Source organism: Peromyscus maniculatus, chromosome 22 (assembly GCF_049852395.1).
Source record: "Peromyscus maniculatus bairdii isolate BWxNUB_F1_BW_parent chromosome 22, HU_Pman_BW_mat_3.1, whole genome shotgun sequence".
Classification (NCBI taxonomy): Eukaryota; Metazoa; Chordata; class Mammalia; order Rodentia; family Cricetidae; genus Peromyscus; species Peromyscus maniculatus.
Window position 1 is genome coordinate 60,574,623 of NC_134873.1, and position 72,089 is coordinate 60,646,711.

At 36.7% G+C, this 72,089-nt stretch overlaps 1 non-coding gene across 1 annotated transcript; it reads left to right on the forward strand.

Moving 5' to 3' along the window:
• Positions 1-20,218: 20,218 nt before the first annotated feature.
• On the forward strand, positions 20,219-20,284 carry LOC121825245 (small nucleolar RNA SNORD37). The gene has a single exon (XR_006067371.1). It is a non-coding gene; the product is annotated as a small nucleolar RNA SNORD37 (small nucleolar RNA).
• The last annotated feature ends 51,805 nt before the right edge of the window (positions 20,285-72,089 follow it).

A 72,089-nucleotide genomic window follows, 5' to 3' on the forward strand; every position in this document is an offset into this window, starting at 1 on the left:
TGTTTGTCCTTAGCCTCAGCCATTCAATTCATTAACAACTATGAAACTGAAATTATCTGTGCCTCATAACCTTGTACAAACCTTTCTTAATATACTTTGTGCCTTATGTTTCAGTACTTAATGTGTCATCTTCTGTTAAGACTAAATATCTCAATGTATCTCTAACGGGAAAGGGCTAGTGGAACAGCCCACTGTCCATAACAAGCCTACTCCTATCTCATCTCCCACTATAAATGCATTTGCTTACTATTTATTTAATAAAATTGACCCTCATTATAAATGAAATTACAATAATGCATTATATGCCTAAAGCTTTCTGCGTTTTATCATAGTTGTCATCGTTAGTGAAAAACATGAAAGTAAGACATTTCAGCTTTTCTGTGATGAGGGAAAACCTTGACTTTCCTTTTTATTGATTCTGAGTCATTTACTGTTGAAATTCGCTAATCCACATAGGTTCTGGGCTCTGGGTATTATGATGGGAGGAGAGTAACAGTGCCTCTCCCTGGTACAGGTGCCTGTCATGTCACATTACATTCTGACATCAATGACAGGAAGAGACTGTGGGTTAAAGGCTCGGCCCATATCTGAATGCTGGCTTCTCTCTGGAGGAGAAGCATGATTTTCATGAAAGGAAGCACAAACTTAAAATGTAAGGTTTTGTAGGAAAATCTCAGCTCGATTTCTAAAGTGTGTCTAAGATTTAAGTTTTTCAGGAATTATATTTATGGATCATTTTGAGTTGAGTTTATGAAGAGTTTTCTACTTGTACAGAAGAAAAAACCTTTTAAGGTCAGAGCAAGCTGACATTGAGAGAACCATGTATGAGAAACCCAAGAATGAAGTCACTTACTATAGTATAGTGTTTACTTTTCTTCTATTAGCTGTAACTTAACAAACGTTTTATTTAAATGATTTGTTTCCATACACCTCAGATACAGTTTCCTTTTAAGGAATAGAAATGGTCCTGCAATCACATTGATGGGCAAGAACATGCCCTGATGTCAGTGCAATTGCTATAGCATGAATGTTAACTAAAATACTCTAGACATTCTAATTGATATGATTTTCAAAATGTATCATTACTAGATAGATGATAAACCTGAGGCACAGAAATATCAGTTACTCATGTAATATATAGAACATGTGCAAACAGAGTAGTCAGCAGGTACGAAACCTGAATGGAAGATAACACGTGGCAGTGCTGGCCCCAACTCTTCTTTACTTCACCTAACTTAATGTTTATTTTATGGAGGAAGCCATCCAAACCCTACAATTTAACAAACTTCATTTGGGTGTTCTGTTGACTTCTAATGCAAATAGAATATTTTTCTTACCCCTTATAGAGATTGCTTTATTAGAATTAATCCCAGAGCAATCACCTTGAAAGTTGGAGTCCACTTAGTTTTATGCCTCTATGAATTCCTCACCAATTCTTTTTGTGTCCTGTCTCAAGCATCTTACACTGACAGTAAAAAAAAAAATCTCTATATTGTTATAGAAAGTACTACTCAGCTCTTATTTCTCTTATGTAAGATACCACCTTCACTGTAATGAACTGTTTGCTTAGTTCACTCAGGCAGTTGCCTTAAAAGATTAGTTATCTCAAGTAAATGGTGCAGTGAATTAGTAAATCCTAATACTCCAGAATAGCTTGCATATTCTTTGGAAATGAACAAAGTTAATAGTTATTTGTCTTTATGTAACACATAAATGAATTAGTAGTTATTTGCAAGATGTGCTGAGAACAAATTAATGCATATCTACAAAGTTATGCAGGGTTATTTGTTCTATTCTGGTCTGCTTCTTCTCTAACACCATTCTCCTGTTAGGTGTAGACAGAAGGATTTTTTTTTTAAACAATTTCTATTGAGAGATGGTAGGCACTGTAAAAAGGGTTCTGTGATTGAAAAGGCGACCTTAGGATAATCTTCTAGAGATTGTGATAAGTCAAGAAACAAGAGCAAGTGATCCTGTCTTTGTCATATGGGCTGATGAGAAAGTTTAGTAGAATCATTTGAGTCCATAGTCCTTCCTTTTTTCTGTCTTGAGTTCCCCCAATGTGTAGAGAAACACATACCAGTTAGTGGGAATAAAAGGCTACTTAATCTTTTGTTCTATGATTTGCTAAATAAGTCATTGATTACATGAATTAAAGGTATTTTTTGAAGGTGCTAGAGTCATTGAAATTATAAGCCATATTATTATTGGATATAGCCTTGATTAAGGAGCTGATTATAGAAAGGAAAGGTAGCTGAATTCCAGAGGCAGAATGATACATCTGTCCTGAGCTTTCAAAGGAATGTGATTGATAAGTACATGAAATAATCAACAAATATTAATTAGGTAACATTTGTGAAATTTTTGGATCACATGGAAAGCTTTTGTCAGACCTCAGTTAAAACCAAATTCAAATAAGAGCTGGATGATGGGGAAGAATGCTATGATATAGTGTTGTGTGGACATAACAAGGTACCATCACATAAACCTACATAAGATGCAGCCAGTTAAAAGTTGAAGCATGGATGTGGGAGGTGTTTCCAAGCCCTCAGCCCGATCTGAGGAACTTTTGGTAGTTAATGACTGTTGAAGCTTGGTGAGTCATGTTTCTTTTGAGGTTGTGGCCTTGGGTAGTTTCCCCCATGCAAAAGTAGGTGGTCCTACACCTGTGTGCATATGGGCAGCACTAAATGGATTGAAAAAAATATCTGTGGAGTAGGAGGGCAATTCCTTTGGGCATATTCCAGTAAGTGGAATACTTGCATTGTATAGTAGATTTAATTTTATCCTCTTGAGGATTCTCCACAGTGACTTCCAGAGTTCCTACACAAGTTTGCCACCCACCAACAGTGAATGAGGGTTGAATATTGCTCTTATTCTTGGCAGCATTTGTTGACCATTGTTTTGTCGATCTTAGCTATAATGATTGGAGGGAAATGGAATTAAAGTACCTTTAATTTGTACTTCCTTAATTACTAAGAATGTTGAACACTTTTTGAGATATTTATTAGCCATTTCTACTTCTTTTGAGAACTCAATTCGGATCCATAGCCAATTTTTAATTGGTTTATTATTTATTCGTGTGGGATTATTTTTGACTTTCTTTTCTTAGTTCTTTGTATATTTGGGGTATTAATTTTCTATCAGATATATAGCTGGCAGGTATTTCCTCCCACTCTATAGGCTTTCTCTGTCCTCATTTCTCTATGCTGTATGGAAACTTTATAGTTTTTTATGTTTCATTTATTCAGTGTTACCCTTAGTTCTTGAACAAATGGATTCCTACTCAGAAATTCCCTTCCATACCTATATCTTGCCTATGTTTCCTTCTAGCAGTTTCATTCATAATTTCAAGTTTTACACTGAGGCCTTTTATACTTTGTGAGTTGATTTTTGTTCAGAGTATTAGATACTGGCCTAATTTTAATCATCTATGTGTTGATATCAGGGTTTCTCAGCACCTTTGGTTAAATATGTTGTATTTTCTGCAGCATACAATTTGGGCAGCTTTCCTAAAAGTCTCCATTACATTACTGGGAGAATAAATTTTAGGAGACAGAGGTGCTGCCTAATTTCTATACCTATACATTTGGAAGATTGCACCTGAAAAGATGCCTTTCAAATATTTATGAGACATGAATATATAAGAATTTGAAGTTAACCTTAATATGAAATTAGTAGTAAATATCATATGTATCAAAAGGAAAGCAGAAATTCTCCACATAAAAATAGCTTCATGCCGGGTGGTGGTAGTGAATGCCTTTAATCATAGCACTCGGGAAGTAGAGGCAAGCAGATGTATGTGAGTTCAAGGCCAGCCTAGGCTACAGAGTGAGTTCGAGGAAAGCCTCCAAAAACTTCAGCTACAAATGGTGCCCAACGTGGTGCAAGAGTTTCCACCTAAAACCTGAGAAAGCTTTAAAAAAGTGTTCTAAAATGGAGCCAAGAGCAGTTTCCTAGTTGTGTCTCTCAGGAAAGCTGTGATACAGAGACACCAAGGCCTGTGGGCTTGAGCTACAGTATAGCTGGTTTGTGGTGTATGAGCTTGAGTGCAGCATGGCAGATTCCTGCCATTGTACACAGTGGTGTCTGCGAGCTGCACAGCACACTGTGTGGTGGATTTAGCTTTTGCTAGTTAAAGAGAGAGAGGTGGGTGAGAAGGAGAGGAAGAGGGAGAGGGAGAGAGACAGAGAGGCAGAGACAGAGAGAAAAGAGGTTTGGGGCTACATGCTGCTGGATGGAAGCATAGACCCACTGCTTCTCAGAGTTGGTGGAGAGCCTGGTTCCCCCAGAGCTGTAATAAAGGAAGTTCTGCCATCTTAGGAAGCTGAGGTGGGTGGAGCCAGTAGCCAAAGCTGCCATTTCAGTTCTAGTAATACTGCAGTTTAAAGCAATAGATTCACAATAAAATATAGTCACAATGAAACAGATGAGATAAACCCTAAACTGTTTACAATGTGTGTAAAAATGTATGTAGACTTGGAAGAGAGAAAAAAATAAATACAGACAATTATATAAAAAATTGTTTCAAAGAAATAAAGTCTTTAAAGAGACAGTGGAAATAATATAAAAAAAGCCATGTAAAGATGGAAATCACACAGAAAGTCTGGATTATATTATCTTTGGGATTTTTAATTGTAGAGAGACATTTGATTGTAAAAAACTGCTGAGTTAAATCAATATGTATATTTTAAAGATATCTTGATTGCAAAATCTATGTCTAAGGATATGTTACTTTGGAAAAGAGGTTCTGTTTTTGTTTATGCAGAAGATGAGAACCTGTGGATTGCTTCCAGGCTAATATGGTTTGACCGCCAAGACTCCCTGAAGGGTCTCCAATGACACCATGGCCCAGATGATCCAACATCCAGAATAGCTTCAAGGCAACTAGCTCAGAGAATACACCCTCACAGACTACTCTAGTCAGGACTTGACCATAATTCTTAATTTTCTCAGGATCCCCATTAGATTGTCAGTACCCTCATCCAGCAGAAAGTAGTATGAGAAGCTATGCCCAAATTCTAAAAATATTGTTTATAAATGTTCATTTTTATTTAAAGCAGGTTGATTATAACTGCAATCTCTTTCTAAAGAAGAAAAGGGGATAGTATAGATATGATAGGATATAGTGATATTTTATTTGTACTCAAATGTGATTTGTATGTTAATAAATAAAGTTGCCCGGGGGTCAGAGCTATTAGCAAGCCATAGTGAAAGCTGGGCAGTGGTGGTCCACACCTTTAATCCCAGCACTTGGTAGGTAGAGCTAGGTAGATCTCTGTGTGTTCAAGGATACAGCCAGCATTGGAGACACACGCCTTTAATCTCAATACCAACCATAGAAGACCTGGAGGTCTGTACAGACAGGCAGTGATTAGGAGGTCATGTGGTTGGGTTTACAACCAATGAGAAGGCAGAACAGAAACTCTATAAAAAAAGACAGACACAGGAGGTAGATGTCTTTCGGAGAGGTTCAGTGACAGTGAAGGGTAAGGTTTTTAGCTCTTAACTATTGCTCTGACCTCTTGGCTTTCATCTCTGTATTGGCTCTGTGTTTCTTATTTAATAAGATGGTTGGTTACATCTACAATAGGATGAAAGTATAGATTATTGAACCTACTTTTGAAAAGTAACAACTTGTCTAAAATGTTTTACATTGTTATAGATTTTAGTTTATTACAAATTTAAAGTTAATTTTATTATACTGTATGTATATTTCTACTCTTGTTTAAGGTATTATGCTTATGTAAGTCATTTAAATTATAATGGATAATTAAGAAATACAGATTGATAATTAGTCTTTTTCTATGATAGTCAAACTTATAGTCATGCTAAGTTTTCTAGGTATACATAGATATAATTCAGTTAGGTAGGTAATCTTGAAACACTTCAAAGACCTACAGCATACAGCATTTAAAATGTTTTAAGAAATTGGAATTTTCTGGACAGCAAGACACGTCTGCTCTTGGCAGCACTAATTGCTTCAAAGAGGAAGATGGATGTCAAAGACACTCCATGTGGAGTTTATCTTCTTCTTGTCAAAAATAGTCATTTGGGCAAGAAATTGTTCTTGCCTGGACTGCTTGACAAAATGTTATATTGACTGGACATGCAGGACCCATAGGAAAGTGACCACTAAACTTTTCAAGGCAAAATGGTCCTTCAGGTTCTGCTTCATAGAAGAAAATAACAGACATTCTATAGGACACAGAGAAAAGTGATTGAGAGACTTTAGGCCTATGGGCTGAAGATGGATACACCAACATTGCAGAGGAACTTCAGGTGACTGTCCAGGCAGCCAGCTGTCTCTGTCATTCTAAGTTTTTGGAAGTTGCTTACAATGCACTTCCTGTTTACTTAGGTAATATTATATTCTTCTGAGGTCTTTGATGTAGTTGAAGACCAGATAGTTATAATTTTCCTTGGTTATGATAACAGATAACTTAGATATGAAACTTGTGACTCACAAGCATAGAATAGATAAAATATTTTCTTTAATTTTGTAAAATACAAATAGTTTTAGCTATTGTAACTGTAATTTTTGCTTGATATATGTGATTTTACTAGGTTAAAGTAAAAACTTTCCTTTTGATTAGAAAGAAAAGGGGAAAGGATGGTGTTGTCACTCTGCATGCTGTGAATGTGTTGCTCTAATTGATTGATAAATAAAATGCTGATTGGCCAGGAGAGGCAGGAAGTATAGATGGGATAAGCAGACAAGGAGAATTCTGGGAAAAAGAAGGCTGAGCAGGAGATGCCAGCCCACCATCCAGGGAGCAGAATGTAATGGCACACAAGTAAAGCCATGGAAAATGTGGCAACACATAGATTAACAGAAATGGGATGAGTTTAAGTGTAAGAGCTAATTAGTGGTAGGCCTGAGCTAATGGCCAAGCAGCTTTAATTAATATAAGCCTCCATGTTTTTACTTGGGTCTGAGTGGCTGTGGACTGGGTGGGACACAGGAAAACTTCAGCTACAACACAGAGAAACCCTGTCTCAAAAAAAACAAAAAACAAAACAAAACAAAAAAAAGCTTCATTTAAACACTGTCTCTCTGTTACAGAGGCATGGTTTGTAAGCCTATTTCCTGGGTGGTTCTTTGGAGAATGTTGACCAGGCATAATCACAGGATTCTTCTTAAGAATTTTGTTCCTTCCACTCTTTCTGGATCAAAGAGATATGATACTGCAAACCTTTTTTTTTTTTTTTTTTTTTAAGAATTTTCTTATTTCTCAAAACGGGAGCCTACAGAAGGGGAAAAATTTTTTACCAACACCACATCTGACAGAGGGCTGATCTCCAAAATATATAAAGAACTCAAGAAACTAGACATCAGAATATCAAATAATCCAATTAAAAATGGGGTGCAGATCAAAACAGAGAATTCTCAACAGAAGAATCTCAAGTGGTTGAAAGACACTTAAGGAAGTGTTCAACATACTTAGCCATCAGGAAAATGCAAATCAAAATGACTCTGAGATACCATCTTATACCTGTCAGAATGGCTAAGATCAAAAACACTGATTGACAGTTTATGTTGGAGAGGATATGGAGCAAGGGGAACACTTCTCCACTGCTGGTGGAAGTGTAATCTTGTATAGCTACTTTGGAAATCAGTATGATGGTATCTCAGAAAATTGGGAATCAACTTATCTCAAGACGCAGCTATACCACTCTTGGGCATATACCCAAAAAATGCTCAACCACACCACAAGGACATGTGCTTTACTATGTTCATAGCAGCATTATTCATTATAGCCAGAACCTGGAAACAACCTAGATGCCACTCAACAGAAGATTAGACAAAGAAAATGTGGTACATTTACACAATGGAGTATTATGCAGTGGTAGAAATCAATGCCATCATGAAATTTGTAGACAAATGGATGAAACTAGAAAAAAAAATCATCCTGAGTGAGATAACCCAGACCCAGAAAGACAAACATGGTGTGTACTCACTTGTAAGTGAATACTGGGTGCAAAGCAAAGGATAAACAGGCTACAACCCACAGAAGAAGCTAGATAAAGAGGACCCTGAAAGGGATATGCATGGATTGCCCCAGGAAGGGGAAAGGGTTAAGATCTCCTGGGTAAAATGGGAGAGGGGAAGGGATAGGGGTTAGGAACATGATGTCTTGAGATGGCTGAATTTTGGGAGGGACAGAGAGGAAGAACAATGAAAGAGATATCTTGACAGAATGAGCCATTATAGGGTCAGGGAGAAATCTGGTGCTGGCAAAATCCTCAGGAATCTACAAGGATGTCTCCAACTAAGACTCACAGCAATGGTGGAGAGAGTACTTGAACTAGCCTTCCTTTGTACTCAGATTGGTGACTACCCTAATCTCATCACAGAATCTACATCCAGCGACTGATGGAAGCAGAGGCAGAGACTCATAGCCAAGCACTTGGCCAAGCTCCTAGAGTTTAGTTGAAGAGAAGGAAGAGGGACTATAAGAGCAAGGGGGAACATGATCATGATGGGAAAAACCAGAGACAGCTGACCCAAGCTAGCAGGAGCCCACAGACTCTGGACTGACAGCTGGGAAGCCTGTATTGGACCACACTAGGCCCCTTAAATGAGGGTGACAGTTGTGTGGCTTGATCTGTTTGTGAGTCCCCTGGCAATCAGACCAGGACCCATCCTGAGTACATAAACTGGCTTTTTAAGAGCCCATTTCCTATGGTGCCATGCCTTACTCAGCCTTCATGCAGGGGGGAGGGGCTTGTGCCTGCCCCAACTTGGTATGCCAGCCTATGTTGAATACCTGAGGGAGGCCTTACCCTCTATGAGGAGTGGGTGGGGGTGGGATGGGAGAGGTGGGGGGGATCAGGAGAAAAGGAGGGAGGGGGAACAGTGGGTGGTATGTAAAATTAAAAAAAAAAACTTTAAATAAACAAGCAAACCTTAAAAATAGATTAAAATTAGGACTTTGGTTTGGGGTACATACTAATATGTACTTGGGTCATTAACAAAATATAAATATTTGCATATTTTAGTGTCTGATTTTTACATTGTGAGATACATTTAAATTCATGATTATTTCCCACTAAAAGTATGTTATATTTATAGATTGTGTTTAAGACAGTTCTAATTAATAGTTTTGATTGTTATTACACAAAAATATTGCCCCCAATTAAGATTTCTGATTAATCTTGAGCATGGACTATAAGAAAATTTAATTTTTTTTTTTTTTTTTACAGAGTCTAAAGGAAACAACGGGAAATCTAAGCACAGAGACTTGGGTTGAAGAGGTGGCTCAGCAATTAAAAGTCTTTCTGCTCATAAAGAGGACTGGTGGCTCATTTTCATTTGACACAAAGACACATCTGGGAAGAGGGACTATTAGTTGAGACAGTTCCTGTGTAAGATAGCCTGCAGAGACGTCTGTAAGGCGTTTTCCTAATGGATTATTGATATGGGAGGGCCCAGCTCACTGAGAGTTGTGCCACCTCTGAGTGGGTCCTCCTGGGTGGTAAATGAAAACAGGCTGAGCGAGCAATAGGGAGCAAGCCAATAAGCAGTGTTCCTCTATGACCTCTTTTTCTGTGCCTAGATACCTGCCCTGATTCTTTTCCCTGAATTTCTGTTATTGTAGACTGTGATTCAGACATATAAGCTGAAATAAACCCTTTCCTTCCCTCCCTCTTCAAAAAAAGAAGTGTCTTATTTCTAATATTGAGGTATGGAGAACTAAAAAGAGCAGAGAGCCCCCTTCAAAACTTCTATTTGTAGTGTTGTAACTCAATTATTTTTATTATTGTTATTACAATAATTGTTGTTGTTATTATTATTAATATTATTATTGTTATAGATTTTTATTTTAATTCTTAACACAGAATAAAGGAGGAATTAATAGTGAAGGTCTACAAAGTGTCCTAAACTCTCATCTGTGACTCAATTCAACCCTGGTGCCATCATATTCTTCAGCACATCTTGGACTTAGATGATTGGAATGAAGTATGTCAGTAGGATTGGCACCTGTTTTCTAGGTCATCTTTCTTTTTCAAGTAGGAATTTTATTCAAGTAATGTGCATTAACTTTCAGCACCAATTTTCCCTTCCTTTTTCTTTCTTTCTTCATTCCAACTGATCACAGAATTGTTTCTTGGGTGATCATCACAAATTAAGAAGAACTGCAAGCAAAGTAAGCCTTCTTAATTATTATCACATTATTTCCAACAAGGGAAACATAAAGAATATCATAGACTAATGAAGTCCTGTAGATCTCAGGTCAGGTTGCCATAGTTGAATCTTCTAAGAATTGTAACCTTTCAAAGTTCACACAAATTATTTAAAAAAATTTTTATATTCACACAGCTTAATTTCATGATTTTAAAACAAGATAGTGTCCAATTGTCACTATATTTCACTGTATTATATGAGAAAATGACAACCAAGACTAACCACATATTCTTTTTTTATATTTATCATTAAGAAATTTTCTATTCATTTTACATACCAACCACAGATCCCTCTCTCCTCCCTCCTCCCTCCTCCCATCCCCCAACATTCCCCCCACCACAAACAACCCCCGATTCCCACCTCCTCCAAGGCAAGGTCTCCCATGAGGAGTCAGCAAAGCCTGAAACATTCAGATGAGGCAGGTCCAAGCCCCTCCTTCCTGTACCAAGGCTGTGCAAAGTGTCTCACCATAGGCACTAGGGATAGGTTCCAATCCCACTGGATGGGGACCCCCTAAACAGCTCAAGCTAAACAACTGTCTCACCTATCCAGAGAGCCTAGTCCAGTTCCATGGGGACTCCTCAACTATTGGTCCACAGAACATACATTTCCACTAGTTTGGCTAGTTGTCTCTGTATTTTTTCCCATCATGGTCTTGATGTGCCTTGCTCATAGAATCCCTCCTCTCTCTCATCAATTGGACTCCTGGAGCTCTGCCTGACACCTGGAGTGGATCTCTGCATATACTTCCATCAGTCACTGGATGAGAGCTCTATGATGACAGTTAGGGTATTCAGCCATCTGAGTAGGTCAGTTCAAGCACCCTCTCAATTATTGCCAGTAGTCTATGGTGGGGTCATCCTTGCAGATTCCTGGGAAATTCCCTAGCACTCTGTTTCTCCCTATTTCCAGGATGTCTTCATTTATCATGGTATCTTTTTCCTTGCTTTCCCACTCTGTCCCTGTACCATTTCAAACAACCCATTCCCCTACGTTCTCATCCCCCATTCTTTGCCCTCCAGTATGCCCCCTCACTCCAAGTTTACTCATGTAGATCTCATCTATTTCCCCTTCGATTGATGATCCATATGTCCTTCCTAGGATTCTCCTTACTAGCTAGCCTTCCTGGAACTATGGGTTGAAGCCTGGTTATCCTTTGATTTACATCTAGTATCTACTTAGGAGTGAGTACATACCATGTTTGTCCTCCTGAGTCTGGGTTACTTCACTCAGGATGATATTTTCTAGTTCCATCCATTTGCCTGCAAATTTCATGATGCCACTGTTTTTCTCTGCTGAGTAGCATACCATTGTGTATATGTACCACATGTTCTTTATCCATTCTTCAGCTGAGGGTTATCTAGGTTGTTTCCAGATTCTGGCTATTATGAATAATGTTGTTATGACCATACTTGAGCAAGTGTCCTTGTGGTATGATTGAGCATTCCTTGGATATATGCTCGAGTGGTATAGCTGGGTCTTGAGGTAGATTGATTCCCAATTTTCTGAGAAACTGCCATACTAATTTCCAAAGAGGCTGTACCACTTTGCATTCCCATCAACTGCATAGGAGTGTTCCCCTTGCTCCACATCCTTTCCAACAAAAGCTGTTATCAGTATTTTTGATCTTAGCCATTCTGACAGGTGTAAGGTATCTCAGAGTCATTTTGATTTGCATTTCCCTGATGACTAAGGATGTTGAGCAATTCCTTAAATATCTTTCTGCCATTTGAGATTCCTCTGTTGAGAATTCTCTGTTTAGCTCTGTAGCCCAGTTTTTAATTGGATTTTTAGATTTTTTTATGTCTAATTTCTTGAGTTCTTTATATATTCTGGAGATTAGCCCTCTGTCATATGTGGGGTTGATGAAGATCTTTTCACATTCTGTAGGCTGTCATTCTGTCTTATTGACCATGTTCTTTGCCCTACAAAAGTTTCTCAGTTTCAGGTTCTCCCATTTATTAATTGTGGCTCTCAGTATCTGTGCTACTGGTCTTATATTTAGGAAGTGATCTCATGTGTCAATGCATTCCTACTTTCTCTTCTATCAGGTTCAGAGTAGCTGGATTTATGTTGAGGTCTTTGATCCACTTGGATTTGAGTTTTGTGCCTGATGACAAATATGCATCTATTTGCAATCTTCTACATGCTGACATCCAGTTGTGCCAGCATCATTTGTTGAAGATACTTTCTTTTTTCCATTGTACAGTTTTGGCCTCTTTGTCAAAAATCAGGTGTTCATAGGTGTGTGGATTAATGTCAGGGTCTTCAATTTGATCCCATTGGTCTCCTTGTCAGTTTTTATGCCAGTACCAAGCTGTTTTTATTATTGTATCTCTATAGTAGAGCTTGAAGTCAGGAATTGTGATGCCTCCAGAGGTTGCTTTATCGTACAGGATTCTTTTAGCTATCCTGGGTTTTTTTTTTTTTTCCATATAAAGTTGAGTATTATTCTTTCCAAGTCTGTGAAGAGTTGTCTTGGGATTTTGATGGGAATTGCATTGAATCTGTAGATGGCTTTTGTTATGATTGCCATTTTTACTATGTTAATTCTACCTATCCATGATCATGGGAGATCTTTCCATTTTCTGATATCTTCTTCAATTTCTTTCTTCAGAGACTTAAAGTTCTTATCATACAGGTCGTTCACTTGCTTAGTTTGAGTTACCCAAGGTATTTTATATTATTTGTGTCTATTATAAATGGTGATGTTTCTCTGATTTCTTTCTCAGCCCTTTTATCTTTTGTATAGAGGAGGGGTATTGATTTTTTTGAGTTAATCTTGTATCCTGCCACATTACTGAAGGAGTTTATCAGCTTTAGGAGTTCCCTGGTAGAATTTTGGGGGTCACTTATGTATATTAACATATCATCTGCAAATAGTGAAAGTTTGACTTTTTCCTTTCCAATTTCTATCCCTTTGATTTCCTTTTGTTGTCTTATTGCTCTAGATCAAACTTCAAGTACTATATTGAATAAATATGGGGAGAGTGAACAGCCTTGTCTTGTCCTGCTTCACTTTGAATTTCTCTCCATTTAATTTGATGTTGGCTGTTGGCTTGCTGTAAATTGCCTTTATTATGTTCCTTGTATTCGTGATCTCTCATGAAGGGTTGTTAGATTTTGTCAAAGGCTTTTTCAGCATTTAATGAGATGATCATGTGGTTTCTTTTTTTTTTCAGTTTGTTTATATGATGTATTACATTGACAGATTTTCATATGTTGGACCAGCATTCCTGGGATGAAGCTGACTTGGTCATGGTGGATAATTTTGTAGATGTGTTCTTGGATTCATTTTGCCAATATTTTATTGAGTATTTTTGCATAAATATTCATGAAGGTGATTGGTCTGTAATTCTCTTTCTTTGTTGCAGCTTTGTGTGGTTTGGGTATCAGGATAGCTGTAGCCTCATAAAAAGAGTGTGGTAATGTTCCTTCTGTTTCTATTGTGTGGAACAATTTGAAGAGTATTGGAATTAGCTCTTCTTTGAAAATCTGGTAAAATTCTGCACTGAAACAGTCTGCTCTTGGGCTTTTTTGGTTGGGAGACTTTTAATGACTCCTTCTATTTCCTTAGGGGTTAGTAGTCTATTTAAACAGTTTATCTGATCTTGATTTAACTTTGGCATGTGGTACCTATCCAGAAAATTGTCCATTTCTTTCAGATTTCCCAATTTTGTGGAGTACATGTTTTTGAAGTATGATCTGACGATTCTCTGGATTTCCTCATTGTCTGTTGTTATGTCTCTCTCTTCATTCCTGATTTTGTTGCTCTCTCTCTGCCTTTTGGTTAATTTGCATAAGGGTTTGTCTATCTTGTTTTTTTCCAAAGAATCAACTCTTTGTTTCATTGATTCGTTGTATTGTTCTTTTTGTTTCTGTTTCATTGATTTCAGTTCTCAATTTGATTATTTCCTGGTGTGTATTTCTCCTGGGTGAGTTTGCTTCTTTTTGTTCTAGAGCTTTGAGGTGTGGTGTTAAGTTGCTAGTGTGAGATTTCTCCACCTTCTTTACATAGACATTTAATGCTAACGAATTTTCCTCTTAGCACTGATTTCATAGTGTCCCATAAGTTTGGGTAGGTGGTATATTCATTTTCATTGAATTCTAGGAAACCTTTAATTCATTTTTTTTTATTTCTTCCTTGACTCTTTGGTGATTCAGTTGGGCATTATTCAGTTTCCATGAGATTGTAGGCTTTCTGTAATTTTTGTTGTTGTTAAAATCTAACTTTAAGCCTTTGTGGTCTGATAAAATACAGGAAGTTATTCCAATTTTTTTGTATCTGTTGAGATTTGCTTTTTGACTGAGCATGTGGTTGATTTTAGAGAAGGTTCCAGGAGTACTGAGAAGAAGGTATATTCTTTTGTGTTAGGGTGGAATGTTCTGTAGATATCTGTTAAGTCCATTTGAGTCATAACTTCTGTTAGGTTCCTATTTCTCTGTTAAATTTCTGTCCTACAGACCTATCCATTGGTGAGAGTGGGGTGTTAATGTCTCCCACTACTAGTGTGTGGGGCCTGATATGTGATTTAAGCTTTAGTAATGTTTCTTTTACAAATATGGGTGCCCTTGTATTTGGGGCATAAATGTTCAGAATTGAGACTTCATCTTGGTGGATTTTTCCTGTGATAAATATGTAATGTCCCTCCTGATCTCTTTCGATTGATTTTATTTTAAAGTCTATTTTATTAGATATTAGGATAGCTACACCAGCTTGCTTCTTAAGTCTGTTTGATTGGGAAGTCTTTTCTCAGCCTTTTACTCTGAGGTAGTGTCTGTCTTTAAAGTTGACGTGTGTTTCTTGTATTCAGCAAGGATGTATCCTCTTTTCATATTGATTCTGTTAGCCTGTGTCATTTTATAGGTGAATTGAGACCATTGATATTAATGGATATTAATGACCAGTGATTGTCAATTCCTGTTATTTTTGGTGGTAGTGTTGTGTGGTTCCCTTCTAGGTATTTCTTGTTTTGTTTTATTTTGTTTTGTTTTTGTTGTTGTTGTTGTTGTTATTGTTTGTTTGTTTCCAAACTTTTCCTGGAAAGAGGAACAAAGTACCAGTAACAGACCAAGCAATGATTCTACTCAAATCTAAGTTGGGATGAATTTAATTCCAGTTGTTTATTGAAACATCGACAATAGGTTATTTACAAATGTATCATTACAGATTTATTTACAAGAGCATAGACCCTTAAAAGAAATTATTCCACAGAAGAAAACGTTTTTCTCATAGCAGTCTTTACTACAGAGAGGACTTGGGTCTTGTGAGGACTCACTCCTTCCCACTAACTGTTAACTTCTGATAAATCCTAGAGAGGTAGGGTCTAGTGAATTTCCTGCCTGAAAACAATTTGTATCCAGATAGCCTTGATAAGAGGGAGACTTTGTAAAGTACTCTTCCATGAGCAAATGGTAATAGACTCAGTCCTATGCATGTATATTGAGTATAATCACAATGGTTCACAGTTCAAGAGAGTGATAACCATATCAATTCCAGAGGACATTTCTTCCCTTCCTCTGGTTCTGAAATTCCTTTAGATGTTCTTACTCAATGGTCTCTGCACTATAGAGAGGTAACATAAATGTCCCATTTGTGCTGAGCATTGAACAGTCATGTATGCCAGAAGCCTCCTATTAGTCTGCTTGCTCTTACTAGGCACAGTGGTTTGGTAGTTGGTCCTTTCTTCTGACTGGCCAAAGTGGGGTATGTCCTTATATGCTACCTGATGTAAACACTCAGGCTCCCTACATCTGATAGTATCTGGGCATGAGCTTTGGTTAGCTCCTCACTCTTCATTGGCTCCATCTCCATCCTGGGCAGAGTGAATAGTTTTCATTCCCAGTGTATGTTTGTGTAGTCCAGAGTCATAACTGCCCACTCTAGGACAACCTTAGTATTTTCCTTTAAGTTTTCTGTCATTATATAATCATTACTTCTTTGCTCAGGTTTGAAAGCCTTCTGTATTCTTGTAAGTGCTGAATTTGGCTTCTGCCAAGTTTTTCCCTATAAAATCTGGCTAAAGAAATATTGGAACTCTCAAGTGTCTCAGAAAGGCCCCTCTTATGTTGGTTTTTCTCATCTGTTCTCGATTGCTTTAGCAATTTTAAAACCTAGTCTAAATCATTCCCATCTCCAGAGCCTCGCTTACCTTATAAAATCATGTTCCACCATGGGTCTCAGGAAAGCCACTAAAGCCCGAAAATCCCTGTTGAATTTAAATCTTCCTACCTGTGAGCACAATCCTATCTGACTCAGTTAAGTGGGTATTGCACAGTTCCTTTCTCATGCCTGATACCTCTAGTATCAGTTGCTGATATTCCTGGTGCTGGAATTCTTGGCCACTCCCCCAGCTGCATGACCACACATGTGCTGTTCAGATGTTTAGTCATTCCAGGGCTAAAGTCTACGTAATCTGTGTGCTGTATGGTCACATAATTTACACTGCAGCGTGATCACTCAATCTATGTGCATGCATGGCATAGCTCCATAAGCCCATATGCACATGTGCAGGGGAATGCATAAAAGGTAGATTACAGACTCTTCCCCTCCTTCTTCTCCCCACCCACATGTTTTCCACAGGCCTGATCACATTATCTTCTGTTCCTCCCTTCTCCTAATACAACTCTGATAGTGAGTTTTGTCATGACTCATGGCTTTTCTTGCTTGCTAACAGTGCCTCTTAATGAATAATGTTGGGCTGCCACATTAAAACCAACATTGGTGCTGAGACAAAGCAGACTCTCCCAGCACTCTGTGTGTGAGAACCTATGCCGAGGTTTTGTTTCATCTACAATGCCCTCTTTTTTCATTTGCCTGGCCACCAGACTGCTCCACACAACATTGGATGCTCAGATTGGTGAGTTTTTCCTTTCCAATTCCTCCCCATTTCCCACGACTGCAGCCTGAGATAATATTTCTTGCTGTCAGACCCCCGGCGGGTCCTTGGGCTGCATATGCCATGACTCATTCTCTCTTGATGAAGCATTGAATTTGAATGCTGTCTAGACCCCCGGGGGTTCCTCCTGGTACACATGACCCCAGCCCTTACCCCTTTCTTGATAAATGGTTGGGTAACTTGTGAAGATTCACAGATCCTTCCCTAACCTCAGGGACACCCGAGACTGGGGTCTTGGATCCCTTTTGTTGTTTTAGTTTTTTATTTTCTTCTCTTGTCTGCGCTCATGGGACATAGAGGCTTCCTCCTCTTGGTCCCACTCCTCCTCTGAGAAATGCCTTCAATATCCCTAGATACTAATAAATATGGCCATGTAATAGCTGCTTGGACCCCAATATTTCACAGGAATTATCTAACTTCTGCCAGTGAATGGGCAAATGAAAAGAGTTACCTTATCCCCAAGCTTTCACCTAAGCTCTAAACCCTCCCTTTCTGATTCTTTCTCTCTTGCCCATGTGCAACCTGAACCTGAGGAATCTCCGACTCTAAGGAGCCTCTGCCTATCTGACCTCCACTCTGCTCTCCAGTATTGGGCAGGCTGCTCCTGCCCAACCTAGCTCTGGCTTCCACTTTCACTCTTGCTCTCAAGCTGCCCTGAGTGGCATGGATGGGTCTGGGAGCAGCCTAGGACTCATGCAAATGAGTTCCTGATCAATACTCACATTGGGATTATAACACTGATGATGGGGTCTCTAGCCAGGGATAGATTTATTATTACCTGCTCCTGGTGGGTCTCTGTAAGGCTGTCTTCAAACCAGTAAACTATAAAAAGCTAAAAAATGTAGTTTAAGGATGAAACTCCATCTCATTTCTTAGAATGGCTTACAAAGGTTCTCCTTCAATATAGTAGTTTAGACCCTGACAGCCAGAGGGCAGACAGCTCCTTAAGACCCATTTTGTCTCATAGAGCTTCTCCAACACCAGGGCTAAGCTTAAGTGTCTGAAGAGAGGGTCCCTAACCCTATGGGCAGAAGTCTCAGCTGTGGCATTTAAGGTACCATCGGAGAGATGAGAAAGCCCTGTGAACAGAATTGCCAAATGCTGGCACATGCTATCCAAGTGACTGCCTGAAGGCTTCCAGGTCCCTGTTCTAAGTGTGTGGTAGAAAAGGCCACTGGGCTTGTTCCTGCCCTTCCCCATGAGGGCCATCAATTGAGCCTTGCCCAAAGTGCCACTGAGAAGAGCACTGGTCAGCTGACTGCCCCCATGCATCTCCCTCACCCTGGGATCCCCCAAAGGAAAATAATCTTTTTTTTTTCTAAGCTTTTCTCTGTCTCACCAATATCCTCCAGACACAAGCAGCCAGAGTCCCAAGCTTAGAAAGATGATTGACAGTTCCAAAGCAGCAGACGACAATCCACCATCCCAGGATGCCTGACTACCTCAGAAGCCCCCTTCCCTAACACCCAAGAGTCAACTGACACCCACCAAGTCAGCTGGAAGCAGCTTTCAGGAAACATGGCACCCCCACTCCTGTTCACCTGCTTTTTTTTAATAATAAGCAAAGAGTCTGGAATTTTGGAAATCCTGGCCACTCCCCCATCTGCATGTGCTGTTCAGATGTTTAGTCATTCCAGGACTTTACACCCTACATAATGTGTGCACTGCGTGGTCGCATAATTTGAGCGCAGCGTGATCATGAGATCTATGTGCATGTGTGGCATAGCTCCATAAGCCCATATGCACATGCGCAGAGGAATTTATAAAAAGTGGATCACAGGCTCCTCCCCCTTCTTCTCCTCCCCCCCACTCCCCCCTCTCCCCACTCCACCCCCCCTGCCCCACATGTCTTCCACAGGCCTGATCACATTCTCTTCTGTCCCTCACTTCTAATAAAACTCTGATAGTGGGTTTTGTCATGCCTCATGGCTTTTCTTGCATGGTAACAGCACTGCTTAATAAATAACATTGTGCCACTGCATTAAAACCAACACCTAGGAACCTCAGCTGATGATAACCAAGGGTCCCCAATAGTTACTGTGAATAGTCTGCTGGGGATACATTTCCCTTGTTTTGCTCAGATTAGGAAGCCTTTGTCTTATTGTGGGATGGGTAGTTACATTACTGGGTTTCTCTATACTTACAACACTCACACTGATCCTCTTGGCTCTCATGTCTTACAAGCAATTAGAGGATCAATCATTTCTTGTTTAAAAGTTTTTCCCCCAATTCAAACAGTCCAAAACCAAAATTTCCTTCATTGTCATGGTTTCCTCTAATGAACTATAACCATGGGCCCTATCCACTTGCTGTATCATGGATTTTCCTTTTTTCTTAATTAAAGGTTGGTCCTGATAGACAATGTCTCTCATTTACATTTCACTTTCTTCCTCCCTGCTGTCCAGTATTCCCTTACCTTCCAAATTTTGTGATCTCAGAAAGTGCTATTTGTCACAGATCTATTTTGTGCTCTCCTTTATTCCCTCCTAATTAAAATAAATAAATAAATAAATAAATAAATAACAGCGAGTAAACTCTTCCATCTCATCCCCTCTCCCATCCCCCTCTTTTTCCCTCTGGGCTAGAATTTAGGGTCTGGTACAGATGATAGTATCTGCATGTTATGCTTGGAGGATTTTTATTTTTACTTAATTGAAAATTCATGTCAAACTTAGTAATGTAGAACTCTGTCACAATAGTTGAAATCTTTCATCTCCGTCATTTTGGTCAATATGTTTGGAAAAAGTGAGGTTTGACAATGATATTCTTTCTAAGATGTATTATATGATGAATCATTGGTTACCCCTGTTATTTGTCAATTCTGAGTTTGCTAGATGTTCCAAATCTCTTAATTTTTTACTCAAGCAATTTGATGGTACCAAGTGTGTGTTTGACTGGAATACTTCAGGTGAAATTTTGAAAACACTTTTGAAATGCTTCCCAAACTGTTCCACTGAGGAATCAAATATTCAAACATATGAACCTATGGAGGCCATTCTAATTCAATCCACCACATGTGTGTTTTACAACTTGACCCATATCCATACTTAGATTGCTGCAAAGTTCCATTAAAAGATTATTTTTAACAATCTAATGATCCTGCTTTTGTTTCTCCTTTGCACAAACACCAACATACGATACAAAGAAGTATTGACACTTTGACCTGATGTCTGTTGAAGAAACTCAGTGTCTGAGCCTAAGGGGGAAAAAAGGAAGTATTGAGACATTAACAGTGATAAGTAAAAGGGACCATGTGTAGTTTAGCAAACCTCAGATTCATTTAAAATGATTTTCTCCATAGTTATGGAATATGGCCTCAATGGAACCTTGACACTTTGTACTTTTATTCCATTATTTAGCTTTCAATTTTAGTCTGGTACATGTGAATTAATAAAGTAGTGAAATTAATTGTACCTTTCAGTTAAAGGATTAATTGATTTATTTATGTTGATATTAATGATCATGAAAAAGCCAGAAATAAAAACTGGAGGCTCAAGATGCATATTGCATATCCATATAACCACTATTCTATTTGTAATTTAGCATTTATATTTTTACACACACACACACACACACACACACACACACACACACACACGATTAGGAGCACCCACATACATACACAATACTAATGTGTATTTTTATTATTGGGAACATTAATAAAGACGCAGAGTTCTTGAAAGAGCACAGTGGTCTCTAAGTTTCTCACAGTCATTAGTTTGCTTAACTTAATAGCACGTATCTTTCCCAGTAACTTTGGATATGCTATTTTCAGACACTTTGACATGAAATGACTTAGGATGACATGGTGCAAATGTGTCATGTATTTTTCTGTAATTGTCTGTAAATTACTACACGATAGCATCAAAGCACCATTATACTAGAAGAAATTTCTATGTATTGTTCCTAAATAATAGTAGTACTGTCAAGTTTTAGAGACTTTTTTGTATTGTTTCAAAAATGTCAATTTCTGGTTTTCTATTAAAATTATTAAATTATGCAATATCTCATTTTAAGCATTTCTACCACAAAATAGTCTTAGTTTCCTTCTTTTGCATATGTTGACATGCTAACCAAAGTTGTTACTATGAATTTTGAATAATAATCATACTCGATATATTTCAATGTCCCTAAATAGAGTATTTTTCTGACATCACAGTTTCTAAGTTTTTGTCTCATTTTGAACAGGAAGCTGGCCTCAACACTGTCTTATCTCTCATTTCTCCTCTCTTTCATCAGCTTCTGCTACTTATATTTTGACATATCAAAACTAAGTGCTACTGTAAGTTCAAAATTTATAAGAGAAGAAATTGAGTGAGTAGAGCTCCTGCCTCATAACAAGTTTGTTGCCTGCTTGTGGAATATTCCCCTTTGTAGATGACAGCACAAATGCTCATCAGCTAACTTCCATCATGCATAAACACTTTGGTAACATTGCTAGCTCTCTTTCTCCCTGCAACATCTACTTCCCCATATGTCAACCCAAGTGTACACATCACATATGTACTTGATTTTTATTCACAAACACTGATTCTATGAAAAGATGGTCCATGCCATTCCACGGTAGCCCATGTACTCCATATAATAAAATCAGTCTGAAACAGAAAGTTCACTTCATGGAATCTTGCATTTGAACATTGCCCATTTCCTACGTCATCCTTTAAACTATATGACTGCTGTCATAACCTCCATAACTCCTTTCTCCTAACAAAAGTCCTGATTTCCCTCAAGGTTTCTGGGTATCACAATCTATCGTCTGTCACCAATCACACTCAGAAAATGCTCATATAGTACATTTTCTGTAGAATCTCAACATTTTCAGGTTCTTCATTTGTCATATAATAAGTTGATTTGGATAACTGAATTAATGGTAATTTTACTTTTTTTCTATCATTGAAATTAAAATATATGGTGGTGTGTGCCTTTAATCCCAGCACTTGGAAGGTAGAGGCAGATGCATCTCTGTGAGTTTGAGGCCAGCCTGGTCTGCAGAGAGAGTTCCAGAATAGGCTCCAAAGATACACACAAAAAAACCCTGTGGTATTGTGTTCCCCCAAATATTGTGCATGCTAATAAACTTATCTGGGGTCAAAGACAGAGCAGCCACAATATTAAACATAAAGGATAGGCAGTGGTAGCACACGCTGTTAATCCTAGCATTCCAGAGGCAGAAATCCACGTGTTCAAGGATACAGACAGGCATGGTGACTCATCACGCCTTTAATCCCAGAAAGCAAGCCTTTAATCCAGGGAGTGGTGGTAGAAAGCAGAAAGGTATATAAGGCGTGAGGACCAGAAACAAGCAGCATTTGGCTGGTTAAGCTTCAGGCTTTCGAGCAGCAGTTCAGCGGAGAGCCATTAGGATGAGGACACAGAAGCTTCCAGTCTGAGGAAACAAGACCAGCTGAGAAGTTGGCCAGGTGAGGTTAGCTGTGGCTTGTTCTGTCTCTCTGACCATCCAGCATTTCACCCCAATAACTGGCCCCAATTTGATTTTATTAATAAGAACTTTTAAGATTCATGCTACAAACTTCTGTCTCAAAAAAAAAGAGAGAGAGAGAAAGGGAAGAAAAAAGAAAAAGAAAAAAGAAACAAAGAAAGAAATTAAAATAAAACTACATTGTTTTTTACTTCATTTTTCTCTCAACCTGAGTAATGGTGACACCAGTAGACCTTCTATTATGGAAGGGGATAGGTAGAAGTTTCTCTGCCTCCTGCCTGTTCCCAAATAATTCACTCAGAGGCTCAATATTACTTATAAATACTCAGGTGGTAGCTCAGACTTACTACTAACTAGCTGTTACACTTAAAGTAACCCATAATTCTTATTTGTGTTTAGCCACATGGCTTCATCCCTTTTCTCAGTCCAGCCTTTTCATCTTGATTGCTGTGAGTCCAGCTAGCAACTCCTGACTCTGCCCTTCCTCTTTCCTGAGTTCTCCTAGTCTGTTTGCCTTGCCTATACTTCCTGCCTGGCTACTGGCCAATGAGCATTTTATTAAACCAATTCAAGTGATAAATCTTTACAGTGTACAAGAGCATTTTTCCACTGCTGTGGGGAAAATTCTTATGAGGCTCCTAAGCCCAGATAAAAACCTTCAGGCAAATAGGGGGTGCTGAAAATGGGAAGAACAGTCTTTCTCAGAGAACAGACTAACAACTGCTTCTCTAATACCAAGTGGTCAGCTCTGAAATTACATGTGGACAAGTAAAATCATATGGGCTGAGCAGGCAGCACTTACCTATTAACGTGTGTATATCCATATATATGTAACAACAATGAAACAAAACAGAGACCACTCGGCTTCTAGTGTAGTGATGATAAACAGATGATAGATATTGAAATAAAACAAAAGAATCTAGTAAGGAAACAGTGTTTTATTCTTTAAACAGCAAGGAAAAATTATTAAGAGAAATTGGCATAAATATGATTAATCTGGCTCAAATGGTTAACATTTCTTGAATTATGTAGCAATTATGAGTATTCATTTGGATAAAGTGATAAAGTCTGACTGGTATCCAAAATCCTCAAAACAGTTAAACTTCACACAAGAATTATAAAAATCCTGTATGAAAAGTCAGTGTTCAAAGAGTCCTGGCTCTCCCAGGCCCAGAACATCAGTGAGTACTACAGCTCTAATTAAACTGATTTCAATTTACTCCCAGTCCTATTTTCTCATATTTAAATAAATAAGTAAATAAATTGAAGTTCCTCAAGTAAAACTTTGATTGTGAGTGAAGAATGAGTGTTTTTACTTTTGTTGAAGTTTTAAGCAGTTAAATGCAATAGAAATGTGCAGTATGTTGAGACATCCAAATTCAGTATTATGAAATATAAGTATTATGTGACTTCCTTGTTAGGCTTTGTCATGTTTTCTACATTGTTTATTTTTACACATCTCTAAGAACCTTCTCCTTCCTACCTGGTAACTCATTGGTGAATGCATGTCTTGTAAACACAGCTACTCATTTTTGAAACTTAGATTTCTGTAGTGTTAATTTATGGCATGAAATTGTAGAGCAAATTGAGAAAGAATATTCAAGACTCCTCTAAAATGCTTATAGAGTCCTTGAATTGATAATAATTGAATTACCTGTTGAAGAATTTGTATGTATATAATAATTTTTGTTACTTAAAGGTGAAAATAAGATGTCAATCTTATAATAAACATATAACTATATAATAACTATATAATGGTTTATTAGGCTGGAGCGAAAGCTTCATAGGTTAAAGTATTTGCTACACAGCCATGAGTTTCTGCTTAGAATCTCTAGAACCAATGTCAGCTAGACATGGTAGTGCATGTATATAATCCCAAAACTAATACAGGGAGATGAGAGGCAGAGGCAGGACAATCATCAGAATCATGCAGGGCCAGCTAGTTTGATGTAAACAGCAGTGAACAACAAAGAGACCCTGTTTCAAAAAGATGGAAGGTGAGGTCAGAAACCAGATATTGTCTTTTGTCTTCCACACTTATGTTGTATGAACTGGTACATGCACACACACACACACATATACACATTGTACACCACCACCAAAAAGATTAAAGATACCTTAAATCTTTCCCTGATATATATATGTCCTAAAACAGCTCAAAACCTTTTATCCAGTGGCCTTGAAGTAGGTATTATGTTATGGTCCCTCACCTTCCGATTCCCTTTGTGCAAAAACAATAATACATACCTAATTTTTCAGTAATTAAAATTTTTCCAGGCTACCAGAATACATTGGGAGGTCAGATCATCAAGGTGCTGGTCTGTATAGTACCTTTATCACTTTTAGTTAAATAAAATCAGCATATCAATTTGCCCAGTGAGCTTGTCAACTTGGGGCCAATGTTGTGTCACGTGGACATTCTATACTTACTATACTAATTCCTAGTCTCATATACCACGTGGTGAAACACATTTGTTAAAAAACAGAACATCAACCTTGTAGAAGGAGGGAATGGAGTCAGCTCACAAGAAGAACAAGAGAGAAAAGGACAGAAAAAAAATTAAATGACAGGCATCAAAACCATGCCAAGCTGAAAAACTATAGATAGAATGGAGATGTTGCTTCTCTTTTTTCTTGAGCATGGTGGGTAACTATTAATTCGAAATCCAAAATGGATGAGAGTATGAACATTCCTAACACAAAAATTATCAATAGTCGAAGTCCATTAATTTCATTTGATTCTCAAATATTATATGTGTGTACAAAATCACCACAATTTACCATGTTCAACATAGAAATAAAAATAAAAAACATTAAAGAATTTAAAATAGATAATAAGCAAATAAAATATAATAAATAAATCTGGGTCTCTTAGGTGTATATATAATTACAACAAATTTGCTTTTTTACAGTCAAATCTTGCTAGAAATACAGGACAGCATATAATGACCAAGTATACCTATGAGGCCGAGGTTGTGTGTAGTTGCTAGTCCTATGTTAATTCAGATGAAAACATGCAGATACAGGCACACACCAACACTCTGTTGTGTGTGTGAGTGTGTGTGTGTATGTGTGTGTGTGCATGTACATGTGTATGTGTATATGCACACTTGTACATGAACATGTGTATGTGTATGTGTGTGTGTGTGTGTGTGTGTGTGTGTGTGTGTGTGTGTGTGCATGCAAGTGCTTGTGTGCATGTGTTCAGCTTTTCACATTAGCCCTTAACTGGTACTACAGTGTCTATATGGTGATTAATGAATATTTAAAATACATTTATCACTATTACTATAAATATTAGAAGTAGAGAGAGTTAAAATTCATTTTCCAAGCCTGAAAACTTTTAGTATATTTAAATCAGACTGCCAGGATACAGGTTTTTGCACAAGAATAGTAAGTGGATAAATTGTCACTGTGAGTATTAGCTGTAAGGGTGGAAAGGATTTTAATTTGGCTATTCATCATCCATCTCTGCTGATCCTCTATTCATATGTCGAGTGATAGACTGAAATGTGTTACTGAGGACATAGAAACCATTAGCTTTCTTATTGCTAACATTTATAACCCTTCTAGAAACAAATTGTGACAAGTGGAAGCTTAGCAGGATACTAGCTATTCATTTCTTTGAAATGTTTCCTGTATATATTACTTACATCTTATTGTGTGTTAACAAATGCAATAAGATTGTGTTGCTGGTGGCAAAACTCAGTTGCTTTTTCACAAATCAATAATAATTAAAATAAATCATTTCTATTCCAATGGATTTTGGAAAGTATGAAAAGATAAAATATTAATATTTGTGGTTCCTGATGAAGACTGATTCAGTACATTTTACTGAATATATGGAGAAATATATTCAGAATGGCTAGAATTTAAATAGTGGTACATTTTCTCCATTTTTGTCTTGAAAGAAAGGAATGAGAACTGTGAGCCAAGACAAGGCTTGAGTGTGGATATTCAAACATGGTTCACCACAGTGACCTCAGTCATGAATGGGCAACTCACTCATTGGCTGTGCATTACTTTCTGAACCTCCCCTTTCCTTTGATGCTATGAAGAGGACAGGTATAAATATACATATTGACAGTAAATCTTCATGGCTGACAAAATATTTCCTTATTTTTAAGACAATGTCACAAATAAAAAGATCATTGCAAGGTATAGCTCTTCATTAGGTAGAACAGGTAACAAGTGCATAAAATATGTCCTACATGACAGATAAGGAGGATCTGGTAAATTTATTCATGGAAGACTATGGTAACATAATAAGCTACTTTCGGACACAGGGAATTATACAACCTCTGAGGATTTAAATAGTATTCACAAAGCCAGATAACTGTGCAACTTCAAGTTATCATACATCCTCCATGTTTTACAGCCACACAAACTGACAAGCATGTAAACCAGTGGTTCTCAACCCTTTTAATACTGCAACCCTTTAATACAGTTGCTCGTGTTGTGGTGTTGTGATGAACTACAACCATAAAAGTATTGATTATTGCATTGCTACTTCAAAACTGTAATTTTGCTACTATTATGAATTGTAATGTAAATATCTGATGTGTAGGATATCTGACATACAACCCAAAGGGGTCACAACCCACAGGTTGAGAACCACTGATCTAAACATACAGCCCCTTTAAGGTCATTTGTTTTTACATGCAACTCTGAACAATGTTAGTGTCAGGAATTTCAAATCATTGTATTTCCTTTTCTCCCTTCCTTCCATCCTTTCTTCACCTGTTTCCTCCTTCCATGTGCTCTTTACCTTTCTTTTTCTTCCTGACTTACAACTAATTTCTTCTAGCTTTTATTCTAGCATTTTCTTTCTTTTTCCTTGCACCTGTAATTTGTATCATCTTTGTCAAATAATAAAAAATGGCTCAATGTGAGTTATGAATGCTGAATTGAGAATTGATTTATAAGAGGCCAGAGCCTGAATAATACATTGATTACTTGGGGAAAGATGCGTGCTCCATTTTAACAATGAGGAGAAAATATGCACAAGGAGGCAAGAGGAGGGACCGTAGAGCTATATGACTGAGGTGATAATTCCTGACAAAATGGAAGAAGATTGTAATGAAACCAGAACAAAGCTCAGAAAAGAGAGTAAGTAAGTTTCTATGTGAACATCAATGCCACATGATTCTTCTCTTACAAGTCATATGTATTAGTTTGGTTTCAGAGAAATAAAATGTATAGTGAAGTATGTGGTTGTATATACTTATATAATTGTAAGGCAACATAGAGTGAGATTTTTATATTTTTACCAATAAACTTCCCATACAACTTGCTGTTTCTATGAGGAGGGGAATATTCATGCCACTGATTGCCTCAGAAACCCTCACAACTCATTTAACCACAGGTTATATACATAACTCACTGTTAAGACAGTTACCTTCTCTAGAACTCACCTAAGAGCTAATCATGTGCTATATGATGACTATAGTATTTCATAAATATATTTCATGTTCTTATATATAGATCAACAGTTTCTTTAGGCCAAGTGTCTTGTCTGGCACATCTCTTCATCCTCTATAATGTCCAGCATAGTTTATACCTCAGTGTAATGCGCAAAGGAAAGAAACATAAGCTTGACACTGATAATGAAGCTGCCTCAGTGACCTGTGATAGTACTGAGTGCAAGGCAGTAGTCACAGAGTCCAACTAATAGAAATATGGAGAGGCATCATTGTAGCTTTAAGAAAAGCTGACTAAACATAATTGTCATATGGAACTGCATGTGGTGAAGTGCCTGTGCAAGAGAATTCTAACATTTTCTTACAAAGCACATTTAATTTTAGATGTGACTTTGTTGTATGACTTGTTAAACTGAAAATTCTCCTATGCCCATACACTAGAATAACATTTATCCATTCTTTCTTCCTCTCTCTCTCTCTCTCTCTCTCTCTCTCTCTCTCTCTCTCTCTCTCTCTCTCTCTCTCTCTCTCTCTGTCTCTACACACACACACACACACACACACACACACAAACACATACACACATACACACACACACACACACACACACACACACACACACACACACACTCCACCACATTATTTCTTAAAATATGTTAAATAGAAGCCCTATAAGATATTTGGGAAAAAACTTAGTTTCATTTCAAAACAAATATAAAAAAATATTTAAATTCCTGTTATTATCCTTATCAAAATATTAAGAAGCCCTGAAATAGAGAATCATGTTTCTCAAACAAAAGTGATAAAGCTATTTGTGTGTGTTTGTTTAGACACAATTGATCTATCCCTATTATACTTATTTGCTGAACAAGTACTCATTCAACATCTCTATTTTTTCATTACAATGCATGTCTGAGGTTTTGACACTTATATTCTACATCTCTGTCCTCTGTTTCCTACTCATTCAGCCACATCTAACACCATATTGACACTTAAACCTTTGAAACTTTAGTCTCTTTATTCATATTAGCAGGGACAAGAATTTCGTTGCATATCTCACTTAATGTATCAGACCAAAACCTCTATTGTTACTGTTCTTAACCTATAATTCCTTTCCCACTTGAAAATTAAATCACCCTTCTCTACTTGCCTTCTTTATTTAAATTTATCGATAAATTTTTGATGTTCCAGTCTTTTGATCACTAAATTTTAACACTTTTTATATGTTTAACTCTTTTTATACCTTTATCCCAAGTACTTATACAATACCTGATGTGAAATACACTTACTAAAGTGAATTTTACCATGAATGAAAGCCATAGTACATTTTCATTGGGACATATTTCAGATGTATTGTTTCCTAATGATCGGGCTTATATCGTATTTCAGCAGCTCTTCCAGCAAGCAACTCTTCATTAAGCACTTCAAGCATATCTTATTGTAAAACTTTGAGTCACATCTACGGTGGAGAATCTTCCCTCTCCCCCATGAACTACCTACTGAAAGTGACAGATTACTATACCTCAAAGTCCTTAGAGGTGTGGTCATACTGTATGAAACTAAATGTTTAAGGCTAATAATAACATTTTTCTTTTCTTTCCCAACTTTCCTGTCTAAAAATATTTATTAGCTGATTAGCAGGTAGAGGTAAGAGATTGAGCCTTGCATTATACTTACTCTATACTACTTGAAATGTCTCTGGGAATCATCTTTTTCATCTTTTACTTTTTCATTCCCTTGGTCCTTACTGTTGTTCTCTGGGATTGTGAACCTCAGCAAAGTAATAACTCACAAGCCATCTGTTTGGGACTCTGCTTTGCAGGAAAAGAAAACCTAGAGACTGGAATAATAGCTAATATATAATTATTCTCATAAGGTTCTTTATGACAGTTTCTAGAACAGAGAAGCTCTGTCTTAGAAGTCTCCAGCCAATTTATGAACAAATTGATCTTCATGAAGCACACTTCTGCTTTCTCCCTCCCTATATTTTTGTATTTAATTTTTCCTTTGGATGAGTTGTAGACCATGCTGTTTTCAGGATATTACTGCTTTTTATATAGCTATTCTCTCATTTCTGCTGTCATGAAACAATGGGTAGGTTATTAGTTGTGATCAACTTGGTGGTGGTTAGTACAAAATATTAATTATTCAAATAAGAGTGTATTGTCTTTGGGGGACATTGCCTTTTTTTAAAAGTTATATCTTTGGAAGAATAAAAACTATAAAATTTGATGATGATTTCAACAGGAAATTGGCAAAGTCATGATAACCTTGAGGCAAAAGAGTAAGAAGGATAATGTGGGTGGAAGTATTGTCTTGTACTTATTTTTTATGACTTGAACATTGGTAGCAAAATTTTTGTTCTTTGTCAAATAAAGAGAAATCTCCAGTTGGCACAGCTCAAGTGTTTCTATTTTGGTCTTATGTCACATTGTTAAACATGTTTTAATGAAGGAAATAAATTAAAATCCAAGTTCCTTTCTCAGCTTCTAATGGTAAAAACATGAGAATGAGAGTATGTATATACAGTTGGAAATTTATTGAACTAAACAGAAAACACAGATGTTTGAAACTGAACAAATTAACAAGATGAAAATTTATGACTATCATCAGAAAGAACAGAAAAGTTCTGAAAATCTACTGAGTGCCTAGGCAGTGCTAATTGACATAAGTTGTTGTTGATATCAAGGCAGTAGACAGTTTGCTGAATATTGCATGTTTTATATTAGTGATTGATGTGAATATGCGAATTCTTCAAATATTCGGGGTAAAAACTTGATTCATCAGGCTGCCTGCATGGTGAAAGATCAGAAAATAGCTCACTTATCAATGAATTTAGCTATTCATATTCATGAATTGAATGCTGTCTTTGGATAACATTCTATCATAGTTTATTGGAATTCACTGCTAAAGCTAAGAGCTACTGCTTTCATTGTAGAGTACCCAGCACACTAAAAGGGATGTTAAACCAATAATAAATTAAATAGAAAAGCAATTGAAGACTAAACATGTGTTCTAATTTAAATTTTGACTAGGCTAATTTAAATAAGGACACCAGGGAAGGACACTTTAAGCACTATATAAAAAGAGCCCTGTGTATGTATATGTGTTTATGCAAATTGCTATGTTGTCATGCAGTCATTTCAATCAGATTAGTTGATTAAAATGTTGATGTATAGAAAGAAATTTTAACATGGGTAAGGCATATTTACATAATTGGAGCAATGATATTTAGAGGAGCTTCCATTAGATCACTAAGAATGGAAACATTATCCATCTTTATTGTGACAATAGGTCAAGGGTATATGAAAATCAATTTTACTTTCACACTTAAGGAAATACTTACAATAGGGACCCCTATAGAAAACCACAATGAATCAGAATACAGAGTTGTGGAGCCCAGTCACAGTAGATAAATTTGCAAAACACTTCTACACCTAAAGCTCAGGAAACACAGCAGAAGTGGAATCAGAGAGGTTTTAAAGGCCAGAAGATCAAGGAGTTTGCTGTGAGAGTGTGTATCCTAGCAATGTCAGAACTAAGCCTATAAAATCTTATGAACGTGGCTTCTTAAACATGAGCTAAATGAGGACAACAACAATAGACATGCTAATGTGGATGGGGAAAATCCTGCTGGGCTTCCGTCTCACACAAAGAACTACAGGAATATTTAGAACAGGAGAAATATTCTTTCATAGGAAACCTACCAACCGGTTAACCAATACCAAATGGTCAGTCCTGAAAACATACATACAAGTAAATTTAAACAGTCTGAGAAAGTTATATTTAGGAATACATATGAATATATATATATACATACCTGCAATACAAGTAATGAAAAAAGATGCTGGAGATTTGAAAGAGAGCAAGGAGGGGCATATGGGAAGGACTGAAGGGAGAAAATGGAAGGAAGAAATTATAATCTCAAAATTAAAAAAATACAGTAAAAACAACAACAAAAATTAAAACCTTTTTGATTTCTATTCCAGGAACTCCATAACACACATAAGCCTAGAGCATCAGCTTAGTACATTCATTAGCACTATTATTTTCTGAATGGAATCAAATTTTCACGGGTCTCCAGATGAGGGACAGTCGTACAAAGCAAAACCCATTGGACTTCAGCACAACATGCAATACAGCTGGGACTGAACAGCCTGCACACTTTCTTCTCTCTCATAATATTGGTGATTCTCTTGGTGGTTAGCACTTAGACAAAGTAGCACTTTGTCAGTCACACATGGGACAGATGTGATCATTCACAGAAACCCCATTTTATCTCAAATATTTTCCTCTAAAATTCTTTGGGGGCTGATGCTTCTCAGGTTTCTAGTCTGGGGATGCCAGCTGTCACTCTGGACCTTGGGAGCTGTCCTGATTCAGTAAATAGGCTTTGAATGAGATTGTTAGTCTTGAAAATGTGTGGCTATGTTTATCAACTTTCAGTTTTGTAAAAAGAGGTTGTATCTAATTCAATATTTGGCTATGCTGGCAAGATGATAATTGTTGTTTTTGGTTTTTAAAATGTTTTAATGTAGAAGTTGGAAAAAAAACACACATTTGACCTATTTTTTTTTTCTGCCAGAAGTTAACATTGGAGGGTTGGAAAACATGTTTGTGAGTATGGAAAAACATGCTTTTCTTTGAAGTATACGTAAAGACAGCTGGCACTATTTTGGCAGCCACTTGTGTGAAACTCATCTGATAGTCAGACAATTCTTTTCACCAATGCCCCTTCCACATCTCATGACCTGAACCCAGGCTATGGTGGGACTCTGGCAGAGTGGTACCTGAACAGGGACCTGAAGACTGTATGTATTGAAACTGAAGAGGGTAGGATCCTGTTTAAGAGACCTGCAGGCCTACCAGAAGAGTCCCTGGTTATAGGAGGGATAGGTAATTGAGAACTTTTGAGAAGTGAGCACCCTGTTCAGTAAACACGAGACAGCATGGTTGTAAAGAAGAAGCCCTTTATCTTGATATTATTAAACATATACTTAAGAAAAGAAACTAAGGTTAGTACTGGCCAGGGAACTTTAGGTTTAAAAATATGGGATATAGTAGGAAGAGATATTAGGAAACAGTATGTACAGAATGGAGGAAAGGACATGATTTCTACAGCATTTTTTTTATTTGGAATGTACTTAGACAGGCACTGGCAGGTGATAAAGAGACTATGTGTATGCTGGTATTTTATTTGTACTGAAATGTGATTTTAATTGTATATTAATAAATAAAGTTGCCCCGGGGGTCAGAGATATTAGAGCCATAGCAAGTGCGTGGTGGTGGTGGTGGTGGTGGTGGCTCATGGCTTTAATCCCAGCGCTTGGTAGACAGAGCTAGATAGATCTCTGTGTGTTCAGGGATACAGCTAGCATTGGAGACACACACCTTTAAGACCTGGAGGGCTGTACTTACAGGCAGTGACGAGGCAGTCATGTGTTTGGGTTGACAACCAATGAGAAGGCAGAACAAAAAGACTATTTAAAGACAGACACACAGGAAATAGCTCTCTTTCGGAGAAGTAGGAGCACTGCAGGAGGAAGGGTAAGATTTTAGCTCTGAGCTCTGACCTCTTGGCTTTCTCTTTTACATTGGTTCTGTGTTTCTTATTTAATAAGATGGTTGGTTACATCTACGTATGTGTGCTCTGGAGCCCTCTGCTCCCCCTCCACATGAGGGAATACATTGCTGTAATCTCTTTCAGGATCTAAGAAAGGCAGCAAAGTATCATAATTCTGATTAGCCCTCCCTTCAGTGCCTAAATGTAAATCACTTCATATGACCCCTGAAAAATGTAAAAAGGGTGCTGGTAGGACTTGATACCATTGTGCGTCAGGCCCATTATCAGGGTGATTTATTTTGGGGAAAAGTTATCTTGCAAAATCTTACGGGTGTGGGAAAATGGCTTAGAGTAGCTGCTTGTCTGAAACTAAGAAAGGAAGCCTTGCTGACAGTGTCTACAGTTCTATACCATGCCCCTGACACTGAACTGGGAATTCCAAAAAGTGATGCCCTACTCCTTCGTTAACCACAGTGGTCAAGATAATTTTGCTTATTCATCTCTCTAGCTGTGAGTCTAGGTAGGGTTGGTCTCAGAAAAGAACATATTTATGTGTAATATAACTTAGGCCACAGGAACTGGCATTTTTCTTAGTACAGAAATTTAATAAGAATTAAATCATAAAAATCCCAGTGCACACTTGGGGAAACTGACCATTATGGGAACTGGTCCTGACAGCACAACTGTGGAAAGTACCAGAGATCAAGGCCTCTGTTGCCCTAGTGAGTCTGAGGGACAAATGGGACCCCTCTCCTGGGTCAGTGGCTGAAGTGCTCCCAAATGGATCAGCCTGACTACCTCGTTGGACTCAAAGCATGTTTGGCTTGCCCAACTGGCATGGGACCCGGGCTCTGCTAATAGCAAGTGTTTCAGCTGTCCCTAAGAGACCTCCAGTAGAGGAGGCTTTCAGAAACACAGTGTACTATGGGTACTACAGTGATCCCAGTGACCCAGATACTCGAAGTGACTTTTTAAACCCAATGGCCCACGTGGATTACATGCAAACTGGGTGGCTGATCTCGGATCAAGAGGCAGCTGATGTTGGTGATGGGTTTGAGATTCCTTAAAAGTAGTGCCCTTTGAAGTGTGTGCTGCCACAGAATCTTTAAAGACTTATGAATGCAAATCTTTTTCTCACAAATTCCTAACTAGCTTCGTCTGACCTGGTTCCTGTAGACATACGGGGTGCAGGATTTCTAGGCAGCTTCAAATATCCAATTTTTATAGTGTTGGGTAAAAGGAAAAAAGAGAATTCTTCATAATAGAATGGTTTACCTTATAGCTGTGTCAAATCTTTCATCTTAATGTCACAATCATTTTTAACCTCCCAAACACCAAGTGACTTTCATTTTATTTTCACATTATTGTGTGTTTCTAACTTTATGTTTCTGCTTGATTCATCCAGCTTGGAGAAATATACTTTGCCATTATGATCTTGATCATTTTTGAAATTAGCACAATGTCAACCCTTTTCTGGGAAAGCAAAGGGGAGTCTGCAGTGGTGGCACACGCCTTTAACTCATTTCTCCAGCTGTCTTCTCCTCTTTCTATTCTGCACACTTGTCTATGCCCTCTTCCTGGGTAAGGGTCACTATGGAGTTCCTTGCTTTGTTTAAAGCCATACCTGTATGCCAGGAAGCTTCCTTTCACCCTACCCAGGCCCCATCATGTGGAAATGGATGCCTTTCCTCTGTGATTTGGGACATTTCTGACAGGTCTTTCAGTCCACTTGGAGACATCCTGAGCTGAAATTTTTGTTACCACACTTACTCTGCTTCTGCATAGCTTCTCTTAGCTCCCTCCTGAAACTTCTGTGGTGGTACTGTGTTCCCCAAAATATTGTGTACCTTAATAAACTTATCTGGGGTCAGAGAACAGAAAAGCCACTAGATACTTAAGATAGGCAGTGATAGCACACGCCTTTAATCCTAGCATTCCAGAGGCAAAAATCCTTGTGTTCAAGTATACAGCCAAGCATGATGACTCACGCCTTTAATCTTAGAAAGCAAGCCTTTAATCCCAGGGAGTGGTGGTAGAAAGCAGAAAGGTATATAAGTTGTGAGGACCAGAAACTAGAAGCATTTGGCTGATTAAGCTTTTAGCTAGTTAAACTTCAGGTTTTCGAGCAGCAGTTCAGCTGAGAGCCATTGGGATGAGGACACAGAAGCTTCCAGTCTGAGGAAACAAGACCAGCTGAGGATCTGGCGAGGTGAGGTAGCTGTGGCTTGTTCTGCATCTGATCTACCAGCATTCACCCCAATAACTGGCCTCAGGTTTGTTTTTATTAATAAGACCTTCTAAGATTCATGCTACAAACTTCGTAAGAGCTGCCTGTGTTTTCTAATTCACGTTTGATCCCGTCACTTCTCCTTGCTTTCCCAGGAGACAGCCTTGACAACTTAGAACAAACATTTCCCCTTTCCATCCTTGGAGTGGCTTGTTTTCTTTACTGCACCCATTTTCATTGATGGTGCACTATAAAAAGATCAATAAAGTTGCCAATTTCCCTGTGAATTGTATTTATGATTAAAAAGTTTTATTTTAAAACTAATGCCTTCTGGAAGAGGGAATGCTTGAGTTTTTCTCCAGGATGCTAACATACCCATCTGCATTCTGGATCATCTGGTGGGATACTATGACAGCTCTTCCCCTTCAACTGACCAGCCATAGAGGACCATCTTTGGGTCTGGGACCACGTACTATTCATCCAATGCCACTGATGCCAGAAGATGATAGATGATCAATCTGAGGATCCCCTTCTTCCTTTACTAATGTATCATCTTTCAGTTCATTCGGAACAGCATTTCTGAGCTGACTATCAGTCTCTGTTTCCCAGCTGGGGTCAGACAGCAGCACTGACCTCCCAAGCTGAGGATCTTGTACATGAGCAAGGCGGTGAGTTCCTTCTTTTCTGTTTTTGGATATGGTTGCTTTACTTTCAGTGAAGACCCTCAATAGCCATAGTTCTGTTATTTCTCCTCAAGGCCCTCCTTCAGAAGACTGGGACAGAGACAAACCCTATGCTCCCCAACCAATGGGAACCATCTAGACCACCAATTCGGGAAATCCAAATCTTCTTCTGGCTCAGTCTCCTGTCTATGCCAGACAAACCCTAGGAGAACAGGACTGGACCTCTGTTCTACAACCACATCAGTACTGACTACTGACTCTTCTGGTTCATTCCTCCCTATGGGAGCCTTTGGCTGCTTACTATCAGGAGCTATGAATTTGATTATAGGAAGAAGCTATATTATATATGAGCATGCAAATTCAAAATACAAAGCTTAGACTTACTGTCTGTTGTTACACTAAGTATAAATGGATATGTGTTATCCTGTTACATTATAACAACACTGATTTTACTTGGAAGCATATTCAGGCACATATGAAAGGAATTTGGAATAGCTCTGATTTAGTGATTAATATGCATGATTTACATAATCAAATATCTACTATTCCTCATGCACATCTACAGATATCCTTGCCAGAGAGAGTTGTCTCTTTTCTTTTTTCCATTCAGACTTATGTTTCTACTAAGGATTTTTGGTCTTTCATTATTAACTTGGGTTTCGCTGCAGGATTATTTTTAATTCTTATTGTTCTTTTACCATCCATCATGAGAAATCTGAGTTCTGGAAAGGGAGAGATTTTGGGAACCATGAGTGCTAGTTTCAGACCAATCTATGAGTGCTTGTCCAACAGGTCATAATTGGCAAGGGCCAGCAAACTTTGGAACAGTGCAGAATACTGCTGGGACCACATGGCCTGCACACTTCCTTTTCTCTCATAATATTGAATATTCTCTTGGTGGTGCTTAGTGTCACTTTGTCAGTCACACGTAGGACAGATGTGATCATTTCCAGAAACCTCATTCTTTTCTGAAACATTTTCCTCTAAAATTCTTTGGGAGCTGATGCTTCTCAGGTTTCTTCTCCTGGGATGGCAGCTGTCACTCCGAACCCTGGGAGCAGTCCTGATTGAGTGCTGACAGGATTGGAACCAATCCCCTCCTATTTCTGTAAATATGTTTTCTTGTCCTGATTCTGTAAACAGGTTTTGAGCCAGATTGTTGTTATTGAAAATATATGCCTATGTTAACCATCTTTCAGTTTTGTAAAGACAGCAGGATGTACCTGGCATGCCGTTTGGCCAAGCTACGAAAATGATAGGTGTTATTTTTGGTTTAAAAGATATTTTGATGTAGAAGTTGGAAAAAAAAAAACATATTTAACCCATTTGTTTTTCACCAAGGTTAATGTTGGAGGTGGGAAAAACATGTTTGTTAGTATGGAAAAACATGCTTGTTTTTGATGTATAAATAAAGATGGCTCAAGCTACTCAGGGCCAGCCACTTGAGTGAAACTCGTCTGGTTGTTGGACAATTCATTTCTTTGCACCAATACCTCTCCCCTGTCTCCAGAACTGAATCCAGGCTGTGCAGGACAACATATCCCTACATACTTACCGTCTGAAAACTGTTCCCCTACAGAGAGTTCTCCTACCCAGATTAGTTAAAACTTTCTCATTGATCCAGAGCTATACCATAAACCCTGCATCCTTGCTTTTCTGTATGTAATTTTTAAGTTTCAAACCCAGGACAAACAGCTAAGGTGCCTATTTAATCAAGTGAACCTGGCCTCCAGGTTCTCCCAGCATCCCTCAGTCCCTTACCTGTTACAGAGTATGCCTGGCATTCTTCTACCCTGAACTCTCCAGCCTGGGAGCTGGGCTGCTCTTCTCCCAGAGGCCCTTCCTTACATTATCTAGACATTTTGGTTACCTGCCCTTATTGTACCATTGACTTCCTGGCTGCTGCACCTGGTTCCTCTCTTTCGTCTTGAAAAATATGGGATACTGTGAAGGACTGACGCTGAATTCCTGGAGGCCTCAACCCTACATAAAGAACTGCAGGCAGCTAAGAAATGCTGAGATCCAGAGAAATATTCTTCCCCAGGTAAGAGCACACTAACAGTTTATCCAATATCAAATGGTCAGTGTTAGCATTCAGACTCACTTCTTGGAATCCTGGTCAATAAGCAGATGATACCTTAGCCTTGATGTCATCTTACATAAAGGCCACTTTAAGACAAAACTTCTCCTCCCCCTCCCTCCTTCTCTCTATTCCCAGGAGATCTACAACTCCTGTGGTGATATTTTAATTGTACTGAAATGAGATTTTATTTATATGTCAATAAATAAAGTTTACCTGGAGATCAGAGGTCACAAAGAGAGCCATAAACAGAAATCAGACAGTGGTAGCACAAGCCCTTTAAACTGATTACATGGCAGACAGAGTCTCTGTGTAGTCAAGGACACAGCCAAACGTGGTGACATGAGCCTTTAATCCCAGTACCAACCTCAGAGACCTGGAGGTCTGTATAGATAGGCAGTGATGAGGAAGTGATGTGGCTGGGCTTAGAGCCAATGAGAAGGCAATAAAAGTGCAGTTTAGGCAGGAAGAAACTCTCTCTCTGGGAAAACCACGGCATGATGGTGAGTTAAGGCTAGTTGTGGCTATTCACTATTTCTCTGATCTCTCTGACTATTACCTCTGTATTTGACTCTGTGTTTCTTATTTAATAAGACTGTTTAGAAATTCGTCTACAAACTCCCCCCCCCTCCCTTCCTCCCTCTCTCTCCTTTCTCCTTTTCTCTCCCCCCAAAACAAACTTTCCACATGGACATGTGTCTGCATGGTGTGAGTGACTTTCCACCACTCCACGCAGCAGCATGTCTCCCTCACCTATTGGGACACCTTGACCCAACCCATCAAGGCCTCTAGCACACAGTATCATAACAGTCAGTCCTGAAAATACAAATAGGAAATAACATTATACAGTTTGATGAGGATAAACATAAATATATTATATAACATATAACAGTCCAACACAATTTAATTATCATCATATTATTAATTAATATGAATAAATATTAATATAATGGTTTGCATGTTACTGTATTTTAATGTCTGATATTTATTTAAAAGCTATTGCCAAATTTTCTAAAATATTGATTCAGTCTTCATAAGAATCATAAGGGATTTGATGAATATTGGCACTTTTTTTTTTAAATTTTCCGGAGCTGAGGACCAAACCAGGGCCTTGTGCTTACTAGGCAAGCGCTCTACCACTGAGCTAAATACCCAACCCCGGCACTTTTTATATATGGGGAACCAGAGACACACAACTTTGCTTTGAGAGCTGGAATTGCCATGCAGGCAGCAGACCCAAATTTTGTGGCACGTCTCTAGCATATCATCAGTCTTTTCTTAAAGAGCATCCATCACATTTAAGCCTTTTGGCAAAGCACTTTTGTGTAAATTACATTTTCTATCAAGCTTCTGCTCATTCCAGGGCAGCTTGCCCCAGGATTCCAGAATTAATTCTGTACATTTCCCCCAATTTTCTAATTTAGTCTCATTTTCACATTTGTCTTAATAACCCAAGGCATACTCTTTCTACTACCAACATATATTGCTGGCATCTTTCCTATTTATAAATACTTTGCAAATCATAAAAGCAAGTTGTTCATCTCTCACATCCTTTTGGGAATGGAATCTTCCTTCCCTGCCTCATTCTTCAGAGAGAAATCACTAAAATGCATGTACATAGTAGCCTCTGTCAAAGCATGTAATGTCATTAGGAAGAAGTCAACATGTAAGGATGGAGCACAATAATGTTTGCTATAATGAACACACAGAGCTATGGATTTCACTGTGATGTTTCTGACTTTGTACATTATTCTCAGAATATATGACAGCATATGTTAATATTTAAGATAGATGTGAAAACATTCTTATTCAAATTCATTTAAATAAAAGACAGGCTATAAGAAGAATCCTAATGAACCTCATCATCACCATTACCTACCTCATCTCATGATAACCATCATCACCATCATTAGTATCATCATACATATCAAATATCATCATCATGATCATCACATTCTCAGTCAATTCCTCATTAAAATATAAAAGCCTACTTAAGTTATTTTCTTTAAACATGAAGAACAGTGAAGCCTCTCAAAAATGTTTTAAAATAATCTCTATTAAATTTAGTAATAGATATCCTTTTATCAATACATTAACATAGAGACACACTTTGACTCAAAAGTACATAATTGAAAAAGTATGCTGTAAAAACTTAACTTGCACAGTTAGGATTAAATACACATGGTCTAGAAGGTGGAGGTCAAAGATAACAGGATGACAAGACTGGTTAAGCAATGATGTCTGTAATCATCAAGGGATGTAGAAATCAGATCCACAACTTTTCTATACATATACAAATGTTTCAGTAATGAAGCGAACAAATAAAAATTGGGGACTTTTTTAATTTGATAACAACTGAAAGAACAATCCCTATCTTAAAGTGCTTTGCCAAGTGTTATATGGGAAACTATACTCATACATACACCTCATAGTGAAGTAGTGATATTTTAAAATGCCAGAAAAAAAATCTTAAATGAGTTTAGAAACCCCACACTGTTATGCCCAGATCGTAGGGACCCCCAAGAGACCACCTCAGAGACCAAATCCCATTTGTAAAAGCAAAGAGCTTTTATTATCTTCAAGCTCCAAGCTTGGTCTCACTGTCTGTCTGATGCAGATGATAATGATGAGCTCAGGTGGGGTCAGGGTTTTATCAAAGCAGAGGTTGGGGTTAAGGGATTTCCAGGATTCAGGATCCTGATTGGTTGACAATTGTCAAGGGATATCTTGATAAGAAGGGGAGATAGGTATGTGTTAGGCTCAAGGACATCTGGCCACCTTATCTAATGGTTGGAATGTTAGGCATTTCTTCATCCCTGGGTGGATCCCTTGGTGGTGTTAGCTTAAGGCTTTTCCTGGATCTGGATATTGCTTGCCAATATGCCTGTCACAAAAGCTTTGTCTAGGCCCCTAAGCTTGTCATGGTGGCTGCGTGGTCAAGCTGTTTTGGGGCCCCTGCACACACACTACATAAAATAAGAAATAGATTAGCATCAGAAAAACAATACTTAAGCAGTTGATGGAAGAACTACTACATAGGGAGATATCTTCAAGGAGCTGGGAGAAAAAAATCTTTGAAAATTGAATTATTGATCAGCCAAAAGAAAATCTATAATATTAAACTTAAGGTGAAAGTAAAAGTTAGAAAAATGTATGGAATGTATAAAAGTCATGTTTTCAACTGAAGTTTTCCTTAAAAAGTAAACCTTACCTATTAAAAATAGGTAGAAAGATAATCTTAAGATACCTCTATCTGTGAGTGTGGCAATTCACTCATGTAATCTCCGTTGGTTAAGCAGCTGGCCGCTGCCCACAGTGACCATGCCGATGATGTTGGGGTGGCGTAAGAATCACGAGCCATGGTTACCTTTCTAGAACTTTATTGGGGGGGGGAGAGAGAGAGAGAGAGAGAGAGAGAGAGAGAGAGAGAGAGAGAGAGAGAGAGAGAGAGAGAGGCCATGTGGAGGGAAAAGAATGTGGAAGGAGAGTGTGGAAAGAGAGGGCACAGAGAGGGCATGCCCGCTTTTAGGCTGGGACTCGGTCACAGGCTCGTGACGTAATTAAGAACATAATCCTTACAATCTCATGCTTGAGAGATTGAGACAGGAGCTATGTGAATTAGAGGCTGGCTTATAACGTTTAGTAAAATCATATGTATCTCAAACTCCTCCAAATGCATACATATATACATAATTTTATCAAAATACTAGAATACTTTCATTTGCTTTGAGCTGTGATCTCATTATATACTTATAAACTCAACTTAAACTAATGATTCTCTTGCTGTAACCTCCTGACTGAGAGTGTGGCATGCAAGCCCATCTTAAAATTTACAATACTCATAAAATGTTTTTGTGGGACCAAATGCCTTCATCTTAAAAATAGGCCTAAGCTTTCTCCATTTTGGGTACAGACCTTGAATTACTGGAATCTGTCAACCCAGATTCCAGGAACTAGAAAGTGCAAAGTACAGAGTCACAAGGTATTCATGTGGTGATGACTGCTGGACCACAGAATGTCCCAACCCTGTTTCCCAGGGTAACTGTTTGACCACAGATTGTCTCAACCCTAGTCTCCATAGTGATTGTTAATCACCAAATGTCCCTACCTGGGGGCAGCCAATGATATATGGTGACGGCCAACCACCCCTATAAAGTAAGATTAAACTATGATTTCTGGAAAGTCCCTATGAAAGAGCCAATCAGAAATATACATATATAGAAATCCCCTGCTATTATAATCTTGTGGTTTTTGCCTTTAAAAGTTATGCACAATTCAGGCTGGGCACCTCCTCCAGCCTCCATTGTGTTGGATTTCTTGACAGGGTCCCTACCTAGGCTTGTATTGCTCCCCAATAAAGCCTTGCTTTTACATTCTGGTATGCTTACCTTTGGTGTTCTCTCTGAGGTTCTAGATCTGGGCACAACATTTTTATGATTCTTAGAAAATTTGACTCTGAAATGCTACATTTCACTTACAGAGATAATGTAAAATATTAACTAAGGAATTTAGGTGAAGATATTTTTAAGAATCAAATTCCTTGCCAGATTTAAAGGTATAAAAGATAGAGTAATTATAATATTTTGTAATCAAATTAGGAATAGACCATTAAACTCATAGAAAAGAAAGCCTTGATATAGAGATGAGGAGAAAGAGGATCTCTCTCTCTCTCTCTCTCTCTCTCTCTCTCTCTCTCTCTCTCTCTCTCTCTCATTCTCTCTTTCTTTCGAAAGAGGGTTTCTGTGTGTAGTCCTGAGTGTCCTGGAACTCATCTGTAGACCAGGCTGGCCTCTAACTCACAGAGATCTGCCTGCTATTGTCTCCCCAGTGCTGGGATTAAAGGCGTTTACCACTACCACCCTAGCCTTGATATACAAATATCATACAATGCCATTTGAAATTATTGTGAAGGTACTGAGTCATTGATTATGTGAAATAAAAGCAACTGAACATCTGACATCTCATGGAGTAACTGCTTTCTTATTGTCAAGCAGGCAAAACCTAATTCTAGATGAGTTAAAGACAAAACAAAGAAAACTATAAAATTATTAGGAAGTATGTAAATACAGTAGTTTGAATGAGAATGGCCCCCATAGACTCATGGAATTGACTTCTTGGTCCCCAGGGAGTAAATTTGTTTGAAAGAATTACAAGGATTAACGTTGTTGGAGTAGGTGTGGCCTTACTGGAGGTAGTATGTCAAAGTGTGAGTAAGACAATAAACAAATGCTTATTCCCTTTCATGTAAAAATATGCATAATCTTGATAAAATAACTTCTAAATGTATATTAACAGATACTGCAGTTATTAGGGAACCTCTACCTGCAAGAACTACAAACCCCAAGCATTTAATAAAACAAGGTAATAGCCTTCCTTTCTCATTTAAGTTACTTATTCATTGTCATTCTTACAGGACCAGATCTCTGGTATTCGTGAACTTCCACACTGTAGATCTACTACATATCAGAACACATCCATAGCCACCCTTTGGGTGGTTCCCATTCCATCCAACAAAAGAGGAAGCTAACCTAGAGGGCCACAAATAAGAGGTTTGAGGGGAGTCCTCAATCTACTGCATAAAATCATAAAACAAACCTTACTTGTCCCTACATGTATTTGCAAGAGAAATTGAGTGAATATTTAATCTCCTTCTGGCATAACTTAAAATTAGACAAAATCCAAATAAATTACAAAAAAAACCCATACAATTAAAGTTGAAGGAAACCAAAAGGAAGTATCAACAAATATTATTAACTGTCTATCATCTCCAAATATATACACACTCTTATAAATAATGACTCAACAAGAAAATGCAAAGCGTATGAACAACTAATTTTTTGAAAAGAAAATTTAATTGTAAGAGACAGCAGATCTAGTAACCAAGGTATTAATTAGGGAAATGTTAATATTTTAATGAGATATGAACTTTGATCTGTCATGTTTGCCTGAATGAGTAAACCTCCATTATTGTCAAGGTCACCCCAAATATTTTAGATAGTTACTTTATCATTGATTACTACACCTTTAAAAACAACTCATTTATAAATAGTTATATAAAAGTATGACCTATGATTATGTTATCATTGAAAATCTAGATGCATATTATTCTATGCATATGAGACACAGTTTTTAAATAGAGAGAATAAAGTATCCAGCAATTCCAAATGTTAGGAAAACCAGACTGTTGGTGTGTGTGTGTGTAATTCAGGATAGCTCAATTTAGAAAGTAATTTGATAAACTCTATTAAATTTAGGAAAATGCATCCTGTATGGCAAATGAATACATCTTGTAGTCATTTAGGTTTACTGTTGTAAGACTCAAAAATTAGAACCCGTCTAAATACAACATGCCATATTCACATGGAAGATTACCATGTAGTAAACAGTTTGTTTTCACATTCCCGAGAGGACAATTATACCACACACAGGATGCTATTAAAGGAAATTAGGACAATTATACCACATACAGGATGCTATTCATGGAAATTACTTCTTGTAACATAAGTAAAATTAAAGGAACAAAACTGGTTTGCACATTTATTTAATTTTGTTCTTTGAAACTTTAATTAATCAAATATTAATATTTACTACAATAGTAACTCAAAGATAAACCAGTGAAGGTATAACAGAAGATATTGTAAAACTTAGGATAAGTGGGAAAAGCACTACTCTTTGTATACGTAATATCATGAAATCCAACCTAATCACTTAAAATCACATTTGAATGTTAGATCACTTTATTCATTAATTAGTTATAGAGTTTTATGTAAAATTTAGGTACTTCATATATATCTATTATGATGATTAATACACACACACACACACACACACCACCTATACATAAAGCACACTAAGTCAGTTTAGTGTTGTTTATTAGTGTGTATATGTGTTTATGTTTGACAACTTAGGATTAGATATCTATCAGGGAGCTTGTCCTTAAGAAAAAAGATTTTCCCTCTGTAAGCAGCCATTGTCTTCTTCTCTTCATCTATGGGTGGGGCCTTGCGAGATTTCCTCTATTTACATTGACATGTCAACAGGTAGTATTGTTGTGTTTGTTGTCATTGAACTCAAAATATATAATCCTTTATATAGAATGTTTTCATTAAGCTCCATGCCAGCAGATATTCAAGATCTGAATCAATTTGGATTTTCTATTATTTACATTTTTTAAACTAATTTCTTATGTTTTTAATTTTAATTTAATATTTTTTAAGCCAAGAACATCACTCATTTTCTCTTCCTCCTACCCCATCACCACTATTCTATCACTGCTTTAGGTCTCTTTTGTCTTATTTTTCCCTACAGAGTTGACTCAGAGCTGTCCGTGTATGTATGAATATAGGGCCACCTACTGGAGCCTGGGTAGTCTCTCAGGGGCCATATCCTTTGAAGAAAAATGAAATTACCTCTCCCAGTTGCCATCCATTACAAATATCTCCTCAGCTAGCAGTGACCCTCTGTGGCCACCTTTCCCATTCATACTGGGAATTTGTCTATATTGATCTTGCATAGTTCTCATACATACTGTCACAATCACTGTGAGTTCTTGAGTCCTGTTGTGTCTTGAAAACTATTTCATTGGAGTATTCACTACCTCTGGATCTTATTATCTTTCTTCCTCCTTGTCCACAACAATCTTTGAGCTTTCAGTGGAGGAGTACAATGCAGAATAGACATTTAGGGCGGAACACTCTGCCGGCACTTATTCTCTGCATGTGACCAGTTATGGTTTTCTATGTTATCACTGTCTTCTGCTAAAAGGAGCATTTTTGATGAAGGGTGAGAAATGTACTAATCTATATGTATAACAATAAGTACTTAAAAATCAGTTTAATATTATTTTCCTATAGTAGAATGACAGTAGCAGGTTCTTTCCTAGGGCTTATGACATGCTTAGACACAGGTTCTAGGCCCCAGTAAAGGTATAAGGCATGAGATCCATTTTGTGGTACTGGTCCTATTAGTCACATTAATGTTACAATACCCACATTTTTGAAATCAAATTTTAATCATAGACATATTGAGTTTTAGCCATGTAGCAAGTGAATACAATGCTCAGGTTGACCAAGCTACAATCAAAGTTAATTAGAAAGTAAATTTCATTTTTATCCAAAATATCTTTGATCATCACCTCATGGATCAAGCTGGAGTGTACCTAAAGGAACCTTCAAACATGTTAGTAGCATTTAACAGAGGCTCAGGTATATTATGAAAATCTGACTTCTTTAATACAGGAAGATATATCTCCTCTACCTCCACACGTATTCTGAGTTCCAACCCCTTCCCAGGACTTCCTTTGTGTTTGTTGAATCAATAACATTTGGACTACATTGCTTTAATCTTTATTTTATCATATTTATTTAGAATTTCATAATCAGTGGGATGATATACATGTTGTTGCTAAAAGAAAGGTCAAGGGGGAAATGGTCTTAGTAAGTCTTTTTTTTTCTTGAAATTTCAGCCTGAAGATGGTATAATACCTTTCTTCCTGAGTATTTATGTAAATGTCAGTCTTGTAAGTTCCTTCCCATCCTAAAACAATTCCACTATCATGTTTCCTGTCTTAGAAGTATATTAATAACAAAATGTAGATATAATCATAGACAGAATGCATAATGATATATAATTTGTAAATGATGTGTAAGTAGGTGCATGAGCATATACATAATAAACTAGAAGGATATAAAGGAAAAGTAAAATAAACACCTTCTTGATTTTAATAAATGTTAATAATGAAACTTACCTTTTATTATTGACTGTCTATGTCTGTATATTTAGCCTCTAATTATGTCATAAATTCATTATCATTGTATAAAACCTTTACTTAGTATATGTAGCACAAGTTAGTATATTAAATCCCAAATGTGTATTTTTTTTTTTTTTTTTTTTTTTTTTTTTTTACAAAAAAGAGTTTCTCCATGTAACCTGGGCTGTTCTTGAACTCACTCTGTAGACCAGGCTGACCTCAAACTCAGAGATTTGCCTGCCTCTGACCCCAAGTGCTGGGATTAAAGGAATGTGCCATCATTGCTCAGCTAAATTAGTCTATTTCTTTTGCTTAACATTTCAGTTTCAGCATTCGGTCTAATGGAATTTTGATTGGCAAGGAATTACTGTAAGTTTTTTTCAAATGTTGACATGTGAACTGCAGCTGGGCATTTTCAAAGAATTGTAACTGCAGGATGATTCTGCAGTTGTGAGTATGCTGATAAATTACCAGGAATTGAAACATGTTTCAAATTATTGTCCCTCTGAACACTATGTCAGTGTTTCTATTTGCATGATTCACCACTCATGAAAGTGTTGGATGATCCACTAAGGATCACAGTATCTATGAGTTCTGAACACAGATTTTCTTGAATATGCCCTAAAACTTAAAGTAGAGGATATAGATTTGGTAACAAAATTAATACCACAATTAATCTACTCATTAAAATTGCATTTCAGTTAAGCCTTGCATTTGTCTCCCCCAAAGAAAATGTAAACCCTACATATAATGTGGAAAATAAGCCCTGTTTTTCTTAGAAAAACTAAATCAATTACATGTTTGCATTTTGAAGGAAGATTGCATCATGCTATGGAGATGACTTACTGGATACCTCTATTATAAAAATTCATTTTAATAAATAAGCACAAAGGTTTCAACTTAGGACTTCAGAATTAACATGCACAAAATTTAAAACCAAACTATAAAGTATCTTTTGTGGCTGAATATTCAATCTGAAAGTAGAGATTGTAGACACAGATCTACCTAAGAAGATTAGCTTAACATGCACATGACTGTGAATTGATCTCAAGCACCAAAAATAAGCCAGAAGTTATGTTATTTTCATTTCCTAGTTTTATGATTAAAGTATCTTGACAAAATCAACTTAAGGGTCAAAGGGTTTAAGCAGCCCAAAGGTACATGAGAGGGAAGAAAAGTCAAGAAAAGATTAAACAGCATCATATTGCACCACAGTCAAGACTAAGAATTTTTCTTTTCTCTATTTTCAGTCCACGATACAAGACAGGGAGTGATCCCATCCACAGCATCTTGCCATCTGAATTAATATATTAATAATTCCCACAAGTGTGTCTAGAGGCAGTGTCCTAGGTGACTCCAGATTTTGTCAAATTAATAATTAACATGAACCATAAAAATGGTGAATAGGTTAATACAAGGTGTCTTAACATGTACTCACATAAGATCTTTGAAACAATTGTAAATAGTTTAATAGGCCAAGCCTTACCTACAAACTGAGATGTGTTACATATACTTTAAAATTGTCATATAAATATCTAAAAGTACAGAATCCTTAGAAAGTCATAGACCATAAGACTTCCAACTAAGGGTGGTAATGGCTTGTCAAACGGTAAAGATCTAGAAATATTTATTTGAGTTTTGCTGACTAAACTGGTTATCTGCTCACTACTTGTTCTAACAATCCCAGAAGGAAATGACCATCAGCCAATTAGCCCTTATTCTTCAAAACTTTCAAGCTTGCTACACCTCTAATTCTAACAAGTTAAATGGAGTTCCTTTGGGATTTTGAAATGTGAGATATTTGTATAAAGTCAGAATTTCAGCTCCAGTTATATAAAATAAAGACATGATTAATCCAAAGTATAGTTGAGGAGAAGATTTTTATTGTAGATATGATGAAGAGTACATCCGGAGGCATGTGGTACGTACCAGGGCAGGAAAGGTAGACTAAATGGGGCCAGCAGAATGGAATGGGCCATTAGGAGTGGGGAGTGAGAGAAGAAGAGAAGAGAGAAAGACAAAAGAGAGGGGCCCAAAAGGATATAGGGCCCAAATGGCAGAGTTATATAGGAATGAGAAGCTGGGGGAGGGGAGTTTAGGGTGGAAGGAGGGGTGAGAGGAGCTGAGAGGAACCACAGGTACTGAGTGAGTCTAGAGGCCAGCACACACTTTGGTTTGCCCATAGGCAATACAGGCAGCCATTTGTTCAAGTTTCTTTTGGACCTAACAATAATATTCTCCCAACAACTATGCTTTGGCAAACACCAGAATTGTTAATTTGGTCAACCACATATTCATTAGCATATGTTTTGTTTATTTTTACCCCAATTGTTTAAAATGAAAGTGTTTTTCTCAAAACCAAAGTGGAAGAACTTTAAAGCAAGAGAAAAATATCATAATATTGTTCTTAGAATTTTACCAAATGGCTCAGAGAAAGGTATTTGAATTGCAGTTCACTCTAGTGTTGTCCATCAAGATTTCATGGTCTTTGAATACATTTTGCATAAAGGGGCACCCATCATTCAAACATAGGCTTAAGAAAGGAATACTCCCCGCATACAAAAATAGATTGTTCATCTGTTTCACTTTTAAAGCAGCCAGCCTGCTGAGAACAGAAAGCAATGCCATTGGAAGTTTGGACAAGTTCCTGAATGGACCAGTGTTGTCTCCTTCTGAGGCAATAATAAACATTTACGTTTTGGAAATAGTTGAAGCTTAAGGTAAAAATCTGAAGTCATAATGATGTGTTGTTGGTGCTGAGGAGTGTAATGATACATAATGATCATCATGACGACAGCACTAATGACAAATCACGATGTGATGGTGAGTCAGAAATAGAAAGCAATGGCTCAGATGAAAAAATGAGACAGTTTATAACATTGTACAGAGCACAGGTGCTCTGCTCTGCTTCCTGGGCATCAGGAGGATAGTGACAGATGCTGCCTACTTCCTGCTGCTCCTGAAAAAAATACTTTTCTATATTTCAGAATAAAAAGCTTCTTTTACTGCATCAGTGTAATCCTTCTGTCAAACTTTGGTAACTGAGAACACTAGAGAAACCACAACCACTGTGGCTGAAGGTTGTTTCCTTCTGCTGCCCTTCAAGCTCATTCCTGTAGTTCTTGGGAAATCTCCTAATGGTCTTTGGAGTCTGGTCATTTTCTTCTTTATATGTTTATTTTTTGCTGCTTTACCTACTTTGTTTTTGTATATTTTTATGATGCATTTTTAATATCCAACAATTTTTTTTTGCCGTAGAAGCAACAAATATAATTCTCTTGCTTCCTTCATTAGTACAAATCTTTTTAGATACTTTCTGCTCCTCCTTTATCCCCTTTAGCATTAGTTTCTTTTTATTTTTGTTAACCTCACTGAAAATAAGAAGCAGGATCTATGCCTTCAATCTACCTTCACCCCTTGTGCCCAGATGAAAATTTCCAGAAATGCTCCATGCCCACAGAGTCTTTCCAGTGACCCAGCTTTCTGTAGACCTCTTTGTGTTGTAAAAGAACAAGTAGAAATAGGCTTGGGGACAGATCACCAGTGTCTCTAAAATAACAGGGTTAAGCCGATAAATGTGAAAGAGATAGGACTCATGAAAATATATTGCAGTCCTCAAAGTAAGATTATGTGTGGTGGTATTGTGTTTCCCAAAATATTGTGCACTTATAATAAACTTATCTGGGGTCAGAGAACAGAACAGCCTCTAGATACAGAGGCCAGAAAATGGTGGCACACATGCCTTTAATCCTATCACTTGGGAGGCAGAGATCCATTCGGATCTCTGTGAGTTCAAGGACACACTGGAAACAGCCCATAATGGTGACTCATGCCTTTAATCCCAGGGAGTGATTGCAGAAAGGTATATAAGGCATGAGGACCAGAAACTAGAGGCTGGTTAAGCTTTTTAGGCTTTTGAGCAACACAGTTCAGCTGAGAGGCATCCAGTCTGAGGAAACAGGATCACCTGAGGAACTGGCCAGGTGAGGAAGCTGTGGCTTGTTCTGCTTCTCTGATCTTCCAGCTTTCACCCCAATACCTGGCTCCAGGTTTGTTCTTAGCAATAAGACCCTTTAAAATTCCTGCTACAAGTACATATTTATTTTTTTAGAAATATACATATATTTACCCTAAAAAATTCTAGAAGCAGATAAATTTTTTAAAGTTACTAAACAAAAAAGTCAGACCATTAACCAATAAATAATCTAGATGGTAATAAAACCTGTTCTGGACCAAGTCGTATTGAGACTTATAGGAGTGACCTACAGGTTCAACTTTAAGTGGTCAGAGAGGATGTTCCATTATTTAGTGAGAAATAAACAGATGACATTGTAAGAGACATGAATAGTGAAACAAAGGTCACTTTTAATGACATTTAATCATAAAGAAAAAATAGCAATAAACTAGTAATGGCAATTACAGAGGGGGAAAACAAATACTCCTATGATTGACAGCTGAAAATCCCAACTGATACTAAAATTAATAAGCAAGTATAAACATATTTGAAGACTTGTTTCAAAATAAAAATGTTTCAAGTTACGAAGGGATGAAATTGGCTGATTTTATTAATGTCAGAATCATATTCACTTTAAATTTGTCTTCTGAAAAAAATAGATGAGAGATGAAATAAAATGAGGAAGTTGGGTTTAAAATAGAATATACTTAATTTTTTGTTGCAGGTTTTTTTCTCCTTTGGTTAGGCCAAAGGGGCTTGAAACTAGGGACACATGCCAAGCAAACACTCAACACTGTGCTACCCCAACCCTATATTAGATTTCAAAAGAAACAAATTATAAATTTAAATTCAATATTGTGATAATATGACTAGAGAGCACATTAAAGCATCTTGTCCAAGCTAATATTTAAAGATTGAATTATAAATTGTTAGCCATACTTGTCTTCAATATACAAATAACTCTAGAAGTAAGTAATCCTTCTTCCTTTGCCCGCATTTAACTAGGTGAAAAATAACTGTTGTCAATGATCATAATTTAAAAGCTAGACTAAAAATGACTTATTTTTAGATAGATTTCTATTTCAGTGCTCTTGTTTCAAGGTCAACAATATGTTAGTTACCTAGTAGAGAACTTTACCATTGTGAAAAGCATTTAAAGCTATTGTGTTTGCTTTCTGAGTTGTGAGTCATCTTAGAGATCAATTTACTTTATGTTGCCAAAAGCTGCTCATCATCAGATTCATTGTAGGTTGTATGAGAATTAAAATGTATTTGGCATATTGTATAACAATGAGGATATTGACTTCTGGCAGCCTGAGGTCCCTAGGATATTCCTATTTTGTAATACAAATGAGAATGAGAAGGAAAATTTCAAGTGGTAAAAAGAAGGCATTTAAAAAAATGTTGCCACATTTACAGTCATTTACTAAACATACATGTGTAATCTTACATATGAATAAATGTGTCCACACACAGATAAAAGAATGAGAATATTTAGGGATAAAATAATGATATGACAATATGTAGCTAAATAATGAATAGACATTATTTGACCTAAATGGAAGAAAATATTAGTTTAAAAAAGTGATTTGACAAAATATTACTAGGGTATGTGGCCATATAGTCCATTAGATATTTTACATTTGAGATAGTAATAAATGTTTAAACATTTGGCAAATGACACTTCTTTATTTTTAAAATATTTTTCTTTTGATAAAATGCTAAAATGATTAATCTTATTAATATTACTAGGTAATATCTGTTACTCTGCACATAAAGATGAACATGTGCATGAACTATTAAATCCATACATTTAGTGTAAATTGACAGTTCACAGTAATAGCCTTTAAATACTGGTGGTATCCTTTGGCACACCAATTCATTTTCTAAGGATTTTTCCTATTGGGAAAATATTAGAAAGTCATACAGAAGCTGGGCCTGGTGATACACACTGTTGATCCAGCCCTTAGGAGGCAGAGGCAAGTAGATCTCCATGAGTTCAAGACCAGCCTGGTCTCTGGTTTATAGAGCAAGTTCTCGGACAGCGAGGGCTACATATTGAGTCTCTGTCTCAAAAAATGAAAAAAAAAATGTCTTAAATAAAAAGCATTATTCATTGAAGTCAACAAAATGGCAAACTGAAAGCAAATTAAATCTCTAACAATAAAAAGTATATAAATAATAAAAGGTATATTTTAAAATGTATATTAAAATAAAATCTATATTTTAAAAATTATTTTTGTGTAATGACTGTGAAATTTACAAGAGGTAGGAGATAAAGGAGAGGGAGGAAGGGAAAGAAGGAGACAGGGGGAAGGAGAGAGAGAAGGACAAAAGGAAATAGAAAGAGATGGAGGGAAGTAGAGAGAGACAGAGACAGAGGAAGGAAGGGAAGTAGAGAGAGAGAGGGTATGTGGAAGGGTAGGAAGGAGGGAGGAATAGAGGGAAAAGAAAGAGTGGGGTAAGATATAGACATTCTCCTCTTCTTTCAAAACTATGGCCAATGATGAACAAACAGTTGTGCGGATGGGCTCGTGTTCATGTGTTAGCATATACATATTCATCCTTACTTAACCTCTCTCTAGATTATCTCTGTTGCATCAATTTTCTTACACATTTCCTAATGATCCTCCTTTGGAGCTGAGTTCCAAATAATACTTAAGTGTATGGTTTTTATAGTAAGTAATCCACAAAGGGATGAGAATGCTAAGCGTAAGGGTTGGTTATTTATTATACATGTACTTACTGACTTTGTTTCTCACATAAATTACAGAAATTTTATATTCTTAGAACTACATTCCTTTAACTCAATGAACAATTAAAATATTTTTTTCTCATCAAATGGGTAAATTTTCCAGCTAATTTTATTTGTCCTCTGTGAAAAAAAAAAAAATCTGACAGGATCATTTTGTATAGGTAGAAAAGACTTATTTTAGCTTGCAATTTCAGGTGACTTACTTGATAGTTGCTTGGCTAAATCACTTTGGACTTGGGACTGTATAAATGCATCCAATGTTTTTATGCCTTACCCTGAAGTTTTGTCACCTCATGGTAACGTGGAAGCACAAAGAGCAGAGAGGTCCTGATTCGTTTATCCAGAGCATGGCCATAGAGCATAGCCACTGTCAGGAAGTCATGCCCAGTGCAGGGGAAGAGCGACTACATGCTGAATAAATAAATCAAGACATCTCTGCTCTTTTTGCTCTTGTTGTTTCTTATCTTGGTCAAGCATTAACATGCAAGTCCAGTAGGAATTTCAGCATATGAATCTGAAATTTTCTAGTACACTTAATTACTCTGATAATGTGACATACCAATGTGTGAGCTGATGACGGCTTAAGATGGTTTCCTTCTCTTGAACTTCCAGCAAGGGTTGTCTAAACTAACCTTCAAATCTTTAGTGAATAGATGAAAAAATTTGTAGGTGGTAGTTTATTTGTTCCAGAACTGGCAGGAATTTATATTTCAGAATTAGTCATGTGGCTCAATGAATCCATATCAGTTAGCTTACTGCATTTAACTACTAACACAACGAAGTCCACACAGTTTGATCCCTAAATTTAAGCAATCTAATCCTGTACATTTATTCTAATAAAATAGCACTACCAAAAGTAGGGACAGTATCAAAACACTTTCTACTCAGACTATTGCAAGTTTCAGAGGGTATTTCCTTTCCATTCTGTCATTAGCTAGGAGCTCTTCAAACCGTGAAGGGCCAAGAATTTGATCCTGTTTTCGTTCCTAATGTCTGGGTGCTGATCATGGAGTAAGAATGCATTGACACTGTAAAATATCCAAAGGAATTTATAGAACATTATCTTGTGGTTCTGCTTCTTCCTTGGGACTGTTGACTGCATTGGTCTATGAAGGTAGAGGAAACAGAAACAGGAAATAGGCTTCAAGAAGGTTGTAGATATGAATGAGACAGCCCTGTAAGGAGACAGAAATTCAGTGAATCAGCTCAACTTTATTCCAGAGTATAAGAAATATATAGGATTGAAGAGTCAGGGGACAAATCCTAATTTGCATTAAATGTCACAATCCTATCACAAGGCTTAGTATGTGGCAGTAGGATCTTATCAAAATGGCCAGAACACTTGCCAAATTACCATGTTGGTCAAAAAGGCAAGAATGTTTGCAGGGAACTGTGATAAGGATCACCTTTGAGATCAGTCAGGCATCCTGGGCCTAGAGACATTCTTCAGATAAGGCTGAGTAGAGATTGGGAAGCTTTGCTGGGAGGGAGGGAGTCCTCCATGTTGCCAAGCTTAGAAAAAGCTGCCATGCTACAATAGACTATAGCCTCTGATCAGCAGGGCTTTCCAACATTATCTCAGGTCAAAAGCAATGGATTGATTCTTTATCATATTGAAGTGAAGACATACGGAATATCTCAATGACTGTTAACCCTAAGAACATACAAGAAGCCAATGGAAATACAGCAGTCAGTCATCTGCACTGGAAAGCTGAGGCACTGGAACTTGCAATTAGCAGGAGAAATGTGCTTTCATTTGTGCTTAGAGAAAAAATGATGAAGCGGCTGTGCTTGGTCTCATTATATCATGGGCACAGAGTAACCTTTTCAGATGCTGGGATTCTTGAGTGTTTTTAATGTCTAATGGAGAATAACATGGCCTCACCTCTAGTGTCAGGCAGCCTCTGAATGTCAGGAATTACTTTTTTGTTCTTTCCATCTATCATTTTAAAGTTGATATAATTGAAGAATAAATTTTTATCTGACAGATAAAAATTTTAAATTAATGAGCCTATAAAATATTTTACAGACTACATTGCTGAACAATGTAGAAAATAAAATAATATTTTTGTACTAAATGCTGCCTCAGCCAACTTTAAATAAAAATTTTTATATCATTAACAAAGGGATTTGAATGAAAAATTATGTATTTGATTTACACGTCTTCTCAGATGCATTTATGCATGCAATGAAACCTGATGAGAAAAATGCTTAAGAAAACATTCAGTGTTGTTATATATGAGTTGTTTAGATAACCTTTCTTCATTACTTCATCACATAAATTTTGAATGTACATGCAAAATGACACAAGCCTTCCATTTTATTCAAGCACTTGTTTAGTAATTACCCAAGATTAGTCATCATAGTGCATTCCCTGATGCATGCTCAATACCAACAGTGTTGAGTGCTTACTCATCTCCTCTCTCTGCTAGAAGCTATTCACCCCTACTTTCTATTTCCTTCATTTCTTTTTACCACATGGAATAATACACATTATAAGTGTCTAAAAATTTACTCAGCATACTTAATTACATTATAATTATCCCAGTTCTTTACACTCAAATCTTGTCATGTTTGTGTTTTCCCGTGTATGTGTAAATGCACATGTGTGTACCTGTGTGGAAATGTATCTATGCATATGTGAGCGTCTGTGTGCATATATGTGCATATGCGTGTGCTTTCCCTACTGATTACTATAGTCAGTCATTTTGCCCTCCCAGGTTGGACTGTTGAACAGCCTGGTCTCTTGAGTTTACTCAGGTTGAGTCCTCCTTTTTGAAGTCTAGCTCTTTCAAGCTATCTTCTTGAATGTTTTATGTAGTGGTCAGAATATCTTGAAAATAATAGCAATAAGTGTGTTTGACTGGATATTTGTGGAAAATAGTTGGGCTATAACAGGTGTGGCATTTAAAGTAGTGCTACCACCTGACAAGTCCTCAGAAATGATCCTGATGTTGCAGTGAACTCACTTTCAATTTGCAACTTTCCCAGGTCCACATTAATCTTCATTGTGTAATTACACCGTCTATACTGTCCTCATTCTAACCCAGCTTGCTCACTGTTTCTTTGTATTCCTTATTTTTTTTAACTTTGGTCACATTAATTCTTCTAATAACTTTAGTCATTTAACACAGGTTAGAGACACATGATTTGATTTTGTATTTACAGAAAAAGCATCAGCTATTTTCTTTCTTCCCAAATTATTTAATGATGAATGAATTATATATTGAATGTCACAAAAATTACAACTTCATGTAACCCCATTCAGTAATGTAGCCATTCATTGTTTTCTTCTTTTAATTAATATTTACTATTTTGAGCACTTGGTATCTGAACATTGCTCTGTATATTATGTGCTACTCCCATAATACTCCACAGGCTTTTGCTTATCAATATGTCTGCTGGTACATGCCCTATTTTCTTCATTTTGCATGGTTTTATTTTGTGCATAATGCCTTTCCCATGCAACAAAAGATGTCTGTTACTTCTATAGAAAGACCATAGAACTTTGTTTTCTTTTTAACTTTATGTATTTCACATTCATTATTATATTTTATCTCTGACCTTTTGATTATGGACCAGCCTAACCAAATGTCATTAACAGCTACTATATCATTTTAAAAGTTTAAGTATAATATACATGAATTTTATCTATTCACAACAGTCTCATTCACAGCATCAAATTTATGAAAATCTCAGAATAAATTCAACAAGAGATTCAAGTAGTTTAAAGTTAGCACCTTTAAATAATTGGCAATAATATTTCAAACCACATATTGAGTAAACCCTTAAATCCAATTACATATTTGGTGGTCTAAGTACAATTTTATATGAAATATTCCTACCAGGAAAATAAAACAGCATTTCAGAAGAAATATTTTATCTCTCTTACTTTATAACAAGGACTTACAATAATTGGTGGCTAGGAATTATCTGTACAAGATTTGAGAAAAAAAGTTTAGGTGCCCTTCCTCAGGAAACTTCAAAGATCTTTTTAGATTTCAAAAGCCCAACATAAATCTAGAAAAGCCACATTTATTTGATATTTTTACTTATGTCACTGAAAATCCATTTTGAATCATACTGGCATTAATTTATATGCTCATAATAAAGGAAATCATACATAGATGAAATGTTTAGAAGGACACAGAAGAGCAAAGTGCCTATATAATTTCTTCCTATTAGGAGGGCTATACCTGTTAAGGCAACTCATGCAGCACATATTTTGATATAGACTAGTTGACTTCTCAATTTCTGGAATAAACTAACACATGCATACTTAGTGCTGCATGTTGATATATCTTAAAATAAATTACAGAAAGTGAAACATCTCCTATTGAATAAAATATATTTACATAAGACAGAATGTACAAATTCCCCCGTTTTTATTCAGTGTTATTATACAATGAGAGCTATTCCTTAATTAGATACTTACTATCCTTTGAAACAAACACAGCACTGGCATTAAAATCTAGTAAGAATTCTTTAGCTCTGCTAACCAGATAAACATAGATCTGCTATTTTAATCATACATCCATGAGCACAAAAACAAAGACCTCAAAGTTTTATCCAGTCTGAAGTTTTGAATCACTGTTAAAGTAGTAGGTTTGCTAGATACTTGCTTCAAAAAGGCAATTTGATCTACACTCCCTTCTGAATTCACTTTTACTTCTTTCTTTATGTTCTTTTTTTATTAGAATTCACTTTTTTTTTCTTCAAAATCCATAAACTCACGTTATTATTGTTCAAGCAATATCTTAGACTTGGAAGCAAGTGTGTTACCTCAGGCAGAGGTATGACAAAATCTGCCATAGATGAAGGATTTATCTCTTTCCTGTATTAATTTTTAAAGTTTCATTTATATAAATTTCAGAATATTTTATGTTACATTGTTAGCCTGTTGTATGTTTTAGTGGGCTCTTTTATTATAAAACATTCTTTATTATCTCTTATAGATCCTCATACATTGAATTATATTCTACCAATTTTAACCTCACAGTTCCAAGAGCTACAGAAACTTCAATGAATATAACAAGTTACTAAAACGATGGCAGCTTGAAACAGTGTGGTTTTTCACAGTATCTGGGTCTCAGGATCCAGGGTGTTCAGTCTCAGTCCCATCTGAGTTCTTCTGCCAGAATCATGGTTGTTGCCAGAATTCATGTCTTTAGAATGTAGGACAGAGGTGTGCTGTGGGATGGTCTGTGTGTCAAATGTGTTGCTCTGATTGGTCAATAAATAAAACACTGATTGGCCAGTGGCTAGGCAGGAAGTATAGGTGGGACTAACAGAGAGGAGAATTGAGAGAACAGGAAGGTGGAGAGAGACACTGCCAGCCACCGCCATGACAAGCAGCATGTGAAGATGCTGGTAAGCCAAGAGGCAAGATATAGATTTATAGAAACGGATTAATTTAAGCTATAAGAACAGTTAGCAAGAAGCCTGCCACGGCCATACAGTTTGTATGCAATATAAGTCTCTGTGTTTATCTTAGTATGGGACTTGGTTTAAAAAATATTACCTAATACAATATCTTTTATACTATGACATGGTATTTTAAAATTTTTAATTATGAAAACATATACACAAGGACGGTTTTGTGTGGCAATTATTCTAATACAGTTCAGTGACATTATTATGGTGAAAATATATACCAGCTTTTGTTTCCCTTCCCAACTGAATTATTCATTGGGCTTTGACTACTACTTATTAATGCAACTAACTCAGAAATGTACTGTAAATCCTCTATGGTTTATTTTTTAGTGAAAGGCATGTACTTGGGCTAGCTTATATACACATGTTATAATCTGTTTCTCCCAACACCCCTTTAACTCTTCCTCCTTTTCCTCCTCTTTCTCTTCCTCTTCTCTTTCTTCTTCCTTTCCCTCCCTCATCCCTCCTTTTCAGATTACATAAAGATGAGTTAGTTTTATCAGCCTCTATAAATAATCAGCTTTTTATGACTTTTACATTTATTCATGTTTCTTCAAGTTCTACTTTGCCGTTTCTTACTTTTCACTTCATTGTTGCAATCTTAGGGTAGAAATATGATCAATTTAAATATTTTTGTCTTTTTTGGATATTTAACAATAGCAACTTTTCTCTGAGGATTGTTTTAGTAGTATCTTGCTAATTTTAATATTTGCATTTTCATTTCCCTGGTTTTCATGTTTATTCTAGGTTATATATTCATATCTAAAGATTCAGAGCTAGGATCCGTAAATAAGAGAGAACATTAAGAATTTGTATTTCTTGGTTTGGAATACCTCACTAGGTATAATATTTTCTGGTTCCATCTATTTGACTACAGATTTCATCTTTCTTTACAAAAAGAATTCCATTGGACCACATTTTCATTATCCAGTCATCTATTGAAGGATATTTAGGTTGTTTCCATTTCCTAGCTATTTTGAATAGAGTAACAATGAAAAAGACCAAACATTCTTAATAGTAAACAAAACTTCTCTTCATCTGCATTATTTAAACATCATGACATTTTCATGAATAGACTAATATTTCCAATTTTTATGTCAGTGAAGCTATTGTGCTCACAATATAGTGTGATTTTAGAGTTACTTTTCAGAAAAAGGTTCTGAAATCTTCATCCCTTCATTCAACAAGCTATCTGTAGAGACATGTGACTATATGAATCAGGGTTGTGAAAATATTTCAAGAGATTTCATTTACTTTTGTTACTGTGGAGGCTCTTACACAAAGATGGTGCAACGGACACTGCATTCCACTTGTTTTTCAAGTGAGGTTAGGAATATTAATTATGTTTAGGGAACCTATATTTTAAATTGCTTCCACGAAACTGCCTTGTGAATAAAATCTCTCTGTGTGCTACAGCCTACATTTTTATTCTCAAATTTGATAATTATTAGGCATATATTTAAGACCTACACTTAGGTTAAAAATGCTCAGTGTGGGCTTCAACTTTGAAAGTGAAACATGTAATTTTCACTATTTAACCATATAATTTTTGCTACTTAGTATTCAATTATAAAAGTAAAGCATTTATATATTATTAATCGTCATCTATATATTTGAACTACAGTCCCTTGTACTGAATATTAACAGATAAAATAGTAGGCAGATTTTTTTTCTGTCCTGCCAGGCAGCTCCCAAATAATCACACAGAGACTTCTTATTAATTATAAAAGCTCGACTGAGAGCTTAGGCTTATTTCTGACTTGCTCTTATAACTTAAATTAACTTATTGTTTTTATTAATCTACTTTCTACCATGTGACTTTTACCTCTATCTTATTTTGTGTGTCCAACTTGTTCCAAATCTGGCTGACTTCTCCTCCCTTCTTCTTCCCACCCTTCTCTCTGTCCAGAAAATCATGCAGAGCTATTGGTCATTTAGCTTTTTATTAAACTAATCTGAGTGATACTTCTTCACAGTATGCAAAAAGAAGGAATCACAACATAAAATTATAACACAATTACATTCATTCAGAATAACCCAATAATTAAGTATATGCTCATCATTTTATATAAGGAAACATCATTGAAGATATATCAATGCAACATGTTTATTTAAGATAATATTGAAACAATAAATAACAAATATATATGAAGAACAACATTCTTCAATTATCTTTGATATATTAAGGATAGAACACCTAAGTGACAAAGCATTCAGAGATTCTTTTCTTGTTCAAATTTTTATTTGAGATTGAAGAATCTGAAATATTCCACAAAATGCTTTTCTATTTTGTTTCCACATGTTTGGTGAGTTTTTCTTCTTTCTTTATTTTCAGATAAAATGAAGAAAATGAGATTTAGAGAATTTAAGTAAGTTTACCAAAATCAGAAATATAGCCACAGTCAAATACATGCCTTTAAATTTTATCATTCATTTATTTATTTTGTGTGTGTTCATGCATATGTATGTGTGTAGAGGTGATTCTGCATGTGGAGGTCAGAGAACATATAGGTGTGTGTGTGTGTGTGTGTGTGTGTGTGTGTGTGTGTGGTGTGTGGTGTGTAGGGGAGAGAGAGAGAGAAAGGAGAGAGGCCCCCCCACATACAGAGAGAGAGAAAGAAAGAAAGAGAGAGAGGGGGAAAGAAAGAGAGAGAGAGAGAGAGAGAGAGAGAGAGAGAGAAAGAAAGAAAGAAAGAAAGAAAGAAAGAAAGAAAGAAAGAAAGAAAGAAAGAAAGAAAGAGGAATTAAACAAAATACAGTCACCAACTTTTCAGAAATTAAGATCTTATAGTGGAATACTGTGAGCATCTACATAAACATTAATTGTGTAGAAAAAACTAAATGGATATTTTCCCACAAAGACATAAAAATAGAATGTGAATTTACTAATTAAATATGTTCTGACAAAGACAAGTCAATACCAGAAGCAACAGTCAAAAGTTAGAACCCCAAAGAGGTTGTACTAAAAAGACCAAACAATTTTGGCAAACGTGGGAAAATAAGAACCCTGTTCTCATTCACTGGTAAGGGGAATAAAAATGTCTATTTTTGAAGAAAATTTGACAACTCCAAAAAAGTGAGCAACAAAAAGGCCCCACTACCATATTTATTCTATTTTCTCACTTCAAGCTATGTCTATGATGAAACTCAATAATTAAAGTTAAAACTCATTAATCACAACAGAGGAATTGCCAACATCCCAAATGTGTCTCACCTTGAAAATGAGCAAACAAATTCAGCTGCATGTCACAACAGGATGGACATATCAAAGGACTGCCTATCATGTGACTTTGTTGATTCAATCAAAACTGTGTAGACATGAGATAGTTGCATGCAGTGAAAGCCATGGAGGCTAGGTGCTAGAGGCAAAAACACCAGGAAATGACTAGAGACATGTCAATGAACTACTGGGTTAAAAATGTTATCTGAATAATTAGTATTTAAGTTACTTTCACAGTTATTTATGAGGTTGCATTTTTAATTTGTCATGGTTTCTTTCTATTTGCTTATGGTCTTCTGGTGGAAAGGGGCCATAACAAGCTTCATTTTGGTAGCCCAGGCAGGAGGGCTGCAAGCAGAGGACATAGGTGTGGGTATGCTATCATCAGACTCAATAAGCAAGTAAAACCAAAATAAATGATATGGAAGAAATTGATAATTTACAAGTCCCAGAAGATTCAGACATATACAGGACAACATTCCAAAGGTTTTGTGGTCACAGGGACTTCAGTATTTGGATAGAGAGAGAAGCGGGTGGAAAATTGAGGTCTCAAATGTATGTGTAAAATACTTGAGACTCAGCTTTCTCTGAAGGCTGTGAACATCCCTTCTCAGACTTTCCCTTTGGGAAGAATGAATTGGCTGGTTTGAAGGAAGTGTGAGTATGGGAGAAAGCTATTTATTTATACCTTTGATGCTGAATATCAGGTTTTATTGTGGTTAGTATCTATACATGCATTGGGTTTGGAGTCAATAGGATGAATGAGGCTGTATCTCAAAAACCACATAGAAAGGGATTTTCAGAAGTCCAATGTTTATGGGGTACAGCTAGATCTCCAAAAATGTAGAACAATCCTTAAAGTAAAAGCAAAAGACACATTTCGTACAGAATAGACTTTTCTTTATTCTGAGTTATATCCCACTGCCTTTTGAGTGACAGTCTAATTAATTGCTGTTCGTGACTCACAACTATCATCTACTAGGTTTCACATGAATCAACAATTAATAAAATTCATAAGTCTTTCAGAGAGGTCATGAATCTGAGAATTCTATTATTCTATTATTTTTGCTTAATTTTCCCCTTTGTAGAATATGGGTAACTTGAAAATTGCTGCTCATATTCATCTTTCTGCTGTTTTTAATTTAATGAACTTTTACTAGGCATAATCAGGGAATCTTGAAATGTATTTGGCAAAAAGTACATCTTTATTACTTAACTGCCATTCAGATTATTTAAAATTAGAACTTAAAGGGACCATAAAGTTGTTCTTGGGTATCATATAATCTATTGAAGAAAAAATGTTGATTTCAGTGTACCCAATGTCTATGAACTGGAAGCATCAAACTTTCTATGACCCCTGGGGTTATGCATTCTGTCTGACACAGACAGGATGAGAACAAGGTCTCATGCTATTTCCAAAACGGGGATCTGTAAAGCAGAACAGAAAGGAGGAAATGATATCAGTGGCATTCAAACTGCTCAAGAGAAGTGATCTGCTAATGTTGGCTTGGTGATGAATGGATCCATATAGAACTGAGAGGAAATGTATTCTAAACCATCATTTTAAAATATAATCCAAAGCCCCAATTAAGAACCATAACCTTGTTGACATCTTGATGTCAGTCATAGGAGACATTCTTTAAACACATTATACTGGACTGTTTGGCTATAAAAACTAATATCATAAGTGGATTTTGTTATAAGTGATACATTCATGTTGATTTGTTGTACAAAAGAAAATGATGATATACTTATTCTGTAATTTTCCCTGATCTAGAAATGAAATGTGTTTTCTTCGTTAATTTTGGCTTCTAATGCCTTACATTTGATCATCTATAGGTATGGAAGGGAAGAACACTTTGCATGTGGCATTCTGCTTGGAGAATGAAAAGATGAACTCATGCAGGTACAAGAGAATAGAAATGTGCTTGGAAACCTGTCTTTAAGTGCTGATTGGCCATCTATTCTTTTTGTGATCTTAATAAAGTCTACTTTTGGCTTTTTTTCAGTCTTGCCTTTTATATTCCCCCAAAAAGAGAAAATAACCACCTTGTCTGTTAGATCTCTTGTAAAATAAGCAGTGAAGTATTTAGGAAAGGGAAACCACATTCTATCCAAACTAAGAAAATTCTAAATGGAGAACTTGGAAGAGAAATGGAGGAGTTAAATATATCTTTCTACTGTGGGCTTTGCCAGAATCTTGCCAGGAATAGTAAGACAGGATCCTCCTGCTCCAGAGAACTGTATAAAACACTTCTTGGGACACCCTGATTTTAGTTCTAAAAAGTTAGGTCAATTTGTCCTCGCTAATGAAAGCTTTATTTGTAAATACTCTCCTATTTTTCAGCATACACTAATGAATTTGAAACACATTCACCCTGGTGTTAAGACCCAATCCTTTATTGGAAGGGAGTAGAAAAGTTAGATTAAATATCCACAAATGTCATGGAAACCCATATTCAGCTCATTTATAATTTACAAGTTTTGTTCTATAAGATATTTGGGCTAGATTTTTAAGAATATATGCATGACATTAGTATATAAAATAGCAATTGTTTTTCATGCTTTTTTCATAAACTTATAGTACACAGGAAAAGAGATTTCATTATTTCAAATCTATAAAAAGGATACAACAATACTGTCAGAAACAGAAGAGGTTAGTATCTTAGTTAGGGTTTTTATTGCTGTGAAAAGAGACACCATGACCACAGCAACTATTATAAAGGAAAACATTTAACTGGCGAGGCATGTTTACAGTTTCAGAGGTTCAGTCCACTATTATCAAGACAGAGAGCATGGTAGCATGGAGACAGATGGGGTGCCAGAGCTGAGAATGCTACTTCCTACAGGCAACAGAAAGTTGGCTGACATATTGGGTGCCATCTTGAGCACAGGAAACCTCCAAGACCACCCCTGCAGTGCCATACTTCCTCCAACAAAGCCACACCTCCTAATAGTGCTACTCCCTATGAGATTATCAAGATCAATTACATTTAAACTACCACAGTCAGATGTAGCTGGAGAATTTCTCTCCATCTCCCGCCAAGTCCCGCCAGTCCCGGAACCCACTTATAAAATAAACACACAGACTCTTACATTATTTAAACTGCTTGGCCATTAGCTCAGACCTATCATTGTCTAGCTGTTACTCTTATGTGTAGCCCATTTCTATTAATCTATACTTTGCCACTTGGCTCGTGGCTTATTGGTACCTTATATCTTCCTTGTCCTGGCAGTGTCTCCAGGCAATCTCTCCCTTCCCTTCCTGTTTCCTCAATTCTCCTCTCTGTTAGTCCCACCTATACTTTCTGTCTGGCTATTGGCCAATCATTGTTTATTTATACAGAGTGATATTCACAGCACTTCCCCTTTACTTCTTTTTCAAAAAGGAAAGTTTTAACTTTGACATAGTAAAATTACATATAACAAAACAATTATTAAGCAAGAATTAGTTACAATATTAAAGAAGATATCCTATCTATCTTATATTTGTGAGTTTAAGGTTTTATATCTAACTTATCTTTTATCATAACTAAGGAAAATTGTAACTATCTAGCTTCAACTACATCAAAGACCTCAGAAGGATATAATATTACCTGAGAAACAGGAGGATGCAAGCAACTTTTGGGAGTCTTCCAGGGTAGACAGAGACAACTGACAGCCTGGACAGTCATCCAAAGTTCTCTTGTAAAGTTGGGGCATCTGTCTTCAGCCCACAGGGCTAGAATTTTTCAGTCATTTTTTTTTTTCTGTGTCCTGTAGAATGTCTGGCAGTTTCCTCTGTGAAGCAGGAACCTAAAGGACCATTTTGCCAAGCAAAGTTCAGTGGTCACCTTTCCATGGGTCCTGTATGTCCAGTTGATCAAGCCGTCCCGGCAAGAACAGTTTCTTGCCCAAATGGCTATTTTTACCAAGGCGAAGATAAACTCCATATGGAGTGTCTTTGATGTCCATCCTTCTCTCTGAAGTAAATCGGTGCTGCCAGGAGCAGACATGTCTTACTGTCCAGAAAGTCTAAATTTTTAAAAATATTTTAAATGCCATATTCTGTAGGTCTTTGAAGTGTTTGAAGATTACCTGTCTATCTGAAATATATCTATGTATACCTAGAAAACTTAACTAACATGGTACAAGTTTGACTATCATAGAAGACTAATTATTAATCTGTATTTTTAATTATCACTACAATCTAAATGAGTTACATAAACATAATACCTCAAATAAGAATAGAAATATATATACAGTATAACAAAATTAAGTTTAAACTTGTATCAATAAACTAAAATCTATACCAATGTAAAACATTTCAAATATAAACTAAAATCTATACCAAATATAAAACATTTTAAACAAGTTGTTCTTTAATAGTAGTTTCATTAATCTACCCTTTTATCCTATCATATCTATATCCTATATATCTATATCATATCCCCTTTTCTTCTTTAGAAAGAGATTGCATTTATAATCAAACTGTTTTAAATAAAAATATTGTTTTTTCTGTGTCCCATACCGAAGGGCTCCTCTGATATGGGACAAAAGAATCTTTTAACGTTTTATTTTAGGAATATGTCTGGGTTTAGAGGGGGAGTGAGCCAATTCCATCTCCAAAGCCAACTTGGTATATTTGGGAATTTGGGCATAGCATCTCTTACTACTTCCTTCTGGAGGGGGGCACTGTATCTTATGGGGACACAAAGAAAACTTTAGGCTTATGGGGTAGTCCGTGAGGCTGTATTGTCTGAGCCAGTGGCCTTGAAACCATTCTGGATGTTAGATCATCTCTGCCATGGTGTCATCAGAGACCTTTCAGGGGTCTTGGCTGGTCAAACCTGATGTATCTTAATCTGGAACCAATCTATAGCCTCTGGCTTTCTGTGGAAACAAAAGCAGAGCCTCTTTTCCAAAGCAACATATCCTTATATCCAAATTTTGAAGTCAAGGTACCTATAAAATTTACATTTTGGCATAACTCAACAGCTTTTACAATCAAATGTTTTTCTTCAGTTATATCAAAGAGAACATAATCCAGATTCTCTGTGTGATAGCCATCTTTATGTGGCTTATTTTTTTATATTAATTTTACTGTTTCTTTAAAGACTTTATTTTTAAAAACTATTTGTTTATATAATTGTATATATTTCTTTTTTCTCTCTTTCAAGCCTATGTACATTTTTATATACTTTGTATACTATTTCATCTGAACCAATCTTATTGTGAACCTATTGCTTTAAGCTGCAGCATTCTAAGACTGAGCTTTGCCCACTTCAGTCAGCTTCCTGAAGTGGTGGTATCTTTTCTGCCAGCTCTGGGAGCCATCAACTCTCAGAAATAGTGGGTCTGTGCTTTTATCAAAGCAGCATGTAGCCCAGAAACCTCTTTTTGTTTTGTACTAGCAAAGGCTAAATCCATCACATTGCTTAATGTGCCACTTGCAGAGACCTCATTCCTGCCATACTGCAGGTCGAGCGCACCTGCCAGGAACCCATCATAGTAGGTAGTAGCTCAAATGCAGGCTGCTGCTAACTTGAAAGGGACAACTAGGAACTGTTTTTAGCTCCATTTTAGAACCTTTTTACTCAGGTTTTAGGTGGCAACTCTTGCCCCACGTTGGGTGCCATTTGTAGCTAGAGAATTTCTCTCCGTCTCCCGACAAGTCTCGCCAGTCCTGGAGCCCACTTATAAAATAAACACACAGACTCTTACATTATTTAAACTGCTTGGTCATTAGCTCAGACCTATCATTGTCTAGCTCTTACTCTTATGTTTAGCCCATTTCTATTAATCTATACTTTGCCACTTGGCTCGTGGCTTATTGGTACCTTACATCTTCCTTGTCCTGGCAGTGTCTCCAGGCAATCTCTCCCTTCCCTTCCTGTTTCCTCAATTCTCCTCTCTGTTAGTCCCACCTATACTTCCTTTCTGGTTATTGGCCAATCATTGTTTATTTATAGAGAGCGATATCCACAGCAGTCAGACAGAAGTGTGTTGTGAGATTTTTTTTTAAAGGAATTGGATGAGTGGTGGTGGTGCATCCCTTTAATCCCAACACTTGGGAGGCAAAGCCAGGCGGATCTCTGTGAGTTTGAGGCCAGCTTGGTCTACAGAGTGAGATCCAGGACTGGCTCCAAAGCTATACAGAGAAATCCTGTCTCAAAAAACCAAAACAACAAAACAACAAACAAACAAACAAATAAAAAAACCAAAAGATAAAGGAATTAGGTTATACACAAAGGAAGTAGACAAACCCAGTCTTGGTCAGCCCTGTCCTGGGTAACATGATGACTGTGAGCAGTAGTTGTTTTGAGTCACTGTATCTCAGTAGACTTCTTTCACATAACAATTAGTCAACAGAGTGAGTGAATGGTCCTATTTCAAAGACAAAAATGTGTTAATTATTTAAATCAATATCTTATAAATAGTTCCATGGAGGTTTTTATAAAGTGTGGAAAAATGATCATGTAATATAATAAACTCTTTTCCATATTAGGATATTTTGTTTATAATTCCATTTGACAACTTTTACATAAACATGATCCAGAGTTTGACATTTTTACCATATCTGTTGTACAAAATTGTGTGTAAAACATAATTCTTTATAACACACACACACACACACACACACACACACACACACACACACACATTGGGTTATACTACTATTCTCAATCTGAAACATGCCCATTTATAAGGGAAATAAGTAAATCGTGAGCTCCCTAGCATGGCACACAAGGACCTTGTCAGCCTGGCCTCTGCTATGTGTCCCATATCAATCCTGTTACCTTGTTTCCTGCAGCTGTACTGGCTGAGGACAATTCTGAATTGACCTCCTAGTGGGCCTACCTTTAGGGTGATGTTGGGATGTAGTATCTATCTTGCTTAGAAAGTCTGGTGGGTTGGAGTCCCCAGTGGATAAAGAGTAGCTGGGATAATTTTGCTTGTGTTACTTTTTTGATTTCTGCTTGTGGTCCTTCCTGTCTTTTCAAGCCCACTTTCTGGAATTACCTCATGCCAAAAATGTCCATTAAAAAAAATCAGGGCCTCAGGCTCTATCTTAGGTGGAAACCAAACCAAGACAGGCCCCATTTCAAACTTCTTATTCCTCATTTCTCTTCACTCTCTTTTGACATAACTGCATTTTAGAGGATATAGTTACAAATGAATACTTTTACTTACACATGTGACTTTGTATGCATTGATCCTGACTTCTTCCCCTGCTTTCCACAGGACCTGAATTGTACTCAATTTTCCTGCCCTTCAAGTTACAGCTTAGGTATCCCTTTCCCATGATGTTTCCTTAGAGAATATAGATGTTCTTTCTGAACAGCCATTTCATATTAACTTATATTTCCATGTCCTGATCTACTTGAATAACAAGAAAATATATACTTTCTTGATATTTTTAATCCTTATCACCTCTTATGTGTGGTCTTCCTATAATAAAGTCTGAGGAAACATGTCCTCAAATGCATTGAACAAAAAGAATGCCATATGGGTGATAGCAATGATCCACCCCACACCCAGCAAACACTCTCAGATATTTACCAACACTCATTTCTTCCTCAAGTAATTTCCCTCATAGTATTTCATCTTCATTTACTTAAAAGACAATTCTGTGTGTAAAACTATAGTGTTGATCTCACAAAGCAACTCAGAACAATGTATTATTAAATTCATTTTTTTCTCCATGAAGTTAAATTTGTTTTGTGTGGCAGTCTTAGTAATAAATACTGGGGTTCACTAGTTAAATAAAACCTTGTTCATGCCCGTAATAGCACAGTAGGGAGATTCAGATGATGAAGTAGGTCTGAACCCTTCATAAACAGAAGGGGAGGCTTCAAGTCTAGATATAACTTCAGATAAGGCACCACAGTGAGGCTCAAGGTTTATTGAGAGCTTATTTCTTTTACAACACACAGTCTACTGGAGTATTTCAATTATTTATAACAATATTCTGACCTATATAAATTATTGTCTTTATTCCACTGAATGTAAATTTGTAGCCAAGACAAAATCAGACATATTTCCAAAACAGAGCAATGAAGATAAACAAAGCTAAAGAAAAAAAAAAAAAAGCTGAGTCATGAGTGGAAACCCATTTTAGAAATTGCTAACTATAATATTTTGAACAAACATACTCTTTTTCTCTCTCTCTCTCTTTTTTTTTTTTTTTTTTTTTGGTTTTTCAAGACAGGGTTTTTCTGTATATCTTTGTGCCTTTCCTGGATCTCACTCTGTAGACCAGGCTGGCCTCGAACTCACAAAGATCCGCCTGCCTCCCGAGTGCTGGGATTAAAGGAGTGTGCCACCACTGTCCGGCCACTTAATGCAGTTCTCTAAATGTCATTTTTTAGTAAACACTCATCTACAAATTATGAAGTTTATCTGAAATTATGAACCAATCAAAAATACACATGTAGACAGAACATGAGACTCCTTTGAGTATGAGGTGAGAAAAGAAGCTGATGAGATGATATATTGCAGAGTATATGGACACTAGAGAATGCAGTATGTACACGCTTGCCTTTGTGTTATCCCTTTTCCCTGAACACCTTTGTATAGTATATATTCCATTATATATTATCCCTATCTTGAACTGAGAATTTGACTAGATGATCCCCAGGTCACTTGAAACTCTTAACACCTTTTAATTTTGTATGATTATATTCTGATATGTAACTTCAGATGCTGAAGGAGAGTTGGAGATAAGGGATTAGAAGCTGACTCAATGTCTAGAAATAGAGACTTATACTAAAGACTGATTATTATTATTTTTTTATTTTTTACAAAGAGAGATACTAGAATAAGTTTGCTTCATATAAAAGAACAAATAACAAAGAAAATGTTTAAAGTATTGTAGGATGAAAAGCAATACACTGAAACATCTTTGAACCTAATGATAACATTTTCAAGAAAGGAGGGAATAAGAAGCAGAAAACTGAAAACTCCTTGAACCTAACTATAAAATTATCAAGAAGAAGGTTGATCAATAACAGCAGGAGACAAAAGTATTCCATCCAAATTGAAAAATCAGCTTGCATTGATGTAGCAATTCTATAAACAACATGAAAACAATTTTAGAGGAGTAGTAAGGACTGTAGTAGCTATATATAAACTAGTTTTAAATAGGAATACATAAAAATAAAATCTTGATAACAAAAGCAGTGGTAAGATTGCATTTATACAAATTTTGATTATATACACATGGGGAGGTAGCTAATGACAGCAGTAATCAAAATAAGTTTAATATTTCATTTTCTGAGTTTCACAGATTGCATAGTTATCATCTCTTGTTTATTAAAATCCTACTGCTTAGATTATTCTTGGATTTTGTGTATAATTAATCTTACTATAAGCATGTTTGCATGGTTCAATGGGATTCTATCCTAAATCTTTCATCCTCTGTTTTTCAGAGTGTGACTTAATGATTTATTTCTGTTTACATAAGCTAATCACTTATCCTTACTCTTATATGTGAA